This window comes from Centropristis striata, chromosome 18 (genome assembly GCF_030273125.1).
Source record: "Centropristis striata isolate RG_2023a ecotype Rhode Island chromosome 18, C.striata_1.0, whole genome shotgun sequence".
Taxonomy (NCBI): Eukaryota; Metazoa; Chordata; class Actinopteri; order Perciformes; family Serranidae; genus Centropristis; species Centropristis striata.
Genome location: NC_081534.1, coordinates 12,359,874 through 12,431,197, shown reverse-complemented (window position 1 = coordinate 12,431,197; position 71,324 = coordinate 12,359,874). Strand labels below are relative to the sequence as shown.

The 71,324-nt window shown below is 40.7% G+C and overlaps 4 protein-coding genes across 4 annotated transcripts; all 4 read left to right on the top strand.

The window, feature by feature from the left end:
- The first annotated feature begins 12,110 nt into the window (after positions 1-12,110).
- On the top strand, positions 12,111-13,306 carry LOC131991621 (leukotriene B4 receptor 1-like). The gene has a single exon (XM_059357089.1). The coding sequence runs from the start codon at positions 12,135-12,137 to the stop codon at positions 13,038-13,040; it is 906 nt and encodes a 301-aa protein (XP_059213072.1). The 5' UTR covers positions 12,111-12,134; the 3' UTR covers positions 13,041-13,306.
- Positions 13,307-14,584: 1,278 nt separating this feature from the next.
- LOC131991523 (leukotriene B4 receptor 1-like) lies at positions 14,585-15,505 on the top strand. The gene has a single exon (XM_059356978.1). It carries the CDS (start codon positions 14,609-14,611, stop codon positions 15,503-15,505), a length of 897 nt encoding a protein of 298 aa, XP_059212961.1. The 5' UTR covers positions 14,585-14,608.
- A 1,085-nt stretch (positions 15,506-16,590) lies between these two features.
- LOC131991674 (leukotriene B4 receptor 1-like) lies at positions 16,591-17,650 on the top strand. The gene has a single exon (XM_059357166.1). It carries the CDS (start codon positions 16,615-16,617, stop codon positions 17,518-17,520), a length of 906 nt encoding a protein of 301 aa, XP_059213149.1. The 5' UTR covers positions 16,591-16,614; the 3' UTR covers positions 17,521-17,650.
- Positions 17,651-40,017: 22,367 nt separating this feature from the next.
- Positions 40,018-46,047, top strand: LOC131990602 (terminal nucleotidyltransferase 5A-like). The gene is made up of 2 exons (XM_059355674.1): positions 40,018-41,038; positions 42,631-46,047. The coding sequence occupies exons 1-2, from the start codon at positions 40,613-40,615 to the stop codon at positions 43,444-43,446; spliced, it is 1,242 nt and encodes a 413-aa protein (XP_059211657.1). The 5' UTR covers positions 40,018-40,612; the 3' UTR covers positions 43,447-46,047.
- The last annotated feature ends 25,277 nt before the right edge of the window (positions 46,048-71,324 follow it).

Sequence of the window (71,324 nt, the reverse complement as noted above, 5' to 3'; positions counted from 1 at the left end):
TGTTTTAATCTGTCTTTCCAATGTTTCTATTTCCTTTTTTTGTTGTCTAGTCTTTGAGCTTGTATATTTAATAATTTCCCCCCTTATATATGCTTTGAATGCTTCCCATCTTACACTGGCAGTTGTTTCATCTGTATTTAGCAGGAAATAGTTATCTATGCAGGCTCCTATGAATTTAAGAAAGGATGGATCTTGTAACCAATATATCTGAAACCTCCATCTCGGGGAATGTTGAGCAAATATGCCTAAGCATATTTCCATTGAAGCAGCTGCATGATCACTAATCACTATGCTGTCATACCAACAGTTTGTGACATTAATTAGCAGTTCAACAGATATTAGGAAATAATCTATACGTGAATACGTTTTATAAGTAGAAGAATGACAGGAAAATTCCTTTTTGTTTGGATTTTTCTCCCTCCATACATCAACTAGTCTCAGATCTTTTATGAATTCAGTCAGCTTTCTCCTTGTCTGTACCTGTGAGGTATCAGTTCCAGTGAGTCGATCCAATACTGGGTCTAACGTAGAATTAAAGTCGCCCCCAAAAATATAGAGTCAACATTTATGGAAGTAAATCTGTGTCATCGGAGTGAGCGTAGATTTTCAGTTTGAGAGCATAATTTGTCTTTCTCGTGCTCAGATTTGTTCTCCTCATGCTCATATTTTGCGCTCGCACTCAGATTTCTGCTGCTTTCTTTCAAAATGTGTGCGTGCACTTAAAAATCACATGCTTGTGCTCACATTTCTTCTTCTTGGACACAAACATTTCGCTCGCACTCAAATATGTCCTGTGCTCGCTCAAATCTAAAGTCTACGCGCTCAGATCTCAACTCTGCGCTCTCAAAACTTTTGTGCTCGCACCCAGAACATGCACGTCCTCTCAGGTTGAGGTGTCTGCTCAGACTGAACGTGGTCCCGCCCTGCGCTTGAAATAGTGTGTTTCACCAGCCAATAGGGAGACAGCTAGATTGTGGCCCGGTCTTAGGTGCGTTCCCTCGTCTTTTTGAGCGCTCCGTTGGGGCGGGTATATGGTCTGTTTGTAAAACTGCTTCTCTCTTAAAATACACCAATTTACCATATTAGCCAGCTATTTGAATCGTCACCTATTTAAGACGCAGCATATTTATGTAGAATTAATGTTAAGTAGTCCTAAAAAGAGTTATCGTAGTTTAGATTATATATATATATATTTTTTTTATTATTATTATTTATATATATATATATATATATATATGTTTTTTTATTTTATATATGTACAGTGGTGTCACGATAGTCCAGTGGTAAAGGATGCTACCATCTGTTGCATTTTAAACCATGGGACGCCGGTTCGCATCCCGTCCGCTACACTCTTGCTGCATGTCTTATTATGATTTAAAATTTTAATTGATAAATTAATGTAACAGTAATACAATCCGTGTAACCAGCTGCTTCTCTTATTGAAACGTTTAACAAGAGATGATGGGTAAATAGACTTGGCTACTTGATTAAAAAGGTATAATGAAAAATACGCTATGATGATGATGATAATGATTTGAGGATAACATTGGTGCATGTAATGCAGTGTATCACCGTCCTATTTACGCGGTCAAAGCCAGGGGCCGCATAATTAGGCTAATGTTGGTAATGCTTTCACAAGAAGAAGATGGATGGCCAAAGACCTCAAGTAAGTTCATTGCTAAATGTTGCTACAACTCAAAACACATCGATCATATACAGTAGTTTCAATAACAGTACAGTAATCATTTTGACACTCGTACTTATCAACATATATAGCGGGCCTTCATTGTAACATGTACAACGAAAGTACAGTAATTGGCAACGTATGATCTAACCAGCGGCAGGTAGGCACACATAATGATGCGCGAGCTGAAGGGAATCCCCGCTGACGTCACTTCATTCATAATGAGTTTCTGTCCCTAGTGCCGACAAAGGCCCGCTATTACATTACATTACATGTCATTTAGCAGACGCTTTTGTCCAAAGCGACTTACAATAAGTGCATTCAACCTGATGGTACTAGACATAGACCATAGGAATCAAGTAAGTACATAACTTTAAGAGCTAGCTGTCATTGCTAAAGGAGTGCTATATGTTAAGGAAGAAAAGAGTAAGAGCCCTTTTTTTTTTTTTAATTATATATGTTGTATATGTTATATATGTTGATAAGTACAAGTGTTTTGAGTTGTAGCAACATTTAGCAATGAACTTACTTGAGGTCTTTGGCCATCCATCTGTCTCCCATTCATGCCGCGCTCCGAATCCTGCTCAAAGTCTTCTTCTTGTGAAAGTGAAAGTATTACCAACATTAGCCTAATTATGCGCCCCCTGGCTTTGACCGCGTAAATAGGACGGTGATACACGTTGCAATAAGAGAATCAGCTGGTTACACGGATTGTATTACTGTTACATTAATTTATCAATTAAAATTTTAAATCATAATAAGACATGCAGCAAGAGTGCGGTGGACGGGATGCGAACCGGCGTCCCATGGTTTAAAATGCAACAGTTGGTAGCGTACTTCACCACTGGACTATCGTGACACCACTGTACAAATGAAAAAAAAAAAATATATATATATATATATATATATATATAAATAATAATAATAGAAAAAAAAAATCTAAACTACCATAACTCTTTTTAGGACTACTTAAGATTAATTCTACATAAATATGCTGCGTTTTAAATAGGTGACGATTCAAATAGCTGGCTAATATGGTAAATTGGTGTATTTTAAGAGAGAAGCAGTTTTACAAACAGACCATATACCCGCCCCGACGGAGCGCTCAAAAAGCCGAGGGAACGCACCTAAGACCGGGCCATAATCTAGCTGTCTCCCTATTGGCTGGTGAAACACACTAGTTTAAGCGCAGGGCGGGACCACGTTCAGTCTGAGCAGACACCTCAACCTGAGAGGACGTGTGTGTGTTAATTTTTCAAAAAAGGACGGTATGTCCTCGTTAGGACCATAGATATTAATTAGGTTAACCTTACGTGACATAATGTTTCCCTGTGCAATCACATATCTTCCAGTTGGATCTTGAATAGTTTGAGTAATTTGGAATGGAACTGATTTGTGTACAAGGATAGCAACACCTCGAGCATAATTATTATAAGAATAAATCACTTGGCCCGGCCATCTTTTTTTCAGACAAGGTATGTCAGAGGCCATCAGATGGGTTTCTTGTAAGAAAACAATTTTAGACCTGAGATGTTTCAGCCTATTTATAACTTGTTTCAATTTAGTCAATTTTCTAAGCCCCCTAACGTTCCAACTGGTGATCTTGATTTCAGAATTATTCACAGACATAGTGTTTTGCCATTGATAACATCTTCTGATATCCTAATGAGGTTAGAAATGTTAATGATTCTGCCAAAACCATACACAAAAATTTTACACACACTGGAGGGGAAAAGAAAACCTGCAAAAACAACTAGAACAGTGATAACCAAAACGTGAAAAAGTCCCATCCCACCCCCTAGCATTTCCGTTGAAATGCTTTATCACCCTCCCTTTAATAAACCAACTATGGGAGATGCTGATCCACAAATGCTGAGGAGCAGCTAGTCCACGTGCCCTTGACCCTGGACAGAACAGCCATAAGTCCAAACAACCATCTCTTCTATGTGAACATTAACCCCTTTCTCTATTCTCAGTTAAAGCCAATTCTGTTCATAAAAAAATAATAATAATAATAATAATAAAAATTAAAAATAAAATAATAATAATAGAAAAAAATAAAAAATAAAATAAAAAACATATATATATATATATATATATATATATACATACACACACACACACATGTACATATACATATACATATATACATACAAACATATATACATACATATATATATACATGCATACACATATACATACACAACAATAATAAAATTAAAAATAATAATTAAAATAAATAAAAAATAAATATTATATATATATATATATACATACACCTACATACACATACACACACACATATATACATACATGTACACATACATACATACATACACATACACACATACATACATATACACATACATTAACTAATAATAATAATAATAATAAATTATTATTATTAATAATAATAATAATAATAATAATAATAATAAAAAATAAAAAGAAATAAAATAAAAAAGAATAATAAATGAGATTGCGTTAAACAATGCTTTACCAGAAGTAACGTTGGCTTATTTGTTGCACCACAGAAAATAATGCAATAAAATAATTATCCTAATTTTTATCACATTCCCTTATTTGAAATTCTGACCCTGTCTAAAAGTTTGAACCATCCCTTATCTATTTAGTAAACATTTAGCAACACTATAACAAAAAAAAAAAAAAAAACAGTCTTTATCAGGCATCGTTTATAATACCTGACTCCGCTGTTGTTTATCGTCTTGGTGCGTTCAATGTCTGTCGTAACTTCAGGAACTGTGTATCACGTCCTGTACAGTCTTTATGCGGGTCGTGTTATGCCTTGGTGGAACCTCTCGGCTTCTTGCGGTGTTGAAAAGAGATGAATTCTTCCATTGTGAAGCACTCTCAATTTACAAGGATTGTGATGAAATCCACGAAGAAAAAACTTCCCATGGCCACGAACTGCTTCACAACTGGGGCAAACTCTCGCCGAATACGAACCGTTTCTGCAGACAGATCCTGAGAGAAAGACAGCTTACTGTCGCCGTGCATGATGTCTCGCTTTCTTGCTTCACGATACTAAACTTCTCCTGAAACTTCAAAAAGCAGATAAGAACCGCTCGGTTCTGGTTAGGTTTGGCCGGTGCCAGTGTGCGATGAACTCGCTCCAGAGTGAAAGTTTTGTCAGGAAAGCCGAGCCATTGCGGTAGCATGTCATTTACATAGTTGTAGAGTGTCTTATTTCCTTCAGCTCGTTCACGTAGACCAAAAAGCCGCAGGTTCTTTCGTCTGCCTCGATTTTCCAGATCTTCTGTTTTTGATTCCAGATAGGCAATTCGTTTAGTGGCTGAGGCTAGTGCCTCTTGAGTGTGTTGCAGCTCATCTTCTGTTGTTGCTATACGTGTTTCTGCCTCTCCGATACATGTTGTATTTGCAACCACGTCTTGTTCCACGCCTGAAAGTTTGCTTTCAATCGCCACAATTGAGTTTGCCACATCCGACAGACGGTTATCAATGTTGTCCAGTTTTGATCCAAAGTCCGAGCGGAGGGACTTCAACTCTGTCAACACGTCAGCCACATTTGCCATGATGCTAGTTTCATTAGCCAACGTCGCTGTCAGAGAAGTTGTCTCAACGATACTTGCCTTGCGTGCTCTGGTGAAAATGTCGTAGGGTTTCGATTCGGATGGTTCTGACATATCCAGAGCCGCTCTCTTTGCTCGAAAATTATCGGTGCATTTGTGGGGTTTTATAAAGTTTGTATTCGGCTGTGTGGAGCTTTCAGGCTACGCTGCCATCTTGATCCCTAGCTCACGTGACTCCATACTCCCATTTTTAAGAAACATCAGTATTTCCCGTCTCAAACCGAGAAGGTAGTAGTAGCAGATTAACTGAGATAGCACCATCATTGCCACTGAGAGAGGATTTACAGACGTTTCCTTTTTCTTTATCTTACGAGGATCTCATAATTACGAGAAAAGATCTCGTAATTACGAGATCAGGATCTCGTAATTACGAGCATATCATCAATAGCATCTATAACGCTTGTAATTTTGGCGTTAAAGTTGTCTAAAAGCTCATTAACTGAGTTACAGGGGTGAGGGGGTATTGAAGAAAAGGCATGAATAAATGTTTCACTGGTATTTTCTGTAATATACCGTTTTTTGATTACTTTTGATTGATCAGTTGTGTGCACAGAAGTTGTACTCTCAAAAAATACACAGTAGTGGTCCGAGAGACCCATATCAGTCACCCCCACTTTTGAGATATTCATGCCCCTGGAAATGATAAGATCCAAAGTGTGTCCTTTGTTATGTGTAGGCTGGTCCACATGCTGTTGTAATCCAAAGTTTTCAAGGACACAGCACAGTTCTTTCGCACATCTGTCCTCGGGTTTGTCAAAATGAATATTTAAGTCTCCCACAATTAATAAACAGTCAAATTCAATACAGATTACAGACAGCAGCTCAGCAAAGTCATCAAAAAAGCTTATGTTGTATTTCGGTGGTCTATAGATACTGATGTAAATAGCTCTAGAGGCTGAATTGAACTGGAGAGCCACATACTCAAACGAATCAAAATTTCCAAAAAACATATTTTTGCATTGTAGAGATTCATTAAACAAAATAGCAACCCCCCCTCCTTTCTTATGCACTCTGGCTTTACTCATGAAAGTGAAGTTTGGGGGGGCGGACTCTATGAGAACAGCTGAGCTGTTATCTTCACCTAACCAAGTTTCTGTTAAAAACATAAAATTAAGATTGTGCCGAGTAATAAGATCATTAATTTAAAATGTTTTACCTGCCAAGGATCTGATGTTTAATAAAGCTAAATTGAGTGTGTTCGAAACATGGTCACCCTGATTTATTTCAGCCGACTGTGGCTGAAGAGGAATACTAATCAGATTTGATACATTTGCAGGATTTAAGAGTTTCCTGTTTCTTGAGAAAAACCTTGAGAAACAGGGCCCCGGCTTATCCTGTGAGTCGAAGGCGGTAACTGTGTAGCCGCGGCCCGGTTCGTATCAACAAGTGCTTCTATTCCTTAAACAAGTAGGCTCATCAGGCTGGCACAGCTGTTGATGACGTCGCGGTGGGAGAGGAGGGGGTGTGCGTGGAGGGGTGAAGAGCCGGGCGCTGTGGCTAAGATTGTGAGGGCGGGGAGTACATACGCCAATCCTGATTGGCTGGTAAACGTGTCCGTCCGTCCGCCCGCGGTAGTCCCACCTCCTATAAGTACCGCCTGCGGACGGGAACACGTCATTCAAGATAAGCACCTCTTCTCACCAGCCCAAGCAAGAAGGGTTGTCTGGTGAGACATCTCACTCATATTACTCAGAGAACCGGGGTTATGTAAATAACCTAAAGTTCTCTTTCATAATATTTCGTTCGATGTCTCACTATGGGATATGGTTGCTCCCGTATTGCCAGACAAGCTTATCCAGCGTCCACCAACCCTCAGGGAAAACAATCTGTTCCAATCAGGACATCAACACCGCGCTTGCCACGCAAGGAGCGGAGACGTCCAACATATAAAAGCGGACAAAAGTGAGAGGCGAGGACCAACTCGCCGCCGCACAAATGTCCTGAACAGACACTCCCCTGAACAAGGCCCAGGATGTAGCCACGCCCCGAGTCGAGTGCGCTCGCAGACCCACAGGTGGCTGCAAACCCTGACCCTGACTCCCGGAACATGCGTCGCTCTCAGGGAGAGGAGACGACCGCAGCTCCACAGGATCAGTCTGCGTGCCAACATGTGCAGCTGACGGGAGCGTAAACCCCCCTGACGGTTGATATACGCCACCGTCGTCGTATTGTCCGTCCTCACCAGGACATGATGACCCATGAGAGACGGAAGAAAATGTTTCAGGGAGAGGAACACCGCTGAAAGCTCCAGAAAATTTATGTGAGACCGCTGGAGGCCCACACTCCAGACGCCCCTCACAGACCGGCCCTCGTGAATCCCGCCCCATCCCGTCAGGCTGGCGTCCGTAGTGACCACCTTCCTGGACAGAACGGAGCCCATGGGTACCCCGCGGGTCAGAAAAGACGGGACTCGCCAGTGGCGCAGCGACCTGGCGCACCCCGGCGTGACCGGCACCATCCGTGCGCCATGACGCACGGGGTCCAGCCCACATGAGGCCACCCACAGCTGGAATTCCCTCATGTGGAGGCGACCGAGACGGACTACGAGAATGGCAGACGCCATCAACCCGAGTAACCGAAGACACAACCTGAATCGAACAGATTTCCTCGGACGAAAAAGCGCGAGACATGTCCTGAAGACCCTCACACGCTCCGCCGAGAGGCGCGCCGTGAAAGACACCGAGTCCAGGGATAATCCCAGAAAGATTATCTCCTGCGCCGGGGACAGCACGCTCTTTTCCGCGTTTATCACGAAACCCAGATCCACCAGGTGTTGCATGACAATACGCGTGTGCGCTCTGGCCTCCTGCTCCGACTGTGCCAGCAGCAGCCAGTCGTCCAGATACGTGGCCAGGCGAATGCCCTGCCGTCTCAGCGGGGCTATCGCCGCTTCCGTGCACCGCACAAACACCCTCGGGCTTAAAGACAGGCCGAAGGGAAGTACGCGATACTCGTAGCAGATCCCCTGGAAAGCGAACCTCAGATACTTTCTGTGGGGAGGATAGATCGGGATGTGGAAATACGCGTCTTTCAGATCGACAGAAGTGAACCAATCGTTCTGCCGCACAAGGCGCAACAGGGATGCGTGTGTAAGCATCCTGAATTTGTATTTCCTGAGAAATTTGTTCAGAGCACGTAAATCCAGGATAGGGCGAATACCGGTCCCCCCCCGTTTGGGAACCAGAAAATACCTGGAGTAAAAACCGCTCTGACACTGTGCGGGGGGAACGACACAAATTGCTCTTTTGTTTAACAGCGAGAGGATTTCCTCCTGCAAAACACGAGCTGACTCCCCCCGAGCCTGAGAGTGTATTATACCGGCGAAACGCGGAGGAACGGCGGCGAACTGCAGCCTGTAACCCCGCGAAATCGTCCTCAACACCCAGGGCGGAGCCGCGAGTGCGGCCCATCTCTCCCACCTGAGGGAGAGAGCGGTCCCGCACCGCAGCCCCTCCACCACGAGAGGCCCCAGGCGCGGTGCGGTGGCGGCCTCCCGTGGCGGAACAGTGGCACGGCACCCGGACGGCACAGTGGACGGCCGTCCGGGTGGGCAGCGCGGCGGCCCCGCCGTCCCCGCCTCGGCTTTTACCCGAGGGGGAACAGCGAGCGTTGCCACCGCGCTGCTCATTGTGATTCTTTTGGCTTTTATTAGCTGCGCCCTCGGCACTCGGCCTGGATGCGGCAGCGGGACACATTTTATTTTCTTTGAGAAAATGTGTGTGTGTGTGCGTGCTTGTGGACGTAAGACAGGGGCAACCGCTGAACTCTCCGCCGTCAAACGTCCATCTCTCCCGGCTCGCCCTGGCGCAGGCCGTGGCGGCTGGGAGGCGGGGGCGTGGGGGGCCCCCGGGCACACGCTGAAAAGCCGAACAGGTGGAGCTGGAGAACGGGGAACGTCCAGCTGCATCACCGGTGGAGAGAGGGGCGGTCAGGCCGCTCTCTTCTTTTTCCTGGCCTGGCCGGTAGCTTGCGCGGGCGGGGCCGGCGGAGCCGCGGCCGGGACCGAGGGTTTTCTGGGCCAGCTGGGCCGACCTGGCTGGGAAGGCGGCGCAGGCTGGGGTCTTGGCTGCTTAGGCACTTTAAACCGTGAAACCTGGGAAGCAGCCTGTGCGAAGGTTTTACGCTGCGCAGGTGGAGAGGGCCTCATCCTCCTTCTTCTTGGCTTCACACCGCCGTTGCATTGAGGCCAACGCGGAGCCAAAAATCCCCTCCGGGACAATGGGCATGTCCAGGACGTCGTCCTTCTCCCTGTCCGACAGGTTGGCGAGGTTGAGCCACCGCGCCCGTTCCTGCAGGACCATGGTCCCCATCGCTTTCCCCGTGGCCTGGACCGCGCAGCGTTGGACACGGAGACACAGGTCGGTAATGACCGGGATCTCCTCCCACGCAGCCGGGTCCTGAGTTTGCACAAAATCCTCACACAACTCAGCCTGGTAGGCCGTGAGCAGGGAGAGGACATTGAGCGCTCTGGCCGAAAGCGCAGCTGCCTTGTAGGCCTTTTCAGTCAGGGCTGACTGAAAACGGTCCGACTTAGACGGCAGGCTGGGGCTCCGGGAGGACACCGCTGACAGCCGCGGGTGGAGGTGCGCCGCGACGAGTGGCTCCATCGGAGGCATACGGAGCAGGCCCAGGTTCTCCATCGCTTCACAGTCGAGGGACGAGGCACCGGGGACCGGGCTCCTGCTGCTGTAGGGGCGGTCTTTCCACGAGCGCGCCACCTCATCCAGCAGTTCTGGGAAGACGGGGAGAAGTTGCCTTGTCGCGCTCCTGGCCAGGGGCAATTTCTTCCCCTCGTAGCGGGACCTGGTGGTCTCAGCTACGACAGCAGGCCAGGGGATGGCCAGCCGGGCAGCAGCGCGTTTGCACACGTCGAGCATGTCCGAGCTGGGGAGGGGAGAGGCTGGTAAGCTACTCTCATCTCCATCCCGAAAGGCAACGGAGACCGCGGGCTTTGCAGCCCCGGCCGGAGTGATGAAGACGTCGTCCTCTTCTTCATCCTCTGATATGAGGAGTTCAGAGGCGCAGTCATCATCGTCCCCATAGTCCAATTCCAGGACGTCTTCCTCCTGCGGGGAGACCGTGGCGAGGTCAGCCTGGGAGCCCCAGCTGGCGCAAGCCTCCGGTACCGCCACCGCAGCGACCCCCGTCTCCTCTCCGTCTCCGGCGGCGCCGTCGGATGGGAGATAGGGGTCGAATCCAGACAAGCTAGCCTGGCGGGCTAGCCGTCGGCGGAGACTCTTGACCGTGAACACCGCGCAGTGTTGACACGAGCCGGGGACGTCGATAGCTAGCCGGGCGTGTTCCAGCCCTAGGCAGCCCGAGCAGACCTGGTGTGGATCCCTGCTCGCAATCTTGTTCCCACAGCGGCACGAGCGGGCCGCTGAGTCTCCGTGCCCTCTGGTGTGAGGGGTATTCACCTCCATTCCGTGCGAGCTGGTGTGCAGGCAGGGAGTCGAGGATGGTTAGCTGGTGTGCTAACGCTAATTGCACCGAGGGACCGGCTGGTGTGCCGACACTCGGTACTCGAGCTGCCTGGTGTGGCGCCGAGGACAGTGCTGACCAAACCGTGGTGGGGCTAGGAAGCACTGAAATCGATCTGGTATGATCGACGAAGCAAATAAAATGTCCAAAAAACTAGCTAGCGCCCGGCGACAGAAGCTAAATAAGATCCGTCTACAGACAGTTAAGCTAGCCAGCCTTGGACGCAAGATATGCTCCCGGTGAGAAGAGGTGTTTGAATGACGTGTTCCCGTCCGCAGGCGGTACTTATAGGAGGTGGGACTACCGCGGGCGGACGGACGGACACGTTTACCAGCCAATCAGGATTGGCGTATTGAGATTAATGCTTCTGAGGTCTGCAGCGGGGGCGTGCATCCCATAGTGAGACATCGAACGAAATATTATGAAAGAGAACTGTCTTTAACATGATATTGGCTCCTACACTCATTTCATAATTTCTTTCTCATTAGCCATTCTTTGTACCTGTCACCAGCTTGGTGAATTTCATGGCCTTCAGGATCTGTGTCTGGATGGCGATGATGTGTAAAACCTCTAATTTCATGCTTTGTCAGGATCAGTCCACAAAAAAGACTAACAAACAACAAAAAATACCTGTTTTCCTGATGGAGTTTGGATCGATCGGGGCTACGCAAGAAAATCTCAATGCTGAAAGGCTCTCATGACACAGCATTACAGAGATGCTCCATTAAGTGCGTACAATAACTGCATTCAACCATGTGGGCGCAACATCAAAACTGCAAGGAATCATGCAAGTACATCAACTTCATCAAAGGTTCCAAACAACTTACATCATAAACAGTAAGAGACAGAGAAGATGTGTGGGGTTTCACTGGCCTATGTCAATGGGGAGTTTTTTTTCCCATCATTGTGGCTCTAGGACAGTAAACAGTCCTGACTTTGTTTTTTTTAGTGTGGGAGAACTAATGTACGTGGACAGCGTGGAACACCACTGACGCATTGTAGTTCTGTTTATATGATCAGCTAGAAGGATGCATTCCACACATGCGCAGTAGATCGTATCATTACCATTTGTGACATAATGGTCATGCAGACAGTCCTTGTGCCGTCTCATCATATTGCTGATATGCGGATGTCCACATAGAGCCTCTGTATACACCTTTTGATCATAAAGCTCACATCACATAGACAATAATGAACTGATATGTATGATTGTATTTCACTTTAGTCATTTCATGGTTTTTGTTCCTCTTTAAACACATCAAAGGGAAACATCTTGTTCCTCTCACTGACTGACTGACTCAGTCTCCATCATCACTGTCTCAGTGCACATTCAGCTTCTCTGACAGCAGGTTTGCAGCATGGAACAACTCAACTCCTCTCTGGTCCTTTCTAACATCTCTTCTCCTGGACATCCACCTCCTGCCTCCTGGGACTCCAGGGGTCTGGTTCCTTCAGTGGTGATGTCTGTCTGCTTCCTGCTGGGAGTTCCTGGAAACATCGCTGTGATCGTCCTCAAACCAAACTGGCAGCACCTGTCCAGTCTGAGCCAGACTTTGATGCTGAATTTGGCCATATCAGACCTGCTCTGCCTGCTCCCTCTGCCCCTGTGGATTCACCATTCACTTTACAACTGGAAGTTCGGCCTGGCGGCCTGTAAGCTCCTAACATATGTTATGCACTGCAGCATGTATAGTAGCCTCCTGACTGTGACAGTGCTGAGTGTCCAGCGCTTCGTACAGGTGGTGAAACTGCAGAAACGCTTCGATCAGGTGGGAAAGAGGAGGCTGCTGGTTCTGCTCTGGCTGGCTGTGATGATCCTGTCAATCCCTTCTCTAGTGGTTAAACAGGTAACCACAGGCCAGCAATGGACAAAGTGCAAAATTCACTTCTCTTCCCAGGCTCAAGAGGTGGCTGTGCTGTTGGAGAGGTCCTTGAGTGGGTTTCTTTCAATTTCTGTTGTGGCATTTTCATACATAAGCCTTTACAGAAAAGTGAACCAGGCAGCTTTGTTCAACCATCCACAGACGACCCGGCTGGTCACAAGCATCATTGTGACCTTTTTTGTCCTATTAATGCCTTATTGCATCATAAATCTGCTTCGTGTGGCAGCTATTTTACTCAAAAAGGAGGGCCTGCGGAAGTTTTTTATGGACAGCTGGAACATTGTTATAGCACTGACACTTGTGAATAGCTGCCTGAATCCACTCCTTTATGCATTTGCTTCTAGAAATATTTGCACTATGTGCCAAAAAGCTGAAGTCTAATTATTTGAAGAAGTATCATCGATATAAAACCACCAAATATCGGTGCAGAGTTCAGAGACTTGATGATGACAACACGTAGAGACATTATTTATGTTCTAGTGGAACTGAAAAAAGGCAGTTTTAGTAAAAAGATTTCATCTGATACTGAGTTTGAGAGTGTGTTCTTTCATTTGTCATAGAGAGTTGTGGATTATTCTGTTTTTTATATCTTGTGGCGGTCGAGAGATCATTAGGGGTCGCCATGGGTTGGGGAGGGTGGGAAGGTTTGTTCTGTTTCTTTAAGATATAAGATTTTGTGATGTTTAAAGTCAACTTGTACTATTGTGGAATTGCTACTTAATATAAAAACAATAAATAAAAATATTTTTTAAAAAGGGAGTTGTGGATGATTTGTTGTTTGATGATAATTTTGTTGTTAACCAGTGTCATTACTCAAATTAACTGTGTGCTGATTACAACTGGTCCTCAGCCAGAGCTTTACAAATACAGGTTTGTAAAAAAGAATCTGGTAAAGAGTCAAAAGATCAACGTGGAACAGACCAACAATAATCAAAGGCTCGATTATTGCTGTTATTATAGTGATATATGATGCTGATGGATAGCAGAATTAATGAGATTAAATCAACAAAAAGTTTCTATTGCAGACAAAATATGCAAGTTGAGATTTAAAGCATTCTGAGAGCTTTCCATCCCATCACTTGATCTAAATCAGCCAACACATACTTGTTACATTCAGACGCTTGGTCAGGGTCTCTACGTGTCACATGACGCTCCACATACCCTTCTAGTGTCAGTTTGTCATGTGCAGGGCAGCTTCTAGTGGCCACAGTAATTAAAGGGGAGTAAAGGAGGAGAACAGGTCGGTAGTATAACCAACAGAAAAGTCTGCGTAGTGAGGATGTTGGTGTGGACGGGTCTGTCTACCAAACACACAACCTTCACCCAGTAGACCGCTGTTTGTCTCATATGAAACCAAAAGTCAACAATGACTTCTTTTAACTGAGGTCCTTGACTTGCATTCAGTACGTATGTAAGATTGTAAGAACACATTGCAAAATGATGCAAAAAATGGCTCCCAGCTTGTGAAAAAACTGATCTCAAATTTTAAGGCAACATGGACACAAAGTCCTTAAAGTGTCCCTAAAAAACATGAGATTTATACATCTGCATAACAAGTGGGTTAACTTTATCTACTGATGAAGATATTATATGATTGGTGGCTGTAGTTCAGGTCCAAAACAGACAAAATGTTTTTATTTTGCATCATGTTTTTATTCGAGTCATCAGTGTTGTAGTATAACTGAATATAAAGGGATTTTGTACTTCTGTGTAGGTCTGGATTTAGCTTCCTGTGCAATTGCATCAGATAATGGTGACGTTATGTAACACTATGTAGCCATAGTAGAACATGTAATATCCGGGTAAGATTTGATCTCATCTCAATCTCTTAGTTAACTTTAAATTTCTTCCTCTTTGACCACAAAGTCTCTTTCCTCTGACTGACTGACTCAGTCTCCATCATCACTGTCTCAGTGCACATTCAGCTTCTCTGACAGCAGGTTTGCAGCATGGAACAACTCAACTCCTCTCTGGTCCCTAACATCTCTTCTCCTGGACATCCACCTCCTGCCTCCTGGGACTCCAGGGGTCTGGTTCCTTCAGTGGTGATGTCTGTCTGCTTCCTGCTGGGAGTTCCTGGAAACATCGCTGTGATCGTCCTCAAACCAAACTGGCAGCACCTGTCCAGTCTGAGCCAGACTTTGATGCTGAATTTGGCCATATCAGACCTGCTCTGCCTGCTCCCTCTGCCCCTAAGGATTCACCATTCACTTTACAGCTGGACCTTCGGCCTGGCGGCCTGTAAGCTCCTAACATATGTTATGTACTGCAGCATTTATAGTAGCCTCCTGACTGTGACGGTGCTGAGTGTCCAGCGCTTCGTACAGGTGGTGAAACTGCAGAAACGCTTCGATCAGGTGGGAAAGAGGAGGCTGCTGGTTCTGCTCTGGCTGGCTGTGATGATCCTGTCCATCCCTTCTCTAGTGGTTCAACGGGTGACCACAGACCAGCAATGGACAAAGTGTCAAATTCACTTCTCTTCCAAGACTCAGGAGGTGGCCGTGCTGTTGGAGAGGTCCTTGAGTGGGTTTCTTTTCATGTCTGTTGTGGCATTTTCATACATCAGCCTTTACAGAAAAGTGAACCAGGCAGCTTTCCTCGACAACCCACAGACGACCCGGCTGGTCACAAGCATCATTGTGACCTTTTTTGTCCTATTTATGCCTTATTGCATCATAAATCTGCTTCGTGTGGCAGCAATTTTACTCAAAAATGAGGGCCTGCGGAAGTTTTGTATGGACAGCTGGAACATTTTTGGATCACTGGCATTTGTGAATAGCTGCCTGAATCCACTCCTTTATGCGTTTGCCTCTAGAAACATTTGCACTGTGTGTCAAAAAACCTAACATTAATACTGCTGTTGATGCTGAAGCTCATTCTTCCAGTAAGTATAATTATTTGAAAAAGTATGATTGATATAAAACAAAATATCGGTGCAGAGTTCAGAGACTTGATTATGACAACATGTAGAGACATTATTTGTGTTCTTGTGGATCTGAAAAAAGCAGTTTTAGTCAAAACATTTAATCTGATACTGAGTTTGAGGGTGTGTTCTCTCATTTGTCATAGAGAGTTGTGGATTATTCTGCTTTTATATCTCATGGCGGTCGAGAGATCATTAGGGGTCACCATGGGTTGGGGAGGGTGGGAATGTTTGTTCTGTTTCTGTAAGATATAAGATTTTGTGATGTTTAAAACTCAACTTGTATTGGAATTGCTACTATATATATAACCAATAAAAAAATGTGTTTAAAAAAAGTGAGTTGTGCATGATTTGTTGTTTGATGATAATTTTTTTGTTAACCAGTGTCTTCACTCAAATTAACTGTGTGCTGATTACAACTGGTCCTCAGCCAGAGCTTTACAAATACAGGTTTGTAAAAAATAATCTGGCAAAGAGTCAAAAAAACAACGAGGAACAGACCAACAATAATCAAAGGCTCAATTATCATTGTTATCATAGTGATATATGATGCTGATGGATAGCAGAATTAATGAGATTAAATCAACGAAAAATGTTCTATTGCAGACAAAATGTGCAAGTTGAGATTTAAAGCATTCTGAGAGCTTTCCATCCCATAACTTGATCTAAATCAGCCAACACATACTTGTTACATTCAGATTGGGGTTATTTGGGTGAGAATGTTTTTACTTTGCATCATGTTTGAATTGGAATCATCACAACTGAAACATATCTCTATATAAAAGTTAGATTTTTCTTCTGTGTAGCTGTGATTTTAGCTTTCTGTGCAAATGCATCAGATAATGGGGAGGTCATGCAAAACTATGTAGAACATGCAATATCCGGGCAAGATTTCACTTCATTAGAATCTCCAAGTTTATTTTTAATTTGTTCCTCTTTGAACACAACGTCTCTTTCCTCTGACTGACTGACTCAGTCTCCATCATCACTGTCTCAGTGCACATTCAGCTTCTCTGACAGCAGGTTTGCAGCATGGAACAACTCAACTCCTCTCTGGTCCTTTCTAACATCTCTTCTCCTGGACATCCACCTCCTGCCTCCTGGGACTCCAGGGGTCTGGTTCCTTCAGTGGTGCTGTCTGTCTGCTTCCTGCTGGGAGTTCCTGGAAACATCGCTGTGATCGTCCTCAAACCAAACTGGCAGCACCTGTCCAGTCTGAGCCAGACTTTGATGCTGAATTTGGCCATATCAGACCTGCTCTGCCTGCTCCCTCTGCCCCTGTGGATTTACACTTTACTGCACGGCTGGACCTTCGGCCTGGCGGCCTGTAAGCTCCTAACATATGTTATGTACTGCAGCGTGTATAGTAGCCTCCTGACTGTGACGGTGCTGAGTGTCCAGCGCTTCGTACAGGTGGTGAAACTGCAGAAACGCTTCGATCAGGTGGGAAAGAGGAGGCTGCTGGTTCTGCTCTGGCTGGCTGTGATGATCCTGTCCATCCCTTCTCTAGTGGTTCGACAGGTGAACACAGACCAGAAGTGGTTAAGGTGCCAATCTCAATACTCTTCCCAGACTCAGCAGGTGGCCGTGCTGTTGGCAAGGTCTTTGCTCGGGTTTGTTTCAATTTCCATCGTGGTATTGACATACATCGGCCTACACAGAAAAGTGAACCAGGCAGCTTTCTTCAACAACCCACAGATGACCCGGCTGGTCACAAGCATCATTGTGACCTTTTTTGTTTTGTGGATGCCTTATAATATCATAAATGTGCTTCGTGTGGCAGCCATCTCACTCAAAAACAAGGGTCTGATGAAGTTTTGTATGGACAGCTTGGACACTGTTGGAGCTCTGACGTTTGTGAATAGCTGCTTAAACCCACTCCTCTATGCATTTGCTTCTAGAAACATGTGTACTGTGTGCCAAAAAACTGACCATTAATACTGTTTTTACTGCAAAACCTGTACTGTTCAAGGAAGTCAAATTATTTTTATGTATGATTGATAAATGCCAACAGATATCAGTACAGAGAGCAGAACTTGATAAAGAGAAGTTTAAAAATAGTTTTGTGGAACGGAAAAAGGTGTTTTTAGTCAAAAGATTTAACTTCCCCTGCTGATAGACACTGCGAGGGATGTGGTTCTCTCATTTCTCGTACAGAGCTCTGCATGAGTCGTGGGTTAATAATGAATTTTGAGGTCAAGCAACATTTCCCCTCAAATCAACTGTGTTACGACTGGTCCTCAGCTAGAGCTGTAAAACTGGCATAAACAAAGTTGAAAATGAATCAAGCAAATAGTACAACATGTTTGACCTTTACACAGGATTCTATATACATGTATATATATTAAATGAATTTTCCTGCTTAAGTCAAGTCAAGTCAAGTCAAACTTTATTTATAGAGCACATTTAAAACAACTGGGGTTGACCAAAGTGCTGTACAGATATCACAGTTGCAGGAAATACGGTAAAAACTAAAATACTAAAATACATAAACACAGTGCAACAATATAATAAAATACATTAAAAATATTATAAAATAAATTAAAAATGTAAATAAAATTTTGTTTTTGCATGATGTCCACTTAAACTTGATTAAAAGCCAGGGAGAAAAAGTGTGTTTTTAAGGAGGATTTAAAAACTTCAAAAGATCCTGCAGATCGGATGTGCCAGGGCAGGTTATTCCAGAGCCTTGGGGCCGCTGCCACAAAGGCACGGTCACCTTTGGTTTTTAGTCTGGTTTTAGGGGCGGCCAGTAGCAGCTGACTGGAGGATCTCAATGTTCTGGCAGGGGCATGGATTTTAAGGAGCTCAGTCAAATATTGAGGGGCTAGGCCATTAAGAGCTTTCAAAACAAACAATAAAATTTTAAAATCTATTCTAAAAGCAACCGGGAGCCAGTGTAGCGAAGCAAGGACAGGTGTGATGTGGTCACATTTGCGTGTGCAACTATATATATGTTAAACTATATATTTAAAGTGATTTAGGGTATAATCTCTAGAAATAACCTTTCTACCTTATTATACCTGTGTGGTGTGTGAAATGATACCCTTTTGTCCTTGATAATGACATTGTCTATGTAAGCATGCTAGCCTTTAATGGAGAGATCCAGACAGAGGAAACTAAAGTTAATGAAATGAATGAAAAATGTTTGTGTTGGAGTGCGTCCAGCGAGAGGAATGACCATTTGTCTTCTTTGTTTAGCAACAGACAGACATAGAGACCAACAAGAGACACATTTCCTAACATCATCTCTACACTGTATTTTTTTGTATTTGTATATATTTTTTTCTCCAAACTATGTTACCACATTGTAACATGGCCTTTGTTTTCAACACATATAAATAACATATAAGATATCATGCATGAACTTGATAAAAGGGCTTTTTTACTTCTTGTAATGTCTTTGGTATTTGAAGAGTTCCTGCACAGTAGCAGTATGCTTCCAAAGATAACTGCCAAAGAATTTATCTATTATTGTTAAATGTTTCGCTTAATTTTCTTTCCGACCCCTGTGAATATGCTCAGTCACTGTACAAATACTTCTCAATAAAACTCTTTATTGTTCTACTGATATGTCTCATGATAGCTGGCTACATCCATCAATGCATATTTTTTGTTCTCCTTTTTTTTACACTCTCTCCAGCCTCCACGTTTTGTGCTTTCTTTTCATTAATTTCCGCCATGACTGGAGCTGACACTTTGTTCGTGAACCAGGAGGTCCAGGGGGGTCTTCCCCAGTGTGTGTGGCTGAGAAGAGGGGCTTATTTCCTGGAGTAACTGCCGGTCGTGCTGTCAGAGGCAGAGGACACGCCATCATTTACATTCTCTCCTCAGGCTGTGTGGACAGCAGGCTGGGTAACCTCATAACCCTTTTTATGCTGAACTCTGTCTAGACACCACTGTTAATAAAAAACAGTCAAACCAAAGGGTCAGGACTGCTGCGGGAGGGAGTTTGTATCGGCCTATGTGCTGTTTATGACTCAGTATTTCCCCCAGCTGCTCCTTTGGGCCCAGGCAGGGTTTTCTCTGGCCGGTTCTCAACAAAGAAAGCATCCCTTTTCCCATGCAAGGATGACTTCTCCTCTCAATTCAGTGTATATGTACTGCTGCCAAGATGCTCCATTGTGCTTTTCATGATCTGTAGCACACAGTTTTGGTCATCAGAAGGGGATTATCTTGCCCATCGGCAGACAAAAGAAGATGGAATCATTTTTAACCGATGTGTTCATGCTGAAAGGGGCTTTTGCAGTGGTGTGCTTGTTGTGTTTATGAGCATTTAAACATTTAAACATTTTTATTATTATTACTCCTCTGTCAAATGCACTATGCAGCGTGGTGAAAAGATGCAGTTTATTCATGCAAAGAATTAATTATGGCGTAATCATGGTTATGATGCCTATAAATCACATCCAGTACTTTGAAAGACTTTTTAAATTATAATTAGATTCTCGTCACTCAGATTGCACAATGATGAATTCCAACTCGCTGCTAAATCTGTCTAATCAGGGAGTGTTTACAATATTGCAAAGCTTCGTCCTGTTTTTGCTCAGCAGTGTGATTTTTAATTAACAGTTTTATACTCTTATTTGCTTTCTTGCTGAGAGTTGGATGAGAAGGTCGATGCCTACCATTCTCATGTTTGTAAAGTAAATATGAAGCTTTAGCAACGCAGGCTGCTTTTCTTTTTACATAAAACTAGAAAAAGTACTTAGGTGGGTTAAAATTGAAGTATGAAACCCATGTTATTGTGAGCTAAGAAAGGCAGCTTTTTACAACTAATATTAATGCTTGTTGTCAGGCAGTCTCCTACAGTGGCCATAGTAATTTTGACGAGGAGGGGGGGTGTCAAAAAACAGGATTTTGACCCAGGAGACAGATGTTTGTGTCCCCTGTGAAATTAAAAGCCATCATTGTAATTTTTAACATTTTTTACATTTTAACATTGTAAGTTACGATATGTAAGTTAAGTTCTGTACGTAGCAACAATGTATTCAGGCTGGTCTCATAAACAGTTTGTAGTTTTTCCTATGGAAGGTAACGCACTGGAATTCATAGATATCTATGCTATGAAATGTTAAAAGGCATGAAAGTTCCCCTTTAGGGCGGGAGCGAGGTGAGCTGGATGGCACATACAAACCCATACTTTTAAACGAGGAAACTGTGTTCGTGTCCCATTGCTGGAAGTCATGTCCAGAATTAGTGGGTTTTTTCAGCCTAACTGTTCTTTTTACCGAACCTTAACCATGTGGTTTAGGGGTGTAATCCTAACCAAGTGTTTGAAACAGCAATTGTCACGCATATAAAACGTCTTGCTGTAATTATGTTGGTACAATGAGTGACACAGAGATAGTCTGATTCTGTAGGATATCGTACAAATCAAGCTGCAGTAGTTTTCGTACAAAATCATAAGAGCCTGTTCAGGAGAATATGTTGTAACATTACGTCTACTTAAGTAGAAGTATAAGTAATTATATCACCTAGTTACATAAGGAAATAGTTATTTTAACCCAAGACAGGATTTTTCGAGAGCTAACCAAGTCTTGTTACCTAAACTTATTCAAATAATTCGGTTTCACAACATTAACCATGTGTTAAAACATTTCACAACATTAAATAGAATGGTCATATCTCGTAAGATATCATATGAACTGTTGTGTATATGTTATCATAAGATATCATACTAACCGTTGTATGAGGTTACATTGAGCAAAGAGAAAGAGTTTAAACAGGAAATGGCTAGCTAGCAGTGACAACAAGACACAGGAAGTTACTGGTCCAAACCAAGAAATATTGTGAATTAAGTGAAATGTTGTTTTAACACTTCATCGTTTACCTTTTAACATAGTCAGGCTAGTTGTTTCCCCATTTAAACTAAACTAACTGTCCCCTGGCTCAAGCATCATATTTACCGTGCATGAAAGTGGTAGCAATCTTCTCATAAAGCTCTTGCCAGAAGAAGCATTGTGTGTATTTCAAGTGCATTGCTTGAAATGTAAACTAAACCAAATTAGAACATTAGAACATTTAGTCATTCGTTCGTTCATTATCCTTAACCGATTATGCGGGGACATGGAGACATTGGACGAGGGGTACACCCTGGACAGGTCGCCAGACTATCACAGGGCTGACACATAGAGACAGACAACCATTCACGCTCTCATTCACTCCTATGGGCAATTTAGAGTCACCAATTAAATCTAAGTGTTTTTGGACTGTGGGACATGCAAACTTCACACAGAAGCTGGATTTGAACTGACGATCCTCTTGCTGTGAGGCAAGAGTGCTAACCACTACACCACCGTGTAGCCCACCCCCATTTAGTCAGTAAAGCTAAAAAATGCTTTTATTATTCTTGATAATTTAATAACTGAAGATGTGGGAAATGAGCAATTGGAAAGAAGCTGCCATGACGTAATGTGAATTTTAAAAATAAGTTGGGTCAAGTCTGTGGAGGACTAGTGATAACAGTTCCATTATTGCCCAGGGATGGTAGATGACTCACTGTTGCCTGCTCATTCCTCTCTTCTCACGCATCTAGGATTTGCTGTCCTTTCCCCCCTTCTCCTTTATCCTTCACTTACTAATCTGTCCTGTCCTGTCCTGTCCTGCCCTGTCTTTCCCTCTATCTACCTACTTTCTATTACGTTATATTAAAAGACATCAAGTGTGTTTTTCTTTCTTTTTTCTCTCTCTATTTTACTCCAGGTTTCTTCCAGCTGGCAGTTTTCACAGACAAACCAGGTGCTAGAGAGAATGAGGAGAAAGCAGGGAGGAGAAGAGGAGCTGGTTTATCTTGGCTCTCTACATGCCCTCGTGTCTTGTATTAGAGTTTTACTGGTTCCTATCCAATCGTAATTCTCAGTTTGAGTGGGTTTTGCAGCTAAGTGGAAAGTTTCCCCTTCAGCACCAGTCTAATTAGAGTATTCAGGCTCGGTGTGAGCTGCTGAGTTGCAGTTGTAATATTTTTGATAACGTGGCCTTTGATACCTCCAGCTGCGAGTATAAATCAACAAAGCTATGTAAATAAAGTGATTTGTCATAAATCACCAGTGTTTAGCTCCTTTCTTTTCAAAACTTTGAGACATGAAACAATCAGAAAAACATCTTGAGACTGCGTGGGTGTGTACGAGTGTTTAGTTACTTCTTCGTGTGAGTACATGTTGTTGATTGAGTTGTTTTATATAGACAGAGCATTCCAGATGATTTGTATTTAGAGTCAGTCATAAGGACAAGCAGGTATTAAAGTGCATGCACTAAAAGCTATAATCATGCAATAGCATTAAATGCCAAAATGCACTACAATTAGCTGCATATCTACGTTGACAACAATGGGAATGTGGCTCTGTTAGTCTGCTGAAAAGCCTGCAGTGAGTAATGGAGGATGTTTTTGTTTACTTTTGCAGAGTATGCAGGATGTAGTGTCATGTGATCGGTTAAGCAATGACACTTGAATACTTAAGATGTCTGACATGATAAACACAGGCACTTTAGACGTGATGTCAGTGGTAAGACAAGTATTCAGATCATTTACTTAAGTAAAAGTAGCTGTACCTCACTGTGGAAATACTCCAGGACAAGTAAACGTTCCGCCTTTAAACCCTAACCCTCAAACATCATATTTACCGTGCATGAAAGTGGTAGCAATCTTCCCATAAAACTCTCGCCAAAAGAAGCATTATGTGTATTTCAAGTGCATTGCTTGAAATGTAAACTAAACCAAATCAGAACATTTAGTCATTTGTTCATTCATTATCCTTAACCGATTATCCGCACTCGGGTTGCGAGGACATGGAGACATTGGGCGAGGGGTACACCCTGGACAGGTCGCCAGACTATCGCAGGGCTGATAGAGACAGACAACCATTCACGCTCTCATTCACTTCTATGGGCAATTTAGAGTCACCAATTAAATCTAAGTGCATGGGTTTGGACTGTGGGACATGCAAACTCCACACAGAAGCTGGATTTGAACTGACGACCCTCTTGCTGTGAGGCAAGAATTCTTATCACTACCCCACCGTGATAGATCAATACCACCCATACTGACGCAAATGAGCGTTTGCGGTACAGAGTGCAGCCTACCAAGCCTACCTTATCTAAAAATACCATCATTATACATACACATACAGGCTGCAGTTCCATTGAATTTAGGTGACATAATCACTAACGTAGGTTTATGGTAATAAACTTCTTGGCAGTTTCCAGCTTATCAACAGGAAGGATATAAACAAATGTGGTATGATAACCTGTCAGATAAATGTAGTGCCGTAAACAGTGCAATATCTGCCTCAGAGATGTTAAAAATTGTATAAAATATAACTACTCTTGGAAAGTACCTAAAATTTGTATTAAAGTAAAGTACTAGTATTTGGTTACATTGCACCACTGTACATAATGCACACTTGTGTTGAAGCAGTCATCAGTGCAGCAGACGGTGGCCTGCTGCAGGTGCCAATGCATGTGATGGAGTAATAGTGACAGCCAATGCTCTGCACATGCACAATGACACCAGACTGCAAGCAAATGACATGCAAGATCAAATCAGTCTTATAAACTTATAAACACACAGCCTTTAGATGTTTTTAAGGTTTCATGTGCATGCATTGAAAAAATGCTTTTGCACGAACTAATGCACATGTGCATCCACATGCATTTGCCCCGCAATTGCACTCACAAGCATGGACATTCATACACATTCCTATTTCAAAAATATAAACTTTATGATCAATACCTGCTTTTGTTAATAAAGGGAAGGAGACTAAGCTGGGCGTCACCATGTAACTCAAATACAGTCAGTGTTAAGCAATCAACCCACAAGCATTTTGTGACTGAAGGTTGAAAGCTTAAGCCAAAATTAGCTGAGTGACTGAGATTAATGTTACACTGTTACATTACAGTGTAAAGAGGCACATCTGTAAGCTTTTACTTGCTGATATAAAAAAAGGAGTCCTGGATGAAAAGCAAGCATACATTAGCCTGAAATAATCCAGACAACACAGCGGTGTACTGTAACACATCTTTCCAGAAACTTTAATTTGAATGAGATCTGATATTTTTTAAAAGGGAATTCAGCATGGGTTCCTGTGTAACTTTGACAGGGGATTTCCTACAGCTGTCAATAGATGCCTTCATGCACATCTTTTCAGAGGAAGATAAACAAATCACCCACAGTGCTGATATTAATGGAGAACATGCATGTTATGGGTAATTTGAGTTCACTGTGTTTTTCGGCTTTCTGCAGTCTCAGTGGAGGATTTAGATAAGAGGCCAGGGGAAGTGCTGTTCTGTAGAAATAGGTGTGTTTTTCTTATGTAGACCTAGTTCTCAGTTAACAGGAAAAACAAGGTTGTGCTGCAGACGAAAGCATGGAGAATATACTGAAGTAGTAGATAGAGGCACTGTAAATTATTTACACTATTAAACTAAACACATGTGTACAAGTTTTGACACAACAGATTGTGTATAAAGAAGTATGTCTTATAATCTAGTTATGTTGTAATTAAAAAGCAATGTCTGTTGTAAGAGTGGCTTTCAACAAGGGCAAGCTTTAGTTGACAGTTCACAGTTTGAATTATTTAAGAGCTTTATTCACTGACCACTAGATGCCAAGTATTACAAGTACATGCCGATCATTACAACTGTGTATTTAGGCATCAAATTACAGTATTGCAGTGATGTGTTGCATTTGATTAAACCTTTTAATTAAAAGCTAAGATTAAAAGCTTTTAATATACTTGTTATGTAAAGTATGACAAAGGCTACTGCCTGGGAAAATAAAGTTATTTATCTTCAATAAATATAAACACAGATTATTTTGGCAACATTTAATACTAAATAGTTTTTTTCCAACAAAATATTCAATCAAAAACAACACTGATACCTTCTAATAAAAGTGAAACATGTTATGTTATTAGCATTAGCATTTAAATCCTGCATTAGTGGCCAAGCGGGGAATGTAAGTCCAATATTCAAGTCCATACTTTTAGCTCTGTTTTTTGGTCACCACCAAATCCTGAGGGAAATATCTGGCTCCTTAGCTGCTCAAAAAATATTTGAGCTCTGACTTTATTATCAGATTTCTGACATTAAAGTCAGAATTCTGATAATAAAGTCAGAATTCTGACTTTAAAGTCAGAAATCTGATAATAAAGTCAGAACTCAAATTTTTTTTTTTCATGTGTGGCCCTAATCATCTTCCATACATAACATGAAAAAAAGCTTGTACAAAATATCTTTGGGGTTGCTTTTTTAACATTATTTTCAGCAGAAAAACTAGTATAAACCCAATATAGACTACATGCCCAGCAACAAAATGCAGTAAAAGTTAGCAACCAGCTGGCTGGTTAACATTAAAGTCAGAATTCTGAGTTTAAAGTCACAAGTCAAATATCTTTTTGATTAGTGGCCCTAATCCTCTTCCGTAGCTATGGTCGCGGTGTAGCACCCGTATCTGGGATATTTTGGCTTAATTTTTGCCCAGTGGGAAAAAGCGAAGAGGCGCTGTCTATGTTTATATACAGTCTTTGCTTCACACACATGAAGTTGGCTTAAGGTCCAAGTAACCATCACAACATGTTCTGATGTGTCATTCGAAAGACGTGTCTTCGTGTCACTTTGTGCTCTAATAAGCAAAGTTCTGATAAACAAGCTGACGTGTGCGCTGATTGTCATCATGTTATCTCTCCAACAGGGAGAGGTTTTGTTGTTCTATTACTTCAAATCAAAACAGATGTGTGCATCTGTGTTTGTGGGACTTGGACGTACATACTGCTGTTGGTATGTTTGTTGGTGTGTGTGTGTGTGTGTGTGTGTGTGTGTGTGTGTTTTTCTCTTCCAGTATAAGTGTGTGTGGTCCGTAGTTTATAGTTTATAGACTCTCTGCCATCATAAGGGTCACTTGTTTGTGCTGTTAGTGTATTTATTCTCTTTTATCACTCAGCATTACGTATCACAAATCTGACCACCATATGTTGAGCAGTTGGACAGATTTGAAGACCGTCAATTAAACATAGATACTGATGCGTGTCAAGACAGGCCGGCCCTCGCTCAGAAAAAGCCTGTTTAGTTCTGCTGTTAGTAAGAAACTCTACTTGAAAAGCCTCTAAATTCCTACTAGCTTCAGAAGAATTGATCTATGGATGACATATTATTATGACTTCCTAATTTTTCCCTAAAGTCCTGGTTCCAAAACTTTTTGGCTTTTGGAAGAATTTGGCTGGCTTGCACAGAGCCTGAACTAAACCCTTTCCAACACCTTTGGGAGGAACTGGAACGCCGACTGCGAGCCAGACCTTATCGCCAGGTATCACCTTACTAAAGCTTTAGTGGCTGAATTTGAGCAAATCCCTGCATCCAGGTTTCTTCTTAAAAAGAGGGCTTTTACGACCCCTATAACTCCTGGTGTAATATTCCAGTGTCCGCATACTTTTGGCCATGTCGTGTACGTCTCTCTCTTCTTCCATGCTGAATGAATGCTCCCTGCGTGTTTGCTTAAAGGTGAAGAAGTTGACTGAACTCTCTTACTGAACTACTCTGAACTACTTACACCTGCCTGTTCAAATGGGAAGTTAATTGAATCCATATTTGTCTGTAGTTAAAATGCATCAGTGAAATAAAAACCATTAAAACCAGTAATAAAACCAGTGCACTATATTGAAAGCATATGCATATGAATTTATGCCATGAGTTGAATGTCGAGGGAAGAGAATTGTCTGTCTTGAGCTTCCCTGAGAAACTAATCTGGGATGAGAACCTTACTTTTGGTTATGCTTTAATTTGAAAGACACCGGCCAATATTTTTTTGGGGATGTATACTTTGTAGGAGACAGACTTTTTGCAAAAGTGCATTTTATCTTAGGGCGCGGTGCTAAATAACATGCATCTTTAGCACGATTATGCGGATTTAGGACCTTGAATAGTGACACTACAAACTTGCATGAATGTAATTTAAGGGCAATTTAGCTGCATGGTAATCTCTCCTCAGACACGACGCCCTCTAGCTGGTGAAACTCCCAGATTAGGAAGTGATTTAGCAGAAAATGCACACACCCTTTCATATTCTCAGAGCACGTAACCTTTCTTTCATCTTCAACTAAATAAATATGAGAGTTGATGGCGAACAATTTAAATAAACTTCTGCGGAAACTTTACAGCTCAGATTTGATTTTAAATGTTGAAACCACTGCCACGTGTCTCTTTTATGTTTCTATTAACAATGCATGCTTTTAAATTGGTTTGCATGAAGAACTGGCATGTGAAATGGTTACTATGAGTTGTGTTTACCAGCACACAGTCTGTGCATGTTGAATCCATGGCACTGACTGAACAAACAATAAGTTTGAGTACTGGCAGATAAAGTCTGCATGGTCAAATTTATTTGCAAAGGATAAATAAAACAATCTGAGTGCAAACTAATTGGCTTGAAATATGACCACCAAATGCTGTTGTGTCCAGACTTAGTCATTCTCTTTTCTACTTCTTCCTTTTTTTGGCAATTACCCCGGTCTTTGTGTTTCAGCAGTGTGCTATATCATGCTTTATGCTTTGACAGCCTCCCAGCATGTTTAAGTAGTGGGTTCAATCTTTTGGGAGTGAAGCAGAAACGTCCACTCAGTCATGTGAGATAGTGGGAGACAGTTTGGCAAAGTTCCTGAGTGCATAATGACACATGGATAAATCATCCACCTCTCTACTGTATGTTTTTAACGTCTTTGTGTCTGTCTGGATCTGTCTGTATTTAGCTTCTTTGCCAAGTTTCAAAACACAAAAACAACTGGAGTTACAGCCAAAGATAATGTCACTTTATCACTTGTTTTTAGTTACACTGTTTCTGTCTTTGTGTGACCTTTGTATGGAAATCTGTCAAAAACTGCTTGAACCTTGTTTAGTGAGGTTATTTTTAGTTGTTGTCAACTTTTTTTGCAGGACTTTTAAATATAAATGAACTGTTGCTGTCAAGCCCTTGCCAAACAAATTCAAACAATGCTGACTAAGCCTATCATGTATGGTGTCTGTGGTGTGATGTTCCCACGCTAGCACACCGGAGGAGATGCATTTAGTCTCTGGATTGGATGCTCCAGACAGAAAAGAAACTTGGGGTTTAGAGGTTGTTGTTTTTTTAAACCCTCACCTGCAGACATACGTTTGGGGATGAGGCAAAAGTTTTCTCAAATAACTATTCGGTGTGTTTCCATCCACCTGCTTTAATGCACACTTTAAATGGCTTTTTAAAAAATGACTAATGAAAATAAAGAAAAATAAATAAAACTTGCAAAAAAAAGTTGTCATGCTTCAGTGAGTGATAAAGTTGGTGTATCAAAATCACATCAGATTGATCAGTTGAGCAATAAGGAGATTCCACAAATTAATACATAAAACCAACAAAATGCTTTGCTGACCCAACCCCTAATATTTGCATAACAGTAGCAGACAAAACACAGCCATAACTTTGCATGTTCTTTTGCCGATTCTCTGAAAATTCTGTCAGAATTTGTGTTATTTTAGAATGGAAACCTGGCTTCTGTGATGAAAAGGTGACATAAGAACACATACCATTCAAGTTAAAGATTCAAATGTATTTATTTTATATTTTACATATTGTTTCACCCATTTCTATGTGTTTTGTTTAATGACCCTGTGTTTCTGTATTGACACTGCATAACCAATTACCCTCAGTGAAGGGATTGAAGTGAAGATAACTGCATAAGCTGACATAAAGGGAAATGCAAACTGCAGTATCAGGTTGGTAGAACAGAGAAAGGGAAATGATTAAATTGTGGGGGTGGGGGCAGTTACAGAGAGAACAAACACCATGTCATTTTACACTGACACTTGAGCTGTGGCTGGCCGAGACTTTTTAGGAAGAATATTAATGAAGTGAAATCACGAGCAGCTGTTGATCCTAATCTGACTTTTATATTTTTTTTCCAAACAAGTCTATTGTACTCCTGATTGGATTTCACAAAAACACCATCAGTCAGCTGTACGGACATTTCGATTGATCTGATATTTAAACATTGATATGGATTAGTGTGCTGTCCAATACTTTCAATATATTGTAGCTTCACAAAGGTGTGCTAACCTAATAATTTAATACAACGAGGGTAAAATAACAGGATGGATCACTGAGTTGCATTGAAATCAGATGTTGGAACAAAAGTGAAGGAACTGGTCCAACTCAGCATGTAGAGGCTACATGGCAAAGTCATTTACAAGTTATTTCTGATGAAAGATATTCCCTCTGGTGTAATTCTTGCCATTGCCTACCCACCGCACACATGTAAAGGCACTAACACACACAGACAGACTGTTCTGTGACCACAATTGACCTTTAAGTGTCTTTTCCCTCTCTGCTCTAAACAGGAAAAGCTCTGATTATAAACACACAGCAATTATTTATGAGGCAACAGTGAAGAATCCAGTCCAATAAATACTTTTCGTGAAACAAGGTCCAGGAATATTACAAATAGTTTAGGAGTCAATCAAATGCAAATGATCACTGAAAGCTGCTGCTGATCTTCTGGTCATGACAAATATTGCTACAGATTTTAATGTAAAAAAAAACCCCAACATGTTGTACAGTCCCTCACAATTAGAAACACACTTTGCAATTATCATAAAAAAAGACTTGAACCTGCCAGCATGAAAAAAGCAGAGCCTGTCAACATATATGCCACTAGCTCCAATTTATCATTTTATTTATCAACCTCATATGCCTCAAATATGTTCATCATAATTACATCCAAGACACAGCACCATGCATCTGATCTAAATATACAACCAGCTATAGTTGAAAAAAACATAGAAATATCAATTGGTCTTTACAGAGTGGGTAGCAGCCTGATGTTATTTATTGAATTGTCGGCTTACACTATCATATAATATGAAGCTGTGCATTAACATAATACACTTTATAGTTTATTGTATATAAAACATTAGGATTTTCATACATGCAAATGTTATGAACATAAATACCAGAATTTTGTGCTCTTAACTCATGCTGCAGACAAACAGCCCAAATTAAATTATGCAATTATTTATTTTATGCTAAAGATACACTTTTTTATGCTAACGCTTACGGTACTTATTTTGTTACGCTAATGCTAAAGTTAAAGCTAAAGTTACTTCCTGTTTATGCTAACATTACTTCTGTGAGGACTTCTGTGTTTAACCGATGCTGCTAATTGATGGTTTAGGATAAGCATGGTCATTTTTGACTAACTGTAACAGCTGGAGCTAACTTTGTGTATTCTCCGTTAGCGTTATCACTGCTGCTGCTGCTACTAGCTGCTGCTTTTTACTGGAATTCAGTGTTTAATGTTAGCTAGCTTGAGCTGATAGATGTCTTTCAAAGTGTTTGGAAAATGCAAGCATGACAATGTAAAAGAAAAAAGACAAATACTAAAAATGTACACATTATATGCTAACGTACATTGTGGCTATGGGTTTAGTACCCCACCGAGCGGACATGCTAGATTGATAGTTTAAATGCACATACCTTCCTATCACTTGAATTTGTTTTAATTGTGTTACTAGCTTTTAAGATTTATTTAAATACTTTTTTTTGCTGATGTTATTTGTGTATAAAAAGAACAAGGACATAGGCTTATGTCTTTGTCCTTCTTGGATAGCAAATAAATTCACAGGTTGTTTTGTTGTTTTTAATTAGATTCTTGAGGATATCTTCACAACAGAAGTTTTCAAAGACTCAGATATATATTTTTCAGAGAATTGTATGCTTTGATTCAAATGTTAAAGTAACACGTGACCAAACTGGGTTAATATGCCATATGTAGCCTACATTACGACATGAATGAGACATGAGCAGAGAGAGTGTGCAGGCAGAAGCTAAACCTTGGCCTAGGAGAAGGATAAAAAGGTAGATGAAGCTCAATAAGGCAAACAAAGTCAAGAGGAAACGGTGTGAGAAGTGGGCCGAGAAGGAAAGCATGCGAGGTAAATAGAGAAAGCTGTGGTATGTGACATCAGGCTTGGATGAACCCAGCTGGCTGGATGCTGTCTGTGAGGCGGTGACGTGGTCCTCTGGGACTTGAGTTAGCAATTTTATTTCAGGCACTTCATCATCAATCCACCTCTGCTCCAAGTGCTTTGTTTATGCTTTCCAACCTCCTCCTTCTTCCCCACCCTTCCCTGATGTCCAACTCATCATCACTATTTGCAGCCTTCACTTTATTCTACTCTTTACTTCTGTCTCTTCATCCAAGACCTCAATTATACACCAGAGACTATTTTTATCATTAAATCTGTCATTCACAGTCCTCTTCCCTCCCTTCGCCCACCACTGTTCTGCTTGGTGGGAGTGAGACAAGAACACCTCACCCTAAATCACCATGGTCGTGCTCTAAAAGACGTCGCGACAGAAGAGCAGAGGAGTGGAGCTCCACCCGAAACCTTTCATGATAGAGCAGAAAGCCAAATGACTGACCACGGCGCGAAAATGACTGCCACATCACCTGCAGCTGCAGCTCGTGCAGGTCTTCACCAAACCAAGTTAGGGTGGATTCCTTCAAGATCTTACCACTAAGATTTTCTTTGTCCCACTGGAGCTGAACACATCTCCATAAAACCCATGCTTAACCTGATCTAAACCGTCACAAGTTGATCCTTTGAGCTGAGTAGGGTGTGATCGCACATGTTTATTTTCTGCACCATTTCAACATATCTTATGACACTCATGATGGTAGCTAACAGGTTGCAGATGCGGAAGCACAGTGGAAATGTCATCTTTCACCCTGTTTACATGTGAAGATGCAGAAAATACGGCCGGTAAGATGATGTCAATAACTGATTACAGTGGTCTCAGAAATGCACACACACACACACACACACACACACACACAACCTTGGCTGACACCTCAAAGGAATTCATTTTTTACTTTTGCATCGGCATAAATCATTCTGCAGAGTCAAAACAAAGCTGATCCTAAGCATTCGCCTCTGCTGCACCAGTCATTTGAGTCATCCGCCCCACAGACGAGGAACAGACAAAGTAGTGAGCTGTTGCCACGGCTGCATAATAATGCTGACACGGGTCTCCACAACAACAAAAAACTGTAGAAAAGAAAGTTTTCAGCCTGAATGATTTCCCACAGCAGGTACCGACAACATCTATAATGTCAGCATTTATTTAAACACAACAAGAGCTGCGTCTCAGCCTGTAGCACTCATATGTTACACATCTGAATTGAGAAGGAGATGCTGTGAATGATTGATGGCTAATTTGGGTTATTTTATCACGGCTGCATGTATTTCATTAGTGCACTTTACTCATTCAGCTCATGATACCAGAATCATAATAGGCCGCATTAAAGGATGAAATGACCTAACTTGGCTCTTGGCTGACACTGTTTACCCAACACAGCTGTACAAATACATGCGTTAACATTTCATTGGAGTCTGGAGTGTGGGAAAGTCAGAATAAAAGAGAGGAAAAATAGGAAAAGTGTATCATGAAGTACTGTGTCAGCAGTATGAAAAGAGTGCCACCTAGTGAGATGTCAGCAGAGATGAACAGAGTCAGTGTCTCGAGTTAATTCAGTGGGTTGTTGCTGAGATCCAGCAGATGGCACTGTAGTACCTTCATGCTGTGTGACCTTTGTTGAGACAAGTCAGGGGTTTTCCAGTTTCTCCATGAAACTGGAAGGAAAGTGAGGTGAGACCAAATCCACAAAAATTTGTCACTTTTGTTAAAAAGTGCAAATGATCTACAATGACTTCTTATTTGCTGTGTGGTAAATATAAACATTTTTTATCATAATTTAGGATTTTGCAAAGTATACACACAAAGCTGAAATAATGAATATACTAAAACTGGCACAAAAAGACTCTTTGAAACTAGATACAAGAAATGACGCACATTTATTGTGTCCTTGTTTGTGTGTTCGTACTGTAGAGAGAACTAGCACAGATGCACTGACAAAACCACACATTTTGTCAATACAAGGGTGTTACAGCCGACAAGATGCAGTCATGAAACTTTACAGGTGTGCATTTCAGAGCAGAATGAACATTTTGAATTTAAAGCAGGGTGTGGTCCTAGCAATATGGGTAAGGAAGTTTGGGGAACGGGCCTTTGGTCTCATTTAGCATCACAGCTGGTGTGATCACATCGCAACATGGTTTCTGATTTATGCATTTTTAAATTCAATTGGCACACCAATTTAAGCCTGGAGCTTTTGGGGCGTTGAAGTTCAGGGGCCCAGTTTCCCTGGCTGTTAATCCAGCCTTGAACCTACAATCCTTATTCCAAAGAAGTTCAGATGTTGTCTTAAATGTAAATAAAACCTTCATTGTTCGTTGTGATTTGTATTCAGTTGAAAACTGCAGAAATGCAGTATATTTTATGTTCAAACTGATAAACTTTTGTGTTTGTAGATATACACACACACAATCTAAATATGATGCACTCTGTTTTTATTAACATTTTACAGATATCCCAGCTTTTTGGGAATAAGGTTGTGCAGTTTTAATTGAATATACTGTATATCACAAAAGATCAACAATCTACTGCATTCTGTTTTAGGCAACAACACAACTTATTTTGGAATCAGGGTTGTACACCCATTGTAAACAATTTAACTAAATACTGATTCCCCTTATGTTTAGTTTAAATCATTTTGATATTTGAAATTAAATTATTACAAAATTCATAAGTGGAAAACCAGAAATTTGCTTTCCTGTTCTGGAAGACACTGGTCTGACTCAATCTATGAACATATCTTTCACACAGTATTTTATATGCCTTTTTTTAATAAATTAATTGTATATATTTTCAAGCATTTACAGCCTTTTTTGTTAAAAACCATTTATTTTTGTCTATTGTTTGTACATATTTGTATGTGTGTGTATATGTGGGGGTTTGGAGGAACTTTGAGGGGGTTTAGAATGAGAGATGAGATGAGAGATGTCCCTTGTAACCTCAGATTTAACTTGTGGTCGTTTGTGGGAGCCCCGACCCCTAGGTTGAAAACCACTGGTTTACAAACTGCCCATGAAACTAACTTTTAGTCACAGCTGAGGGCCAGGAGTCAAGTCATGCTGTGTGTGTCTGCATGTATGTGTTTACACAGGAGAGAGATCATCAAAGTATCACTGCGGTCTTGACATATCCAACCACTGCATCACACAGGAAACTGAGTCACAGATAGAGCAGTTCACTTCCTGTTTATTTGGTCACAGCAGTTTGCTGCCCCCAGTCATGACAGGTCAGGAAAGCAGAACAGTTTTTAAGAAATGGGGAAATGTATTGGTGGGGGGATTGTATGAGTCTCTAGAGCTGCGTTAAAAACTGAGTTGAGTTTGGTTCACAGGGTGTTTTTGCACAAATAATCTCCGCTGTGGGATTATTAAATGAGAGACGAACTATAAACCTTTTTATTTCATGCTGTTTGCATTTTATGAGTGAGAAGATTGTAAACTAACCCTTTTCACTAGACAATGTGTGTATTTGCTTGCAATGCACGTCTGTGTGCAACGTGTGCAAGTGTGTGGTCAGACAGAAAATCTCACAAGTTATATTTTAACACAGTGTTTGCAAAAGGGTGTGTTCCTTTAACTGAATGTTTAGATGCAGAGATGTGATATGGAAACCCACTACTTAATCTCAACTTTACTCTTCTGTCTTATTTTTACAGTTTAGTATATGTGTCAGTGACATACTCCCACACAGCACACCTTCTGGGAGCGCTGCAGCGTGGCTTACAGCGCAGGGCACATCAGTGAATCTCATTAGCGGCTGTGGAAGAGTTTAGTGGGGGCTTACACTACTACTCAGTAAAGGTCCCTTACTAAGGTCAGGGTTAAAACTGATTGGAAATACTGTTGAGGTTTGTATTAGCATGCATACAGTGCCATTAGGTACATTAGTGCTTTAAATGTAATGTATACTGTATGTGTCAAAGGGCGATGGACTGAATGTGAATGTCATGCAGGAACAAGGAGGTCTGTAACTGTTTGCAGATGAATCACTTTTACTTAACTGTAAGTTAACAAGTTCAGCTGTTATTGTGGGACAACCAGTATGAGTATAATCGCTTAGTTTCTGCATATGCATGAAAACAAAAGGCCAAGATGTTTGTATTGGAGGCATTTTGCTATCTGTTTGTAGTCCGAGTTGTATTGACCAATCATGTTTGAGCAGAAAGAGGCAGACCGCATAGGCCGGATTGCAATCCTGGTGCCTATCGGTTATTGTCTGATGACTTATTAGCTTTTAAAAAATGAATCTGCATTCATATGCAAGTTAGGGTAAGGGTTAAGTCTTGGCCCAGAAATATGTTACCCTTTGGCTACATAGGAACCTCAGAAATATTGGCCATTACCACCAGAGGCTAAAACTTCATCTGCTCATAGCTGATTCCAAGATTGGTAATAGAAAATTATTTCTGCAATCCTTATGTAATCTTTCTGACAACAATATCAAAATTACAGACACGAGATAAAAAAAGATTAGTTGGTTCCCAACTTTAAATATAACATTGGGTTTAAGGATTAGTTCCTTGAAAATAAAATACTGTGACAAAAGATATACATGCAGGGGAAATGATGGAAGGAAGACAGAAGGTAAGTTCTCCCATGAACCAGAGAATTGGCCAGAGTTTTCTTTAGATGCAGTACTTAGAAAAGACAGACATCCTGTGCTGCCATTGAAACGGTCTGTGATATTACTTTGTTGAACCCAGTGACCTATAGGTCCACCCATGCCATTGGACCGGCAGCCCATTATATTCCAGACAGTCGGACAAAGGAGCTGTCGGTCCAGTGGGGCATTTTTTCACTATAGGGGTTTGGGAATAATGGGCTGCCTGACCAGTGGGCAGGCCCTGGTCCAGTCTTCGAGCTGACCAGAAGGCAATGCTATTGTTGCTAGCTAGCTACATTATTTGCAAAATAATAGCAACCTGTTGCAGGTAGTAAGAATACTTGTTACACCCATAGAGTTCAACATAAGCAGAAGCCAGTGGATGATGTGATCTGGCATTCCATGTTTAACTGGTAAAAAATGAAATAATCATAAGATAAAAATGATATTTCTGGGGGGATTTTAACCCTAAAACAATCTTCTACCAGTACAAACAACTCAAATGCAAATGACTAATTTTACTTCCAAGTCTACAACAGTAGGAAAAGTAGTAGTACTTTTTGGACTGCCCAAGTAAAAATGATATTTCTGGGGGGATTTTAACCCTAAAACAATCTTCTACCAGTACGAACAACTCAAATGCAAATGACTAATTTTACTTCCAAGTCTACAACAGTAGGAAAAGTAGTAGTACTTTTTGGACTGCCCAAGTAACGGGTGCATGTTCGGTCAACCTGGACTCGAGGACAGGTTTATACACTACTAATGGAAATCCAGACGATAGAATAAAAATAGCAGAAGGTGTTAAGGTAGTGAGGTGGGAAAGAGAAGGCAGAAGATGCACGTTCAGCTAACGGGCTCACTGTAATCTCTTAATGAACTTCTTCTTGTGGGAATGGTGGAGAGGGGAAAGAGCTAAAAAAGAGGAGGAGTGGGATAGGACAGAGCGAGAGGATAACAGATTGGCTATTGACGGGTTCACAGGATGGAGATATTTTAGATGTGGTCAGAAATAAGAGGGTCAGAGGATGTGCTAACCAAGTCTGTCTGAGTTTTTGAATGGAGTCTTATTTACTATAATTTTTCTGAGTATAAAGACAGATGCTTGCACATTCAGCTCAGCTCACACAAACTAACTCACACACATATTTGTTTCCATATACAGTAAAGGTCTGGGCAGCACGTCCGCCAAAACGTTGACTGAATATGGGGTCCGTCTGAAATCCCATTGCCAATCCTCTGATGTCGTCAGACATTGGACACCAAGCCGGTGTCATCCACTTGACAAGTCAAAGGTCAGGTAAGTAGCAGCTTCATGGTAAGCATCTCCAGCAGTAAGCCGGACATTGAGCCTGATGGTGAATGGGGAACGTGCAGTACGAGTGTGGCTGACCTGCTGTTAAACTACAGAGCTCCATAAGACGTGTTTTCATTCAACTATTTTAATGCACATTTTGAAGTATCACATTCGAAAAGCTAAATGGAAACAGCAACATTTGATACAAAGAGGGGGTTTTTGCACTCGCTTTAGGTGGTTTTTGCCTCTCTCATTTTTCGAAAAAGAGTTGATACACTAGTGGGAAATGGAAAAGCTCTGGCTAAATTAGTTCTGATGGGGTGAACATTTAACTCACATGACTGTGTCTTGCTGGATAATACATTCATTTATCTTCATCTCCACACACCATGATACAAGGCCAAAACTAGCTAGGAGCAATGGAAGCTTGCAACATCCAAAGACCAGAAGACCTATCTCCATTTTTCTTTTGGGGGGTTAGATGGCCAAGGTGATCTGCTTTCTCTCTGGTTTGCAACCTCAACTTCTTCAACTTACTTGTTTCCGGGCAGAATATAGCCATATGTCCCCTATAGCACCAACTTCATTTGAAACTATTTTTATTAGCTCTGCACCAGTTGATAGAAACGCATCTTAATTTGCATTTCTTCCTTGCAACATTTCAAAAGTGACGATGGAATGGAAGCACACTTTTCTTCTTTACTCTGCAATTCATGACGCAAAATTGTGTGTAACTCAGACTTGCATTGCACTGACATTTATTGTCATTTTAATGACTTTTTTTTCCCTTAATGTGACCTTTGTTTATCACTTATAGTTATCAGCAGGTGCTGCTTTGATCAGTTTACCCAATGAGACTCAGAAAAGAAACAATAACGAGAAGTGAGAACTCCTACACACTTCACTGAATAAACAAACGCCATTAATTCTCAAGTTAGTTCCAGTAAACTTGACCGAAATGTTAAATTACATACAGTCATGGAAACAAATATCAAACCATTGTTTTCTTGAATTTCTTGTTCATTTAATGCCTCGTAAGAGTTTAATTTAAGAGCTGATATCTAGCCATTTTCCATGGTTTTCTTGATAATAACCAAAATCATTTTCAAGAAAACCATGGGAAATGTCTAGATATCAGCTCTTAAATGAAACTCTTATGAGCTATTTTTGTTGTTATCATTATATTGTCCAAAGAAATGTACATTTAGTTGTACCAGGCAATAAAACGAACAAGAAATTAGAGAAAGCAAGGGTGGTCTAATATTTTTTCCATGACCGTAGAATATGTATTGCATTGCATGTGATGTCTTTATGGTTTAAATGCATGACAGCAGATATCACCTGTGTTTAAACTACTGTGTGTGAAAGTGTATAAGTAAACAGTACAGTATACTTTTTTCAGTGCTTTATGATTGAAGCATGCAGTAATAAAATAGCATATCTATTGTATTATCTGCAGAGGTGTGGTAGTGCACGTATGCATCTCTGTGCCCACGCCTGTGTGAATGTGTGTGTCACTGCACATACAGGGTAATCTGCGGTAAGCTGGTTTATGGGCTCGTCTGTAGTGACGCAGATATCCGCGCCAAGCTCTGCACTGATAGATTCTTCATGACAACTAACCTGCAGAGACTATATGGCCTATAGCCTACATACTGACAGACGGCTTACTGCCTACATATCAGAGGCAGTCATCAGAAATATGCACTGAATAAAGGTTTTTTCTTTCCTTTTTTCTTTTTTACATTATCTGAATATTTAATGCATTACATATTCATTCAGGAAATGCACTTTTACACATTTTCTGCAATTTTGCTTCAAGTTTGCAAAGCAGCCAATGGTTGAAGAGGTGCTGCATATAGATGCCTGCACAGCCAAATGATGTTGGGTGATAAACCACCCCTAGAGGGCGTTGGGTGTGCATTCTCAGTCTCACCTGTGAAGGATCAGACCCCTGAGGGACTGGAATATAAGAGTGAAATTACTTACATGTATGATGCTGTTGTGCAATGAATTACAACAAACCAAATGCTTAGTAGTTGTGTTTATGCAGCAGCCAAAGCATCCCTTATGATTGTCTTCATAACTGTACCAGGTTAATCACACTCTTCATCAAATATTGTGCATGTTGAAATAAAAAGGCATTTCTGAAGACGTTTATCCTAACTGCAAATAGAAAGAGAAATGCCACCAGTACCAATAATGATAATGGAAAAAGAGGGACAAATGCTGAGTAACGTTTGGAGAGGAGAAGCAGTGCCAAGAAATTGATTCATGGTGAGAATTTAAGAGAGGGGGGTCAACGTCCATTCAGTCTCCTTCCCTTGTCCTGTGACGCCCATTCTCCAGACACGCCTCAGTCTCCGGGTTGCAGCCTCTCAAAGTAACTAAGGGAAGCGGCGGCAGCTATTAGTAGGTGTTGGCTGTCAATCAAACCAACCCGCCCCATCGTTTCAGACGGGAAGCACTGTGTTCACAACTTCTCCAGCAGCTGTGGAGTGGGAACTCTGTGGCATCACGCATTACCAACCAGCAACAAACGGGTCAAAATGTAAACGGAAAAGCAGCCAAACACCACTTTCTGAAAGTAGGTGTGCAGTGGGAAAGTGTAAAACGATTGCGTAAAGTTGTAGCGCAGCGGGGACGCGTAATAATCCGTGCGTAAAAGTGAGTCAGAGAGGGAGAAGTAAAACTTCTGCGCTGAAGGAAACGTTATGGATGCGTCAGTGAGCTTTTTGGACGTAAAGAAAAGCTGACACTGTAAGGAACTGTCGTTTCTTCCTTTACAGTTGATGTCTGCTTTCCAGAGTTTGGCGACAGAGCCGGAGCGGAGCGCAGCAGAGCGCGCAGCGAAGCAACAGATGCTGGACAGTGATTAAGCCTTACGGCTGGAAAGCTCATGAATTGAATTTGTCTGGACGGCAGACTTTATGTAAGAAGTAGGACAAGCATAACACCGCCCAACTGGTTCTTACCGTCATGCGTAGAGACGCTTCGTCGTCCAGCACCTTGTTGTTATGATCAGCTCTGAACGTTCAATTATTCACAAAGTTGCAGCTAGCTGATGCCACTGCTCCAGTAGGAGTCAGTGGAAAGTTTTCTCGTTTACATCCTTCTGTCTACCTCTTCTCAACATGGACGAGAGTGTTGAGTCTGCTGCGGGCGACAGCTGCTCGGACGGGGAGAGCATCAACCTCAGCGTGCTCAACTGGGAGCAAGTGCAGCGGCTGGACACAATCCTCACCGGCTCCATCCCCATCCACGGCCGGTGGAGCTTCCCCACGCTGGAGGTGAAGCCGCGGGATATCGTCAAGGTGGTCCGGAGCCGCATGGAGGAGAAGCGGATACATGTCCGGGAGGTGCGACTCAACGGCTCTGCAGCCAGCTACGTCCTGCACGAGGACAGCGGTCTGGGGTGGAAAGACCTGGACTTAATATTCTGCGCCGAGCTGAAAGGAGAGATGGAGTTTCAGATAGTGAAAGATATAGTGCTGGACTCTCTTCTGGACTTCTTGCCCGAGGGGGTGAATAAAGAAAAGATCACACCAGTGACCTTAAAGGTAGTATATGGAGTTTTAACATATGGCTCATACTTGTATATCATATGCTTTTAAATCAAACTTTCAAACCTGACAGCACAGAAAGTAAACATCATTGTTTCCATGTACACTTATTTACACACTGCTGCAGCTACCTGCATTTTCTGTTTGCAAATGCATTTAAATTTAATGTAAATACATCTTAGATCTGCACAGACCAGCACAGAGATATGAGCCTCCAAATAGCAAAAAGGTTGGTTTCCAATTCAAAGAGGATTCTGTCTAATCCAATTGGAGTCGAATCCACATTAATAAGTCGGCTCTTAGTTACCTGGATACCGAGGACTACCCAGGCTACTAATGGCCCACCAACAGATGTGATAAGCAAAACATCATGACCAACAGACCAAATCCAAGATTATGATCTGGTGCAAATAGCATTTATCGTCTTTTGTTGAAGGCTGCTCAAACTAATACTGTTTTTTGAAAACATTTTTTTTATCTGGGACATCTCCATGTAAACACCATGGAGACAGTCAATTATGTGTGGTTTTCAGACAAATAAGAAAAGAAAGAAGTGGTTGATGCACTGGTGCAAGAACTAACACAATATTGCAGTTGTGAAAGGATGAAAAGAGAAGAGGAGGAGTTTAACAGACACAGGAGGCAGCAGGCCTTTGTGTGATGGAAAAGGGAAAATGTGGCACTCATCACTGTAGTCTATTATTTACTCTGATTATGCTGCATTGGCTTTTTTAAAATTAAATATGAGAAACATGGACATGTTTTTTATTATGGTTTATAATTGATGGATTACTACAGACCTGTGTTAGAAATAGAAAATATCCACCTAATTGTACATATTAACTCAACAACAGTGTCTTCACTGTTGTGGACATTGAACAATGTCTTCAATTTATTGACTTTAGTTTTCAGTCACCAAACTAAAGGAGCAGTATGCAGGGTCTAGGGGGATCTATTACCAGAAATCATATAGTTTTTTGGCAACCAGTGGTTGTGCAGAACAGATTAGGAGTCTAAAGAATGCTATGTCATTAGCTAATGCTAGGGCTAGCTATCTAGCTTGGTTAACAAGTAAAAAGGGGCTTCTGTGATTCAAAATTAACAGCCGCTTCCAACTTTTTCCATCAAACCGAACACTGAACAAGACACACCACAGTGTTTCAGTTAACTTTAATAAACTGTAAACACAGCGGTGGCCATGCTAGCAAGTAGCCCCGCCGTAAAGCATACTTTTATTTATCGCCTGTTTAACTCAAAATGTGACCATAATTCGATACATGAACATCATGCTGTTTTGAAGGAGACTTGAAACTAGCGTTTGAGATACATATATTTTTATTTTTGTATTTATTTGAGGGATATTTCCTGATAGACTTTTATACAATCTGACTTATTTTTTCAACCAGAGCAGTCGCCCCCTCCTGGCGATTAGAAAGAATGCAGGTTAGCATGCACTTTTCAGACCTGAATGAAATCTGCAACCTCCCTGTTGGATGCCACTAAATCCTTTCAAACTTCAGAAACATGAAATGCATAGGACTTCTGTCTGTCATGACACCTAATGTTTCACTTTGTTTTGTTTACTTTAGGAGGCCTACGTGCAGAAGATGGTGAAAGTGTGCAATGACTCTGACCGCTGGAGTCTCATCTCCCTCTCCAACAACCGTGGCAAGAATGTAGAGCTCAAGTTTGTGGACTCTCTTCGACGCCAGTTTGAGTTCAGCGTGGACTCATTCCAGATCCGCCTGGACTCACTTCTCCTCTTCTACGAGTGCTCGGAGCACCCCATGGCAGCAACCTTCCACCCCACAATCCTCGGGGAGAGCGTCTACGGCGACTTCCCCACTGCCCTCGATCACCTGCGCAAGCGCCTAATCTGCACCAGGAGCCCAGAGGAGATTCGAGGCGGGGGTTTGCTGAAGTACTGCCACCTGCTGGTGCGAGGTTTTCGTGCAGCCTCTGACGCTGAGATGAAACTGCTGCAGCGCTACATGTGCTCGCGCTTTTTCATAGACTTTCCTGATGTGGGCGAGCAGAGGAGGAAGCTCGAGTCCTATCTGCAGAACCACTTCGTAGACCTGGAGGACAGGAAGTATGACTATCTGGCCACGCTGTACGAGGTGGTGCAGGAGAGCACGGTGTGCCTGATGGGCCACGAGAGGCGTCAGACGCTCAGTCTCATCTCCTCTCTGGCGCTGCGGGTCCTGGCCGAGCAGAACGCCATCCCCAATGCAGCCAACGTCACCTGCTTCTACCAGCCAGCCCCTTATGTCTCAGATGGCAACTTCAGCAATTACTACGTAGCGCAGGTTCAGCCTCTCTACCCCTGTCACCCCTCGCCTCCTCAGCAGTACATTCCTCCGCAGCATCATCCCATGTATGCCACCTGGTTACCCTGTAACTAAGCTTTGTACATGCACTTTTGTGCAGCTTTTTAGCTGGTGGAACCTCCTTTAAAGGAATGAATGATGAGCTTTTGATCTCTTCCTTGAGGTAGGAAATTGAGGGAAATGAGAGAAGGAAGAATATGACACAAAATTAGACAAGAATAAAGGAAGGAAGGCAAATGAGGACAAGGAACCTGGATCATGGCATTGGGCCAGAGAAGGGCTTTTCCCGCGGGTAGGGTGCCACAGCAGGAAGAGCTGAGGACACAGGGAGAGATGCCAATGAGAGGGTTCTCTCGTCAGCGCTCGATCGATTTGGTAGACCCTCGTATCAACCAACAGCCAGGATGCAACAACGATATTTTTGTTGTTGGTTGTGAGCTACAGAACTCACAATCCATATTACGACCATGTAATATATCCACATCCTCTTCATGTTAAAAACCAAAACAGGCTTGCATGCTGAAGACATTGACTTGTGGTGGAACAATGGGGACTTTCTGACGTGCACTGTGTTTGTATGGGACTCCTTTTCACAGACAATGCAAAATGAGGAAGTGGATACTGTTTACAAATCCAAAGATCTACTTTGATACTTTATCTGAATTCTAAGACACACAAAAAACAACAAAACAATGCATGCTTTATTTCTGTACAGGAATAATTGTCTTTAAGTGCCTAGAAAAGCCTAAAGGGAAGAGATATTTTTGTGATTCTTTATCGTAGAGAATTGTTGTTTAATCGATCTTCAAGGTGATTATGAATGTACTGTGGAACAGAGAGTTTACCGATGCTGAGTAAGGTCTCTTACACTGAGGGAAGTTTTGGACCAACTAATTTTTTTTGACAATGTTTAGTTAAAGACTCTGCTCTTATCTGCGGTCCTGCTTGACAAACACATCCTGATTACCAAAGAGGAAGTAGCAACATAATCTCATCATCTGCAGAGAGAGTGGGGGGAGGGGAGTTGATTCAAAAATGCTTGTACATGTAAAATAGATGGTGATTTTAAGAGAAATGCAGATGAGTTTTGGAAGCAAGAGAGTTATTCTTATCTGCAGTTGATTGGATTGCACAAGGTGTTCCAGTGTAAGGCTTGATAACCAAAAAGCTATTTAGCACAAAAAGGAGATTTTGACCCATGCATTACCCATGATGCATTTCATCACATGTAGTCCTATTATTAAGCAACATGCTGAAGTGTACTTGCACACCTTTGCATATGCAAATGAAATGCATATTGATGAACAGATAAATATACAAGTCACGCTTTAAGGTGCCCTGGAGGTTTCATGTAAGCAAACATGTTTACATTTAGTCTTACTCACCAAACGACTGTGTGTATCCTCTAATCCACTGTTTTCTTCCTCCTAAAACATTTGCAAAGGCCATTTTTGGAACCTTTTTGCAACCCATGCCACCTCTCCTTTGCACACGTGCACAAAGCACAAAAAAAGGGGCCCACTGGTAAAAAATAATATATATATATATATATATATATATATATTACTCTGTAGCACTACTAGTGTTCAAAAACACTACAGGGCACCTTTAATTTTCAAATATGAAACAGAAAGTAAAACAGAAATGTATTGTGCTTGAAAATGAATTCTGAAACAGGGACAAGCAGTTTTCTCAAATTACACTGGAAAGTTTATAAATATGATAAAACCAATTCTGTATTTTCTTCTTCTAATCAAATATATAAAATGGTAACTTTTAAACATAATTTTGGCATGCTGTATGCACTGTAAGTCTGTACGTCTGCAAACATCTGCAGGCCTCATAGAGATAAAACAAACTGTCTGTTTGTCAGAGGGGTGGAGGTCGGATTGTGTATGCAGGGATGTAGCAGCAGAGCAACTGAATGAAGTTGAGTAAAAGCAAAACTACTGGTAGAGTCAGAGGCCCAGCAGAGGTGAATTTTTTCAAAAAATTCTGTTTAGCATGGAAAAGCACCAAACAATTAGGAAATAATGCAAAAAATGTAGTGTGCAAATTAAACCACATGGATCGTTTAAGGGCAATAACACAAGTAGGATTTTGTGACAATCGTGAAAATTACAGGTGTAAATGTTCAGCTTTACAAGTGTAAGAGACTCAGCGTATTCTCTCAAACATGTCAGATCTCCTATTTTTCTATCAATCTCTATTTTTGTACAGTTTGTGTTTGGCTGATGTAGCAGGCAGATTCAAAAAAGCTGTGCCGTTGAGTATTTTTGAGGTGTGTGCGAAAAATTTGTGTTTTATTTTGGCTGATGAAGAGCAATGCAGGTGGGCACGGCAGCTATGCTGAGATGCAGATTTAGCTTGTGTTCATTGTATGTGTGCTCTGAGCTGTTTCATATGGGTTTCTGTTGCTCTAAAGAGCTTGTTTCACTGTGTCATGTGTCACCGTCCTGTTTGGGCGTGCAAATATTGATCTGATAATTGTGTTCAAGTTGACCAACTTGAGAATTAAAAGCAAAAAAATACCAGCAGAAACGAGTTGTTCAGTTCAGTTTTTTGTTGTCACTCCCATTACAACTTACCAGCTACAATTAAAATCTGCATGTGGTTTTTTAGACGTTTTACCTTATTGAACCTCTGTCTAGTCAAGGTAAATGGCTCTGGCATTTGGGCATTCAGGTTTCGTGCCATGGCTCTGGCAGACAGAGGGAAAGTCTTCATCAGGTCAACATCCTGAGATGCCCGCACAATCCCAGCATGGCACGGCTGATGTTGCCAGCAAGTGACAGCTGACATTGATGGGTTTCCCCTCCAAGAGACGTCACAATGATCGTCATTGCCCGTCAGCAGCCGTCATTGCACCGTTTGCCAGACCTCATTAGCTGTGAGTGTATTTGCAACAGCAGGTAGATGGCGTGTATATGCACGGACCTTACTACCGGCAGAGCCTTGGTCTCCTGGGACACATGGTAACTGACTGAGTAGATTGGCTCCAGGTCTGCATTACTCTAATGCCCGAAGGCCTCCAGATGTCACTTTCCCTGCTGACATTGAAAAAAAATATTTTCCTTAGTCTCTCTTTCATCAGCCCTTTCATGTTTTTTTCTCTTCTGTCTGTCTCTTTGTTTTTCTGCCTTTTTTTCCTCTTTTTTACTTTCAACTTTTACTTAATTTCTTTGACTGACCGACTGCTTTTCATGAGCTGCTGTATACAGGTACTACAGCACATTAGTGTCACTATGAGTACACAGATTTATGTGACATCTTTACCCTCTTTTTTGTCTGCAGTCATTTCACTTTAAATCTACCTGCATGGGCTTCTTGATGAATATAAGCAGAAAGAGATGAGCTATAGAGAGGAGAACAGGGCCAGTGTTATCCCCAGTTAAGAGGGAGAGAGTGGACGCTAAATATAGGCCCCCCTCTCAGCCAGTGTAAGGACATTAGCCCATCTGCAGAAAGCTGATTAGCCTCCCTCCATAAGCATGTGCTCAGTGCTCTGGTGTGGTTACTGCAGAGAGATTTACTGGCTATTGTACTGTAACACATACCTCCCCCATCTCCCGCCGTCTTTTAGGTCACTCTCACTGGAAAGGACAAAAAAAATTAAGTCCACTTCCTTATCAAGGTCTTAAAGGGAACTGAGAACCGGGGATTGAGGCATTTAGTGTTGCACAACAATGAAAAGAGCCGACCCAATAGCATGGGCAGCTAAAGTGTGTTACTATGGTGCTTTCAAGTAGTGTAGTGTCTTGACAGGTGGGTTGAGCCGAGGAAATATGAAGTTCTCAGAGAGTGTTAAAGCTCATGTCCGGCTCATGAGAAATTTCAAAGACATCCTGGTTTCTGTACTGGAAAGCAGTTGAACATGCTTGGTACCAGCAGAATCTTGGTCAAATATTCCCTTTCCTGTTATACTTATATGCTGTGGGATAGGTAAATATATGTTGAAAAGCAAACAGAATTTTGAAGATGGTTAAAAGCAATACTCAATAATCCTAACAGTGTCACAGTCTTAATAAACACATTACACTGCAGTTGGTCACATCTTAAGTTAGCAAAACACTACCTTATTAGCTAGCTAACACTAAGCTACATCAAGAGCAGTTAGCTTAATATCAGATCACCAACATCAGCTTTCTCTTTAATTCTGTGCTAAAAAGATTTGGAAAAGGTGAGATACAAGGTTGGTTGCTACTTTGTTGTTACTTCTCTAAGTCTTTGTATATTGACTAAAGTATATCAGTTTCAATAAATGCATTGTCTTCGTACGGTTTTCAATTGAATGCATGTCACAAAGGATTAGCAAGTTATCATATTCAGTACTATGTACGTTTGAAACAAAGTCCCAACTTTTTTTGAAATCAGGATTGTAATACATACTCACAATAAACAGAACCAGCGTCTTCATGCTTCTTTTTGTCTAGATTGTCAAACTTGGCAATAGAAACTAAGGCGGATCGAGCAATTTGTTTGGAATAAAGTAGAGACAAAGGAATTTCTGGAAATAAACTAAAACTTTCTTGCCCAGAGTTAGATGAGAAGATTAATACCAGTCTTATAGCTGTAGACTGTGAAGCTACAGCCAGCGGCAAGTTAGCTTAGCTAAGCAAAAGACTGGAAACAGCTTGTAAGCTTTAGAGGCACTGGAGGGGGTATTTTGTTAGATTTGGTTAGCCTGGACAGACCCAGAGTAGCTTTTTCCCTGTTTTCAGTCTTTATGCTAAGCTAGGCTAATCCCCTGCTGGCTCCAGCCTCATATTACTGTACAAAAATCCAAGTGGTATCAATCTTCTCATCTAATTCTCGGCAAGAAATCTAAAGCGCATTTCCCAAAATGTCAAACAATTGCCCTACGAGGTTGTAACCCACAGTTTCTTTATTAACTCAGTATTTTGGGGCTGCACATGTGAGGCAGAAAACAGTTGGAATCCCACATCTGTTAAAAAACTCAAAGCAGTGGACCGCCTTCAAAGATGAGCTTTATGTTTACAAAAATACCACAGCGACGACTCTAAGAGGAGCCATCAAAGAAATATGACGACAAAGGAGTCCTTTGTGATTTACTTGTTCAAAGAAGTGTTGACAGATTAATTTATTGCAGATTAAGTTATTTCTTGCAGTCCAGGAGAATATTATATCTATAACCACTCTATTGTTTTAGCTTTCTAGGCACTGATTCACATTGAAGAGACAGATAGATGATATAATAGATATCCACGTTGTGCTGAGGGATCTGCTGAGGCCAACTATTAGGAATGGATCTATGCGTATTATCCTTAAAATTAGGTCAGTTAAAATGTAAGTCCACAGAGGGTATGATTGTATAAATGAAAATATTCTCTAATTTATAAGGACCACCATGAAGCAGCCTATCCATTATCTAACATAAGACAGATGGGGTCTGAGATCTGAAAGGCATGTGGTTTGAAAACAAGTGGGCTAAAGTGCCAAAGTGGACCACAAAGGGAGTTCTTTCATTTTCAATTGTAAGATATGGCCAGAGTTTTAGTTTTAAACATTCAACATCAGATTGTAAAGTGACAGTGTTGCTGTTATGTCAAAGATGTTTATGCATTGTGTTGCAGAGATATCTACTGAAATTAGCATGCTAATCAGCTAGCCCCAGTGTAATAAGTGTAATATCACTTGTGCCTCAAGAGACATTCGAGAGTTGTCCAGTGACCAGCCTGCCCTCAGAGAGGACAAAGAAGAAGACACAGCTACACTGTTAGCTGTACAGCACTTTAGTTTACAACTTAATCTAAGATCAAGACCCACAGACAGTAATGCTAGAGGAAACAAAAGCTAGACAGGCGAGCTAGGATCCAAACTAGGATAAGAGTGGCCCTGTATAAACCTCTTGCACCCCGCATTGATCTCGCCTACAACTGCTTTTGCATCAACAAGCTTGACAACATGAGACTGTGCATCACCAACCACCGCATAGACAGCTGCGTTATGATGATATAGGAAATGTGGCTGCATGAAAACATACTGGACTTAGCTGGAGCTAGCACGCTGCATTGTCCACAAATCCGAATCTGCATCACATCCGCCTGTGACTTTTCGCTGCTGGGCTGTTGCTCTCTGATCTCACCCGGGAAGACTCTTCAGGGACCTATCTATTGCTACAGTCTCTTAAAAACAGGTTGGGTGAAGCTCTTTAAGTTTAGTTTGGAAAGTTCACTATACATTTTGAGTTTATTATGTTTCCAACTGACAATCTTGATGAGTGTCATTGATGTTTTTAGTAAAATTAAAAATTAAAATAAAAGTATTCTTTGCACAAGGTAAAATGCTGCCTCTTTTTTTGGAGCATGTGGTCGTTATTAAGAAATTGCTCCTTTGAGTAGAAACTTGCAATATTCTCCCTCTGTAAGATACTTAAAATAATTTAACAAGGGCCATCTAGTGTTTCTAATCGACCAAACACTTTCTCATTGTTCCTCAAGCTCATGTGTGTGTTCTCACAGGCCAATGCTGGATGGAGTCACATCACTGTTGCCATATTTAATTGATTTGAGCTTCACAACAACAGGAAATGAATAGCACCAAAAGGTCAGTTAACAGCTTGTAAAATACTGGAATTACCGTTGTAGCGCTGATAAAAGGTTTTCATTTGTGTAGAAGTACATGAAGAAAACTTCATTTAGTTTAACTGTTATTTAGAAGCAGCGGGTAGCACAGGTGCAGCTTTTAACAGACACCCACATGAATAATAGCATGTTTTATTGGGTATGCACTATCAAAATAACAGAGACACATGGGACTTGTGCTTTTTGGACTGAAGAGAGACACAGGAATTGATTGCATGTGAAGATGTGTATGTGGACATACAAACACACACACGCACACACACACACACACACACACACACACATACACACACACACACACACACACACACACAGAGGTCCAACGGGGTTATGTTGGAGATGAACCAGTTGGAGCAGCAGCAGGGCCAAGAGTCCATCCAGCTCAGCCCAGCCAGGGTCAGAGGCCACAGAGTAAATCAAACAAAAGTGAGACCAGACTGTGAGAAACAGGGATGTGTGTCTGTCAGTGTGTAAAAGAGATGAGTGAGATGGGGGAAAAAAACAGTTGTGTGTGGGCATGCAAGTCAGCATTTGTGTATTTGTGTATTTGTGTTACAGGAAAACTAGTCTAGTTTTCAGTGTGGGACATGTGTGGGTGAAGTTGCTTTTAGAGATTATGGATAGCAGCCATAAGCAAAACTTGATCCTCTTGATTATTAGGCAACATAATAATAATAATTCATACTTGTGGAACAAACCAATCACAGAGAGATTTCTCAGTGACAATAGTTGCCAAACAACTGGTCGACTTGAGCAATAAATCAGAATCATCCCCAATCTTAAGTGTTTATGCCTGGTTGTGTAAATAGTTTGGCCAGCTGGACCGGGGCCGGAGACTGGCTTGTTGTGGTGCAGAAACCAGCCGGTAACAGAGAGGGAGACACAAACAGTATTTGACACACAGAAGAAATAATGATTGCCTTTTTTTTCCCAATAGCCACAGGAGTTCAGATTCCAGTTTTGCACAGCCTATTCAAGACGGCTTTGTATGCATCTAAAAAACATTCACCAGTGCTAAATTAACAATTAATAAATCCATTCATTGACTTAAAAGCCGTTCATAAAGGGTAAGTTATTAGAAAGCGGTACCATTTTTTAAATCAGATGTTTCTTCATTGCCGCAGCCTCAAAGATATGAAAGTTATATTTTACCACATCATAGTTGCAACAATTCTCTTTTTTACAACGAGCCATGAGAGGCTGGTCTCCTCTCTCCTGCAAAATAACATCTGGTACAATGCTCTAACACACACACACACACACACACACACACACACAAAATCCCACTAAAGTAGCACTTAGCTAGCACACAATCAGAGTGAGAAGCCAAGAAGAGACGGAGCATAATGAAAGTACAAAGTTGGGACAAACCTTTAAATTGTCACATTCTGTTTTGATGTATTACCATTTAAATGCATTTGAAAAAACATTACAGAAATAAAACAAGAGTGCAAAGAGTCAGCAGTAAATTGCCAGGCAATTGGGATTAAATTCATCGCAATTATCATCATCATTACCATAAATGTGATAAAAACAAACATTTTTAGCTGTTATCGGCGGCGCATTCGGTGCTTATCACGCCGTAACATTTGTCTTGGCCCCAGAGTCCAGTCATTAAAACATCACTTTAGATAATAATGCTTTCTTTGGAGTTTTTCCCCAGTGTGATGGTAGTACACCTAGATCTCAAAGTTTTTTTTTTTTAATTATGAAAAATAAATGTGCCTGCAATCACAGAAACATAATATTTTGCCAATTCTTACATACTCCTTCAGGACAAGGTTCATGTCAGGACATGGATTTAGGATTAGAGGTCGTAACAGAATAAGGGATTAAGGGTTGGTCATGAGGTAAAGTTAACATAGTGGCGTATTAAACGGCCTCACCTCAAGCATAATGATTCAAAGATGTGTGTTTATATGCATGTGTGCACACATCTGCATGTTTCTCTTAAGAAGGTGCTGAAAAGCTGTGATGGATTTGCCCCAGATGCTGAAGAAGCCGAAAAGAAGAGCAAGTTTGTTTCCTAACTACAGTTACCTGGACCATGGACCTGTGTGTGTGTACAAGTGTAATTTATGTAGAACACATTTCCTAGTTTTACACTTACATTGGGGATTTAAACAGGTACATTTATATATAGAATAAAGTTTAGTTCACACAGATTAAAATAAACTAGTCAAGTAAATTTCTTCCATTTTTCTGACAATGTGACTTTTTTGTTTACAAAAAAAAACAATTTTTTTCTCTCAGAATCTGTACTGATTTGTTCATAAAGTTCCTTTATGAAATATTCATATAATCTGGTTCTGCAGTACCAGTGTTACAGTTTATGAAGTTACAATGTTAACTATTGACTTTGACCCTAATGCATCTTTGGTTGCTTGTGGTTATATAAATGGTTTATGCTGATAATAAACACAGATGAGTTTTTTTTTTCTTTTTTAATGATTAAAGTGAAATATAAGGCTTTTACAGGGACATCTACATGTACTGTTTTTGTTTGGCTGAGAGTCACCAGTTAACATGGTCACTCGTTAAACTAAACACCAGTAGCTTCGTTGTCTGAATTGCCATTTGCAATAACCACAAGCCATGCCAGCGTTGTGTTGACTGTTTCCCCATTGATGTGTTCACCCCTACCTAAATCTGAACCAAACCTTATTTCTTACCCAAACTACAGAGTAGGGCACTACAGGAAACATAATTTTAACCAAAAGGAAACACTATTCGACAGAGCAACAGACTTTAACATAACACCAGAATCCTGTTCAACTTCACTGGTTGCAAACTGACATATTTTGTCCACCACTGACCAAAAACATGAGCATGTTTACTTTAGTGCTCTTTCAACACGTTTATGAAGAACGCCAATCATGACTGCATTTTAACAGAAATCATTGTTATAAGTTCAGAATTTTTCTAATTTTGCTGCATGTTATCTATAAGCACTTGAAGCTGAAAACACTGACTTGCACTTTCCTCCTTCGATGAGATAACGGTAATCTGTAATAGGCATTTATTCCCAGCACAGATCCCCTCTAAAGGGTTCATTTGGAGCTAAGTTTAAATCACCAAGGTGCTAATTTGTGTGAGTTTCTCTTTGTGTATCTCTCTCATAACTCTGTGTGCGTTTAAGGTGCAGAAATGCCGGTTGTGCACTCACATCCTGGTAAAAGCATTATTGCTTTCCTCTCCGTCCCAGCCTCCTGCTAACACGCCTGTTCTTACCGGGCTGTAATGATAGTCATTATCACATTGTAATAGCAAACACACCTGCCAGTGTGCTGCTCGTGCCAAAAACACACCTGTATGTGGTTAAGTATAGCTTTGTTGCTATACAGGGAAACGGAAAGTTATACCTAGCCTCAAGAAATCACCATGAGTAAGTAGGTGTGATGTAATGTTTAGCTTTTCAGCTTTATAGCATCATATATCATCAGATCTATGTATCTGTATGACATTGATAATTTATGTGTTATCACTTCCTGAAGGCTTTTCTGAAGAAGTACCCCTCCCTCTTCGGGGAGTAAAAGAGCTGTAAGAGAGGAAAATGTTTTAGCGGCTGCACTCGTGTAATTAATCACAGAAACCATCTTAGTCACAATAGCTTGTCTCAGAAATGCAACCCGGGCAAATGTTTTTGAGGAGTTATGCATTATTAGTGCTGCTGGTCAGAAAAACACGAGCAGACTGTGCTATGTCTGCAGACTCTGGATTTGTTGGTTCCAGTTTCACAGCAATGTTCCCAACCAGAGAAAACCAAAACAAACTCACCCAAAGATCCACAGTTTGACGCAGCTGCTTGTGTTTGATCAAATTCAGCTGCTGCAGCAAAATGACATTTACAAATGACATTAACAATGCAGAAAACAAAATGCCGCCTGTCTTTAATATGATAATGTACAAGTTAATCTAAGAACTGTACATGTATTTATGCTACACAAACAAATCTTTAGGGCCATAAAATAAAACCATGGTTAGCTATCATGCCAACCTATCTTGACATGAGTTTATGTAATGTAAAAGACCGTGGAATCGGACCTATGACCCTGATCAGATAAGCCAGACTTTCTTCACAGCTTGGATCCAGCTGTGTAAATTACTTCCTTGAAGTTTAAATCTATAACTTTTCTTTGAGTTTTTGTGAGGAAGTCTGGCAATTATTCCAATCGGGCATTGGAAAGCTTGGAAAATTATCCACTCTGCAAAGTCCGACACTGCTAGGCCTATGATTAGCATAGCATTAGCATTTTTAATCTGCTTCCCCTATGGTTAGGGTTCGGTTTGGCAGCTCAAACTACTTGGTGAAAGAAAGAGAAAGATCATGGTTGTGGTTAAAAAAAACAACCTAGTTATGACCATTGGAAAAACGCTTAGTTTGAATTTTGTAGGTACTTAATACTGTGACTGTATTTTTAAATGTGCATTTAAAAAAAAAAAAAAAAAAAAGGTTTCCTTTTTAAGTTTCAATTCAATATGGTCTTAGTCTTAGGTCTTAGGTCTTAGTCTTACAGAATAAACTTTGAAAGCTTTACATTATAATTATAATGTTAAACAAAGTAATGTAAGAAACTGTAAAATACTGAAATGACACTAATAAAGTAGATATGAGTGAAGACAGGAATGGTAAACGAAAGTTATTCTAACTTGTTTTAGAGTGTGCACATAGGCTTACTTACCCCAATGCCCTACCTGAGCCTCCCCAGTCAAAAAAAGTCAGGATACGCCACTGCCAAAGAGGTAGAACGCATTGGCCGAAATGCAATTTTGCAACTCATCAGCTATCATCTGATGACCATTTAGTTTTTTACTAAATGTATCTGCATTCATTTGGAGGAAAAACCCAGTTGTAGATGTTTTCTCTCAACTCCAACTCCATTCACATGTCTCAAGTTGCTAATCGGATTCTAAATAATGACCGAAGCACACAAGAGGAAGTCTTGGCCCATATATCTGTTATCCAGACATCCCCTGGCTACACTAGAACCCCAGAAGTATTGGCTGTTGCCCCCAGAGGTTACATCAGCGCCAGACCAATTTGTTCCATGATTGGTCAAGGTACAACAACAACAACTGTGTCTTTTTGTGTGTTTCTTGATTGAGTATATGACAGATTGGGTGATAAGATGACAACAGAGGGATACATATAATGGTTTTATTTACTTAAAAATGCTAAATCTTGCCAGTCTTGTGCACCAAAGTGCTGCCTTTGAGAGAGCACTAGCACATGTGGGCACAACAGTATGAGCCTTGTGAACTTTGAACTCTATCAATCACAAAGGGAGCTTGGATCGTCTTCAGCCTCCTTGGCTCTGTGTCTCTCTTGCTCTCAGTATTTGAGAGAGTATATCTGTCACCAATGAGCTAAAACTGGAGGATGAGTTACCCTGCAGACACGGTGTTAAACACTTCACAAGCTGCCAAAGTCAGTAAAAAGAATATTTTTTAATCCAACTCTTGCTCGTCTAACATCAGTCAGGTTCCTTCGGAGATGTAGCTGTACCTCCCATTTCCTGGTCTTTGAGAAGTATTAGCATACATGGAAAGCATGCAGCATGCATGACCATGTCTGTGTGTGATTGTGAGTAAAGAGTGCACACAGGTGATGCTGCACGTGTATGTACTCTGGCACGTTTGCAAAGCAAACAAAGTGATTATCTTAAGTCTGTGGTGATGGACCTATTCAATAACCAAAAGCAAGTTAAGTTTTAAGATCAGCTTGACTTCCAGCAATGTAAATATGTTTTTTTTTATACCCACCATGTATACATAATGCGTACATATAGCAGAAATGTCACATTTCTGGACATTATTAGTATGTTTTAGTCAGATTATGAAATCTGCTTCTTTCTTCCATTTCCCTTCATTCTTTGACATAATTCCAAAACAATTACTGACTCTACATTTATAAATGTTTCTCAGACCGTTAATTTGTTACAGAAGGTTAGAGTGCCAATATCAACATCCAACTCTGACCTGTCTGACAAACCAATGATTATCAATCTGCACAAACCGTTCTTCCCTTTAAGATTGTCTGGTCAGCTGTTTGTCTGTATTCTGTATCGTTCTTTTTTGCCAGATTTGGAAAACAGATGTAGATGGTTGTTTGTAGATCATTTGAAGAAGCAAAATCTTTAAAAACAGAAAGACTAATTGCATGGTAATGTGTATTTTAATTGCAGTCGAGTACACCATAGCCATGGTGAGACCACAACGGTCAGACGATACCCATTCAGCCGTGGTCCTTCCAACCGAGTTCACCGACATGTTTGCATTTCTATGAAAAAATAGGAAAAGTTACCCAGACTGTGAAATTTCAACCACCTCCCTTTTCCCCACATTTGACCCTTTTTCCCACTTTTCTCCTATATTACACTCTTTTGGTGTTTCTATCTTTCTCCTGCTTTCTCCTCTGCATTCCTTCTATCATTTAATGGGTGGTTATGGGTAATCAAGGGTAGTTTGGGGATTTATGGAGATGTTTTGGGTTTTTTTTTGCTTTGTTTTGTTTTGTATATATTTTTTTTGCACACAAATTGCATGAATGCCTCAGAGGAACAACAGTGTTTTTGTTGTGCACATCAAGTGTTCCCTTCTGAAAACTGGCTCGCTGGATGTGCAGAGAGGAAACTATGTTTCGTGGTTCGTACTTGTTGGAAGGTAACATGTCAATAGCAATTGGCCTGAAGCTTAAATTGCTGTGCAGAAAAGCAAATTGTTTCTTGGGGATTTTGCTTAGTATTTCTGCCCCAACACTGCCCGAGTACAAGGCCTTGAAAAAATTGACTTTTTTGAAATTACTTCAGTGTTTGGACTGGCTTCTTAAGAAGAAAAAAACTCACATATTAGGGCCTTTTCTTGCCTCTTCCTCTTTGTTTGGATGAAATTTTCACCTGATGTCTGCTGTTTAGCACACACATTCATGATCCCCAGAGGATGAATGCTAATGAGTTTCATGAGTCTTTTCCTTCTGGTGTCAACATGAAGTTGCCAATTTTAATTTTGAGTGATATGCCTCAACAATTTTTGGATGGATTTCCTTTCAATTTGGTTCAGACATTCAAGCACCATTCAAGATTAACTAATCTTGGTGACTCTGTGACTTTTCATTAAGTGTCATCATTAAGTCAAATTTTATATTTTAGCAAGATCTGGTTTATGAGCTGGAAAAAACAGCTGCACTCTGTGTTTAGTACAAATTAGTTAATTCCAAATTAGCTGAAATCAAACCAGGGACGATGCAGTTATGAGGTTTTCGCCTTAGCCAGTAGGCTCCCAGGATGCTCATGGACTCTGTATTTTGTTTATTGTCACAATTTCCAGCTCATTGTTTGTGTCATCCATTTCAAATTCCTTTTCCCAAAACTCTGTCAATTTTTTCTTTTCTTCAATAGAGAACTTGGGCTGAGTCTGAAAAATGTTGTTGATGAACGACTATGAAGCCCTGGGAGACATTATATGTGATAATGGACTAAACAACAAGATGTTTGTGTGAATGTTAAATTCAAGTTAAAGTTAAAATCTGTACTGACAGGGATGAGGGAGACTTTCTGCAAACTCATCCTTCATTATTATTCTTTTCATAACACAAACTGTCACTTATTCTCTCCTGGTGGACAGAACTTTCTTGAAAAACGGAGAAGTTGGATGTCAGTGAAGGTGAAGTCCAGGAGCTAAACTCACTGATCTGCTTGGCGACAGATTTACGGCCTTCCAATATGGGCTCTTAAATGACCCTGGCAAGGCTGTGAGGTCAAAGGTCAGGGGTGAGGGTAGAACAAAGGTGGAGGCAGAAAGCTGAGAGGAAGGCGTGAAAGAGAGAGCAAAGTGTCAGTGTGGAGCTCTACATCTGACCAAACACTTTACTCTTTCATGCCTGGAACTTTCTCATGCCCTGATTGATGATCTGAGCTGGATATTTTTCATCTCAAAGTGGGGAAATCCAAGGTGATGGTCAGGAGAAACTGGACTGTAGCGCTGTGGGAAAATACTCACACACGCACTTCGAAGTATTCCTTCATCTCACGCTATCACGCTAGAGCTATGTTTACTCATGAGGCCCACCGTCTCTCCCATCCTCCAAAACCTGTTCAGTCCATCCGCCCCATGACCCTACTTTCACCTTTCTTTCCTTTCCGTCAATCCCTGATTTACCCACTAACCCAACGCTCACACTCGCACACAGACACACACACAAACACGCACAGTTTCATCTTTCCGTTGGGAGGTCAAGAAAACGACCCCAGTTGTTGATCAGAGGGAAACCCCACAGAAGGTCTGGTTGCGGTTTACTTAAGGTCCCCTGTCCATCCAGTCACCATGGCAACGACACAGACTGGAAACACAGACTGCCAATTTTAGCAGTAAAATGTGAGAATTGAAGCCAATTGACAGTTTGTTGAACCGGGTCCCTGAATAGCAATTGTCCAATCTTAGCAACCGTAAGTCAGACCTGTCAAGCTTTACATTTTCTTTTAATCTTTTCTGCTTGTAAGTGTAAGAAACTGATTAAAGATTGTGTTTATTTGCTGTAACTCATATTGCAAAAGTTAGCATGTCCGGCTAACTAGCTTATGACCTGTATTTGCAGGGTGATAAATTATGAGGGTAAACGCCCAGTTCAAAGCACATTCACTGTGTGGCAACCACTCCTGGCTGCTACTAAAGCAGTGTAGGCTATCAGTAGTGATCTGTTCTGCTCTTAATGGATTTGAGGAAGCTCAAATTTAACCGTAGCTAAACTTGTTATAAGAGATAGCATTTCGGCGAGTCCTAATGCTAAAAGACTTTTCTGTAGCGTTAATAGTGAAACATAGTGTTTGGCCATGTATGTTAGCTAAATGTCCAAACCTGATTATGTTCTGTGTAAACTTATATTTTTTTATGTCAAAATGCTAATACTAGCTAGCTAGCTCTACATGGAAATACAAGAAAAATGCTGTATCTTCAGGTTTTTGCCTTCCGCAAGGGTGATCAACAAATAAAGTTTATATCAAATAGCCTTTTTACAAGATTGATAATGGTAAAACCCAACATCATAGGGTTAGGAAAAATGAACTTTGTAAGACTGAATAAAACACTACTTCTGGACATAACTTCTAATAACGTGACTTGTCTCCTGGTGGATGTGTCATAGAGAGAGAGAAAGAGAGAGGTGACTGTAAGGCCCTTTAATACATCATCATTATAAACATAACTATTAAAAGGCTGAAGATCCATTAAAAAGACAGAACTGATCATATATTTCTTATAAGCTACAGAATAAATCATATCTAATCCTACACTTAGAGAAAAATACTGACTTGACATGAATAAAGCTTATTCAATCAACCCTGTTTTTACCACAAACTTTCCTCATTCTCTGGGCCAAAAGCTGCAGTCTAATCACTTTCATATTAGTCACACACACAAAAAAGAAACACTAATCCGATTAGGAGCAGAGAAACAGCCAAATTCCTGACCTTCTCGGACCATATCCCATGTTTGTCTGCAGTCACTTGTGAGTTAGGGGCATCTGTTTCATATTGATGTGGTCATAGACAGTGAAAAAGATGTGGAAAAATGAGAACAGAGAGAAATCTTTAAACTCAGGGACAAAAGTCCTGGATCCCTGCTATGGCAGGGTCACTCTGTGATTCTCTGTGCATGTACGTGTGTGTGTGTGTGTGTGTGTTTGTGTGTGTGTGTGTGTGTGTGTGTGTGTGTACGCTCTATAAAAACCTATCCCGTCTGCTCCTCTCAGCCATCTGAGCGCAGCTGGTGAGCAGACATCTGGGGAGAGACAGAAAGAGAGGGACGATGAAAGTTAGACAGAGGGAGGGGGTGATAGCGGGGACAAAGGTAATTCTGGGTGAGACAGACTGAACTTATATTGAGAAATAATGTGGATGTTAGAGTTAAGCAGGGCCATGGCATCTGGAAATGGGTAGCTCTGTTTGAGGCGTCGGTTTCCTTTCTAGTGTTAGATGATAGCTTCCTTCTTATTTAGGGTCTCATTGCGTAAAGAATGACACATTTCGCTTACTTCCTCTCAGCTTTTGGTCTGCAGGGATTAGAAAGGAGTAAATGAGGAACGGGTTTTTCAGTTGCATTTAACACAGTTTTCCTTGGGAAACTTTTTAGTTCTAGTTTCATACTTAACACTTAAAAAGACACTGAAAACTGCCATTTGTGTGTATTTCCTGCACTACATCTATCCATTACTTTAAGATTTAGTCTCTCTCACATTCTGACCCCATTTCATATGATCACACAAAGATCTTTCCACTGTATTTTCTCCCTCCCTCACTCTGCCTTTCTCTCCCCGACGGTTTTGTTTATGTGCGTGTTATTTCAATACGAGGTTAGAGCGAGCGGCTGTGGCCTAATTTCTCAGAGACAGTTCTCGAAGACACAAAGATGCAGAAGAGTCCACCAACAGCAAACTATTTGTCAAAGGTCACCACCAAAAGTCTGTATACCTCCACCCCTTGAAGGATAGGTTAACACTTTCTTAATGGTGTCACAAAACCATACACATAGGCAGATAAACACATCTCAGGCAGTAAAAATCTGCTGGTCATAGGTTTAGTGGGTGCGCTGTGCGGTTACTGCCATGGAAAACTTACTGAGATCCAATATAAAGTCGTAAAAAAAGGAAAAGTATATTGAAAAAGATGGAAAGTGAAGGAAATGAGCTCCTGTCTCCGGAGTTAACTGATTACCGTCTTACAGCAGGAGGGAAAGAGGAAGACGAGCAGGCTTTACCTCCCAGAGATGACGCCATTGCTTATCAGGGAAAAAAACAAAAACAAAAAAAACAGAGCACATAAAAGATGATTCATAGTCTGAAAAGGCAGAGACAGTTTTTCCATTTTTATGTTGGAGGCAGTAAAAACAAACATACGATGTGAAACATGAAGCCGCTGAAATCATTGCTAAAACATTTTCCTCTCACAAAGACTCAAAAATGGACGACAACGCCACTGCGCATTATAAAAGTTATGTGGCAATATGAAAATTCATGTTCACAGTACAGTTGTGCAGAAAAATACAGTTGTTTACCTCTTGTTAACAGTCATTTGCTTTTATGGGACATGACCATATGAAATCAAATAAAACGGTGCTCAAAACAGAAAGCCCTATAAAGTTTCAACTGCAAACATTATGATGAATATAAATGTCAATTTACACTGGCATTTTTATTTCAGTACAGCTGCTTATTGAAATGTTTAAAGTCTTTTGGAAACTTTTCTGTTTTTTGCTTCTTTACTTCACCCTAAATGGTCATGAAACTCCACATATTTTATGCTGCTAAAGTCTAACAGGTTTAATGCTTACAGTGTGGAAACAGAAGAATAATTTCACCTGAACATGGTCTGTACAATTGAATATATGCAACACTCAACTGGGATTTCAGCTTTTTGAAGCAGAAAATGATTTTATGTGCATGAAAGGAAACTTTTCTTCACTGACTTTCATCTCTGTTTTCCCTAAAAACAACAGAAAAAGTTAGCAGCACGCACAGGAATTGAATGAAAGTATTTGCAGCTCTTCCTTAAGCTTCACACCTGCAAACAGATGACTGCACACATAAAAGCTAAAAAATAAATGAGAAAGAAATAGATTATGTGCATTTAATTGGCTCTGGTGAATAAAGGAACCACAATCAAGTTAATTCAAGTGAAATATTTATAATACAGTTTTTTTGTTTTTTTTTTAAGATATTTTTTAGCCATTTTTCAAGGCTTTATTTGATAGTGTGAGAGAGAGTGAAAGGGGGAGACAGAGGGGAAGACATGTGGGAAAGGGCTCCGAGTGGGACTCGAACCCAGGCCTCCCGCTTGCGAGGTCAAAGCCTCTATGGTACGCGCTCTACCAGGTGTGCTACCGGGGCACCCAAATATTTATAATACAGTTTACCATAACTACAAATTAAAATGTGCATTTTGTCAAGAAGTTGTAGTTAAGAAAAACTACAATAAATGTATCCTGCTAACAAGCATTGTGTGTATCCAAAATCAGATGTATCTTATTCATCTATGCCCTAAAGCTCCATTTTTATCCACAAACTTATAAAATCACATCAGTGAGCCACAGCATTGCGGTGACATCACAGACGATCTGTTTATTTAAGGTTCATATCACTGTAGCTGAAATGTGACTTTCTGGACACAGTGAATATATTTTATCTTGACACACCAATTACGCAACCGACCCTCACCAGAGGACCGCAGTTGACGGAAACAAATACTGATAGTTGGTTTCCTTAAGAGAGATCCTGGCAAAGATTCTAGCTAACAGGTCATCAAACTGGGCCCTGGTTGGTTTTCTTATGTCTGTGGGACTTCTACAACCAGTACAAAGCAACAATAGTGGTTATTTCTTGGTTATTTGTTGTGGATAATGACTGAAAAACACTCTGGAAAGAAGTGTTGGTTGTATCTACACTGACACATCTCACCAGGTAAAACAAATACAGAAATTATCCTGCGGTAATTTTTCTCTTGGTGTGAACACAGTATTTTATGAAATGTTTTTAATGATTTATGATTCGTATGATCTGAGGAATGAATGGAGTTGGGGCTGAGAGTCACACATGCAACGGAAAGAAGGGATTGAGAAACGGACTTACACATGATTCATTTTAGTCTTTTAATAGGATTTGTTGACATTTCCAGCTTGTGATATACAGCGGGCCATCCCCCTTCCTGCTGGTAGGAACACTTTCAGAATTGAATTTTATATCCCTGACAAAAATATCCCAAGCCTTCCCATGTACCCTGCGCTGACAACATCATAAATAACATGCCGATAGCTGGTGCGAAGAGCCATAAAAATATAGCAGCGGCTCCTCTCTTCTCCCAAATTACAGCCTTTACCTTCCTTCAGCACATAGTGACAATTTGTGCTGTCATCTGTCAGTGTAACAGACAAAATTTATTTCCAGGGAGAAGTTTATTTATTCTGTGCTTCAAAGCGTAGACAGGTGTCTTTCTGTGTGCGACATCACTTGAGGGTGAAAGACAAAATACTAAAACAGGATAAGAATCACTTTAACCGCTTGTTTTACATTTTTGCAGCTGGGGGCTATGTCTTTTTTTGTCTGTCATTTAATGTGAGCAAAACTGGCATGTGCAGAGACAGAACGGTTGCCCCAGGTAGGCCTTGGACCTCCAAAAATGTGGTTATTTTGGCTATGCCATTTTCCCACAATACAAAATATCTACATATAATATCAGATTCTGATGTTTTGGACTTTTTTGTTTATTCAATATGTTTCATCTGGTTCTCTTTTAGAGATGAATGATTGAGTGGTTCAATTCATGTCCTGGTATTACCGGAGGAGCCTGGACACATATCCCTTTGTGTTTATCATGAGGTACACGTTGCAGAAGGTGCAGAGCAGGATGACTAAATGGCTCTGCACAAACAAAAGTGCTTATCAAGTTTATTGACGTGGAAGGCTGCTGATTATAATTGTTATAAGGGGCATTCATTTGTTTGCATGTCACGCTAAGTAAAAGTGACTTAAAAACTTCCCACACATTTTAATAGGACTACAATTATGGCCTGAGCACATGCTCCGCAGACTGATCAAACAAAGAACAAACGTATCTCCAGTTAGGATCTTTTATGAGTTTTCAAAATGCATATTTGATGTTAAAAAAAAGCGAAACAGTCATAGATTTTCCCCCTGCTCGCAGGCTTTACTTTGTTGGTTCAAAAGTCCCATTCTTGAGTCTTTCAGACATGTTTGTTTAATGGAGGAGCTGCATACCACCACCATCTCTTCCAGACTGTGAGTGTGTGTTTGAGTGTGAGTGTGTGTATGTACGGGTGACACATGGGAAGACAGAGAAGGGATGTCAACTGAGGCAGTGGCCTACAAGACCTAGAAGGTTACATTAGTTAATATTAGCATAACACATTCAGCTCTCCACCCAAACGGTCTGCAATCAAGTTGAATTGTGGGTAATAGGTAAGAATGCTACAATTAATAAAGACACTATCCTTGGTTTTGCTGCAGCAATATTTTATCCTTTTTTTTAAATACTTTTGATCAAGACTCCAGTCTCAGACTTACAGGAGTGCAATGCCAAACTGGTGAAGTACTTTTTAAAGGTCTATAGACCAGGGCCCTCATTTCTAAACATAAGATGGAAAACTTTTGAATTTGTAGAAAGCAAACTGTTATGCTGAGCCATGCATATGTAATGTACATAAACTGGAAACATCAGAAACTCTGATAGCAGAAGGATAAAAGTCAAGCCAAAATTTGAAATTGATATGATTATCTACAACAAAATATTATATATTACCTCTGACAAATAATAAATATTTGTAATTGGAATTAATATTCATATGAATTTGCAGGCTGAAATTAATTTATTTTTTACCATTTACTCTGTATTCACCAGTGGTGGAAAAAGTATTCAGGTCCTTTACTTATGTAAAAGTACAAATATCACACTGCAGAATTACTCCACTACAAGTAAAAGTCCTGCATTAAAATCTTACTTGTAAAAGCACAAAAGTATCAGCATCAAAATGTACTTAAAGTATCAAAAGCAAAAGTATTGCAGTTTTAAGTATGCATTTATGTAAGCAGCATTTTCATTTTTTAAAGATATGACTCATTTAAACTATTTAATATACTGTTGTGAGGTTAATTTCTTTTTAAAGTCTAAACACGTTAAATTGATCATGTTTTTCATGTTAAATCTTGACCTGAAAAGTAACTAAAGCTGTCAGCTAAGTATAAAGTTACATAAAACAAAAATACTCATACCTCAAAATTGTACTTAAGTACAGTACTTGAGTAGATGTACTTAGTTACATTCCACCACTGGTATTCACCATCATTCTCTGCATGTAGTCACTATTACCTAAAATGAATTAAGACAGTTTCATTGACAATTCATATGCAGCTATGGGTGTTAAAGGGTGGGGCAAAAGGCTCAGTCACATGCACCAAATTTAAGGTTGACCGTAATTTATTATGGGAAATCGGCATGGGGTGTGTGTGCACACTGTGTTATAAATCACAATCTTTTGGGGCGTATGCACTTTCATTCGCACACACCCTTTTTGACTCGAATTCTACACAGTTTTATGAATGAGGCCTGATATCTGAAATACAGTCATGGAAAAAATGATTAGACCACCCTTTCTCTTCAATTTCTTGTTCATTTTAATGCCTGCTACAACTAAAGGTATATATGTTTGGAAAAAAAAATAATGATAACAACAAAAATAGCTGATAAGAGTTTAATTTAAGAGTTGATATCCAGCCATTTTCCATGGTTTTCTTGATAATAACCAAAATCATTATCAAGAAAACCATGGAAAATGGCTAGATATCAGCTCTATTTTTGTTGTTATCATTATAATTGTCCAAACAAATCTACCTTTAGTTGTACCTGGCATTAAAATTAACAATACATTGATGAAAACAAGGGTGGTCTAATATTTTTTCCATACATCTATGGCTAATGCAACTGCTGAGTATATTCTAACATCATGCAGGATATTAAGAAGTCTAGCTGTATTGTTTTGATCGAGGAAGATGGCGTCTTTCATTGAGTCAGCAACCACAGCATAAATCGTGGGAATGCAGGAAACTTTGTGATGACTCAGCTAATCGCAGCTTCTCAACCTATCGAGTCCCATGTGGCTGTGAGGGCGGAATCTGAGCAAACACGGAAACACTGGTCGTCGTTAACCACATCAGACCCCGGATGACTCATCCCAGAGGAAGCTCAAAGGGGTGTCTGGATGCTGTGCATGTGCGTCTGTGTGTGAGGGTATGTGGTATGCTTGTGGTTGTTGTGTCCTGACTGAAATCAATCTGTCCTCGGTGTTTGGAGAAAAGACCGCAGGGGAATTGTCATCTGAATCTTGACATTTGTGAAATTTTGCTGAAGGGAGCAAATATTCCACAGCATTGACAACTACCTCCCTTTGGTGGGATTAATCTTCCTAATGTATTCTGAAATTTTTCACAAGTACCATTTAGAAAACAATCAAACCCAGCATTTGTCTTTTGAATTTGGTGAGACAACACATCCTGGGGATTGAAATGAGAAAATTAATTCAAGAATGCAGCCAAGTCTTCAAACTATCTGTCTGTCTGTGCAAGTTTTTGTCTAACTCCTCAAGCAAGAATGTTTGTTTCCCAACAACACCAGCCCCTCCATTGACAGCTGTGTCTTTCAGAGGTCTCATACCTAATCAATAAATCGTCAGGAATGCTATTGGCTGGTGTTGTGACAGCCTAAATGCGTCTTTGTAACAACAAAAAAAACAGTAATTGCAGCAAACATGCAAGCTTCCAATTCAGACAATAGTTTATTGTCCCGAAAGTTTAGGAGCATGTGTTTTAATAGTAACTGATATGTCTTTTCATCTTTAACATGAAATATTGTGGTTTTGTTTGAAGAAAATGAGACACATTTGAATTGCATTCCTGTTGATATTTTCCAATTTTGAGGTAATTGGATGTAGGACAAAATCGACTGTGTGTCATTAAGAAAATATCTCTGCAGGAAAATCTAAATCAACCCGTTCCCCGAGGCGACGCTGGTCTGTGTGCCAGACAAGGTTTTACATACTCAATGCTTTCTTGTCAGAACTTGTATAGGTTTCTAATTAAGTTTACTACATTCACTGCAAAGCTCACATCCCTGTGTGATGTAGCATAGTGTGTAGTGCAAAGCAGTACTCATTCATTATCTTTAACCGCTTATCCACACTCAGGTTGCTGCCATTGGGCGAGAGGCGGGGTACACCCTGCCAGACTATCACAGGGCTGACATATAAATATAGACAATCACGCTCTCATTCACACCTACAGGCAATTGTTGTAGAGTAACCAATTAAACCTAAGCGCATGTTTTTTTTGGAGTGTGGACTGAACCTGCAAACTCCACACAGAAGAGCTGCAGGAATGTATGTCGAAGTGCATTAAGTGCAGTAACAAAAAATAATTTAAAGGGATAGTTGTTTGGGAATATGTTAAATCGTTGTATGTGAGGTTACAGCCAGCAGCCAGTTAGCTTAGCTTAGCAAAAAGACTTGAAACAAGGGGAAGCAGCTAGCCTCATTCTTTTCATTTCATTCTTCAACTAGATTCACAACATCAATTCTAAAGTTGACTAATAGGTACAGTATATTTATGTTTTTTATTCCGTATACAGAAACTGATTGGTAAAAGTAGCAACTTGTGGTTTAAGGAGACCGGTCTCCACTCAGAAACAAACAATATAGAACGTTTGTACATGCAGCAAAATATGACTTATATTTATGTTTTAGACTGTTCTCCATTGCAATAAATGGCGGATGTTTCACGGAGGGCAGAAGGGAGGTGGGTGGGTCCAGATAATGGCAGGCTTTCACCCAGGAGAACAGGTTTTTGTCCTGTGTGAAAACAAAAGTAAACAACTTTTTATATAACTTAGGTTTTCTACTTAACTTACTTGGCTCATGTCACCCTTCTTACTACTTCGCTTCTGACATTTACGTTCATTTCTTTACTGTTTAAACTGTCTATTACCAGGTAGTTTTTTTGCCCTTAACCTAGATCAGTGGTTTTGTAGCATAAATTCACTAAAACTTCAGCCTTTTTTTTTTTTTTTTTTTTTTTTACAAGTGAAACGGTCTATTTTGTCATTTAGGTTGGATATCTTGTTGGGTTTTAGGTAATGTGTGATTTGTGATGACTTCCAAAAATGAGTCTCCAAAGAAAACTTTTTAAAACTTTGTTATCAGTCCAGCCATCAGAGATCTTTTCCCAGCCCGCTCAGCAAGTTGATCAGCATCTTTCGGAGTGATGTCACACTCCTTTTTCTGTCTCTCTAGCTCATCTTCAACAGTCAGAGGCAACTTGGTTGGGTGGCACCTTCAGAAACCCAGTGAACCGGTCACAGATCAAGCTTTGTGTCTCCATGGATTTGCTGAGTGTGTTGTGTCTCGCTCATGGGACCAATGTACAAGAGCTAGGTAGGTGCTGAGGGAAATATTGAGCTGCTGCTCAATGCTCAGCTGCTTGGCTACAATTACCACCTTCCAACACACAAAGGAATAATGTTACACGGCATTTCCAGTAAATGGCCTCAACCATGGGACCATGGTAAACCGTCACGTAGCACGAAACAAACAGCAGTTGATTTGCACATCAGTGAACATGCAAACTGTTTTGTCTTCTTTAAATCTAGCAAGATTCCACAAATAAACTATAAATAATGTGCCTATGCAATGATTAAATGCATGCAAACGTTACTTCTACTACTTTTTTAGGACAAAATACATTGAAAACAAGCTACAAAATTGAAAAAAAGACTTGTGAGGGGCCTTGATGTTGCTTAAATGATCAACTTTTAATGCTTTTTAGGACACCGCAGACACCCTGGGTAATGATATCCTCTAAAGCTCTATAGATGAATGCGATTTACCGCAGTTCCTAAAATGCAACCATTCCTCTGATGTTGCTTCATAGGACTAACTCTCACATGTAGATCCTCTTTTTAGTTGCTAAATAAAACCCATGAGACTCAAACCCTCCCAAAAGAATGCTAATCGTGCTTTACCCTCGCCACATTCACACAACCAAAACAGAATTTTTGGTTAACTGGTCGGGGAAGGATCAATTAACATACATATCCGGTGTAATTGAAATGAGCAATTAGCATTACTTGGTCTCTCATTAAAGATTGCGAGACAGATTTACTGTCCGTAGGTAAGAGTAATGGTAGAGTGGGGTAAGTCAACCAGCTGGTAACAGGCAGGAAAGTATGCAACAAACATCTTTTCACACAGCACGCATGAACAAGCGAGCACACACACACACACAGACACACACACACACACACACACACACACACACGCACACACACACACATACACACACACACACACTCTCTCTCTCTCTCACACACACTTTCTGCCCCTGTCTCACTTTGTCCTTTATTCAGAGACACCAAAGACCATATATTTTTGTTGCTGTTAAGTGTAACTGCAAGAACAACATAATGTGACTCATCAAACTAACAATGTAAATGTGTTTGTGGAACATCCAAAAGTCCTTAGGACAACTGGAAATGACTGCACAAACAAAAAAATTAAACTCTGGTTAGAGAATAAACAAATTAAAGTCCTTTTTTATCCATTTGAAGATGAAAACCCCTAATGATGTCTGTTTGAATGCAAAGCTTTTAAATTACATCACAGGCCACAAACAACAAAGACTTTCTTTAAAACAGTATGCAAATACAACCAGTTCTTCGCTGATCCATTACAACCGAAAACCAGGGCTTTCAGACACTTTCTGCAAAAAAAAAAAAAAAAACAGTTTGAACTGCACATTTCACTTTTATCAGGAAACTACAAGGCCAAAATACTTAACAGTCTTTCTCTGTGGTGATAAAACCTAAAATGCTATGTGAAAGGATCGTGTACAATAAATGTGAAACGCTGTGGTGGGTTACACTCATTGTATTTTTGGCTTTACTGTACTTGGGATCAGAAGACATCAGTAAACAGTAAAGAGAAATCAGTAAAGAGACATTAAAAACATGTGTGTGGTCATATTTTACACATGGAATCTTGCCAAATTGCTAAGACATATCCTTTTGAATGATAATAAATGTTTATAATCAGTGCAGGCTGACATTAGGTATGTAGTCTTAGATATGGTATATAGGAAAGTTTCATGAGTAAGCTCTCTTTGGGATAAAATGTTGTTGTTAAAATGATGTTTTAACCTTTATTTCTGGAGCTGTTTTCCAGCCAAAGCAGTAAATTTAATAACATCCTGCTTGTCCATGATCAATTATTACCCATATAAAGTTTTGTTATTTTTTGTGGCTTCCTTATTATAGTTATTAAAGGATAGCATATGTTGTGCACATTTTCTTTGATTTGTAATTCAAAAAAGGTTGCTGACTGTTGGCTTTTATATGGTAAATTAGGTTATTTTATAACATTTTGTTAAAGAGTTGAGTTGATAACTAGCAAAGTTTGAATTTTAGCATTCAAAATTTCTATTTAATTCTGCTTTTAAGATATCCAGTTCAGCATATGGTCAGGCCATGCGTGAAATCTTTAATCCTGTGGTGGTTTTGACCGCAAACAGCTAAATGGAGCCGTGTTTCTATGGGCGGGACCCCATTAAACGTTCATGCACGTGTGCAAAATGGCGACATGACGCATGGCAATCTTGTTCCCTATTTTACACTTTTCTGCTGGTCAACAGTTATTAAAGAAGCATATAAATGCATCAACAAAACATGGGATGAAGAAATCTGCTATCTAGTGAACATGGATGAAAAAAATGCCAATTTAAATATCTAAAAAAATTGGCTTTGCAGTTTTATGGAGAAGTATGTACACTAAGGGTGTAACAATATATATTGATTCAATGATCAACGATCCAATATCATTGATGCAAATTAAAAAAATATCCATACATATCATCATCTTTTAGATATGCCTTTATTTTGAAATTCCCATTAAAAGGTTATTCTTTGACTTTGGAAGAGCTCATTAATAAAATTGTCAAATCATATTAATTGATCTAATTTGTGTCATGGGCTACACAGTGGGGTAGTGGTTAGCACTCTCAGCATCCTCCCACAGTCCAAGGACATGCTGCTTAGGTTCAACTGGTGACTCTAAGTTGCCCGTAGGAGTGAATGAGAATGCGATTGTCTGTCTCTATGTGTCAGCCCTGTGATAGTCAGGCGACCTGTCCAGGGTGATCCTCGCCTCTCGCCCAATGTCAGCTGGGATCGGCTCGAGCCCCCCGCGACCTGAGTTCTGATAATTAAGGGTGATGTATATGGATATTTGTATCATGGCAGCCTCTGTGATATCAGCAAATATCATATTGCCCAAAGAACCAATATAATATTGGATTGATTTACACAGTTAATATATACTAACATGTTTGTTAGGCCTCAAGGCTTAACACAACATGTTCTGGTGCGAAATGTAAACATTTTGTTTGTTTAGAAGAAAACTCCACAGGGCACCTTTAAACTGAACTTTCTTGTATCATCTGTGCTTCCTAGAGGGCTTTATTTTAACAGGATGCTGCATTCCAACCAGTGGTTAAATAAATACATATATTTACACTTCATCAATGCAAGACAATTTGTGTCCAAGATGTGTTTAAGATCCACTTCATGGCTTGTAGGACTTGTATGAGTTCTGTCCTCACTGCTGAGGTAAGTCTTTAAAGTGGGTCCAAATGTAAAACCAGGCAACCATATACTTTGTTTGATGTAACACAAACAGAGCTCGGACACTTTGTTGGATGAAATACTCAAAATGAAGGGAGAGCCCATCTGAACTGCCAGTAATAACAGG

Coding starts and splice junctions, on each gene's coding strand:
- LOC131991621 (XM_059357089.1), top strand. CDS start 12,135: ATGGAACAACTCAACTCCTCTCTGGTCCTTTCTAACATCTCTTCTCCT.
- LOC131991523 (XM_059356978.1), top strand. CDS start 14,609: ATGGAACAACTCAACTCCTCTCTGGTCCCTAACATCTCTTCTCCTGGA.
- LOC131991674 (XM_059357166.1), top strand. CDS start 16,615: ATGGAACAACTCAACTCCTCTCTGGTCCTTTCTAACATCTCTTCTCCT.
- LOC131990602 (XM_059355674.1), top strand. CDS start 40,613: ATGGACGAGAGTGTTGAGTCTGCTGCGGGCGACAGCTGCTCGGACGGG. Junction 41,039..42,630: donor TCACACCAGTGACCTTAAAG/GTAGTATATGGA, acceptor TGTTTACTTTAG/GAGGCCTACGTGCAGAAGAT.